Source organism: Crassostrea angulata, chromosome 2 (genome assembly GCF_025612915.1).
Source record: "Crassostrea angulata isolate pt1a10 chromosome 2, ASM2561291v2, whole genome shotgun sequence".
NCBI lineage: Eukaryota > Metazoa > Mollusca > Bivalvia > Ostreida > Ostreidae > Magallana > Magallana angulata.
In genome coordinates this window covers 28,873,267-28,945,355 of record NC_069112.1, presented here as the reverse complement: position 1 = coordinate 28,945,355, position 72,089 = coordinate 28,873,267, and the positions used below count along the sequence as shown (strand labels likewise).

Here is a 72,089-nt window from a genome sequence, read left to right as displayed (position 1 = left end):
TTGTCCTCATAATATGTATAGTGTGTATACAGACAAGTATTGTCACTATAGTCTGTCCCAAGATATTTATGCCACATATTTCCTTAAATTATTCGATATTTATAAATACCTCTTGGTTCAGACAATGTTCATTCAATAGTATGAAAGAATCCCAAGATTTCCTCTTTGAAACGCCCCCTTCTAGCTTGTCGGGTATCAGTACACAGCTAAAAATAAAAAGTCTATGGGGTTTTTCCATTGCCAAGGAGATGAAGACGTCCAGATGATAATGTTGAAAAATTGCGCGAGGTGTCCCGAGTACTTCCGAATGGAGAAAAGATGTCAACATTCCCCATTATAAATCTCCGTAGGAAATCTGTTTTTGTTCCTGTGAATTAAATGATAATGTGTGAATGAAGTTATCTTGGGAATTTCATCAATTTTTATTGCACTTCTGTCACAGGTACATGTATGTGTATTTTTATTAAAAATTGTTCAAATATGCAGCATAAATATCTTGGAACAGACTTTTTAATCAATTTGTAATTTATGATCAGTAGGAAAGGTCACTGAATGATATATGACAATCGATTTGAGATTTTATAATCATTGGTACATGTATTAAATTAAATATCGTCAACATTTTGGGTTTTAGAATTTTAATTTTGATATGGATAATGCTAGAATTTTTAACAAAATATAAATTGACTTGATATTCAGATATGTCATCATAATGAATTGTTGATTTAATAAAAAGAAAATAATTGACAATCATTATTTTAATGAAAATAAACATTTAGTGGTATATTTTAAAGAATTTCTACAAATTATTACATGTACTGATTTGATTTTAGGCCAGTGACTAGTTGGTTAGAGTTGACTAATTCTACAGAATAATAGTGATGGCCTGATTATCACAGACAATCAAAAATTGGTCACTAAATGTCTCCCGATGTCCATTGATTAAGATTTTCCTAATCGATTATTTAGAGAAAAATGTAATAAATTAAAACAATTCATACAACTTGTTAGTAGGAGGTGAAATGGCGGCGTCATGTACAACAGATGATGAAGATCCAAATAATAAAAACGTGACTCACGAAATCTTTTCTTTTATACAAATCAGGTCCAGTACATTAGGTTGTACGTGTATATATTATTATTTTTGAATAAATGTTCTTAAACAACACAACATTTTGTTAAGAAATTTTTTTTTTATTCAATTAAGAAAATTTGAATGTTTTGATTACTTAATTACTTGATCACTTTTAATTGTATTTTATAATCAATTGTGAAAATTTTCTGATCTCCCTATGTACCCGGTAGTTAATGATTTTAAACTGAATTTACACCACTTGCATACAGACATTATGTAGATATATTGATGCAATTTGTCACAGGGGCCAAGCCCGTTTTAACATTAATTTCATTTCAATGAAATTTAAGTTAAAACGGGCTTGGTCCCTGTGCAATTTGTCTTAATATTAAATGTAGATGTGTTTGGAATCGGTGAGATTTTCATAATTGATTATCGGTTTCCTTCAACTAATCATAAAATATAATGGTTGCTTCATAGTTTACTGCTGAATATGTGTAAATAAATATGATTCAATCAACTGAATTGCAATCTTACTTAAGCTTTTGTATCTTTATTTACTTATTGTTTATTGCCACAAATATGATTTATTCAAGAATAAAAAGCTCCAAATTAAATATCTAGAATCATATTTGAGTACTAGTCCATGCAGCACTGCAGACAAGACATTTAGGCCAAATAAAAAAAAAATGTGTTTCCGGTAACATGCCAAAAATATTTAGGGTAGGGTTTTTTTTAATATATTTAATTTTACCTTTTATTTTAAAATCATTACTTAATGATTTATTAAGCTGTTTTTTTTGCCAATATACATGCACATGTGAATAAGTATGTGCTACAAAGTATGCTTATTCTTTAAAGGGGCATGGTCACGATTTGGTCAAAAATTATTTTTCCGATTTTAATGTTTACAATGCTCTAGTAAGACATTCTTAATTAGCAACCAAAATTTGAGTGTCATTTGTTGAGTTTGAAGCGAGTTCAGTGCTTACTATTCCTGTTGTTTAAACAAAGCTTTTGATTACATTTTGAAAGTTGAAGTGAAAATTCCAGTTTTATACCAAAATTGAATGTGTTAAACGAAAGGAACTGATTATATATGCCTATGGTGAATTAGAAGATAGGTAAATCAGCATGAAAAAGATTTTTACTGGTACATTGAATCTATGTAAACCAAAACAGGGCACAAGCTTGTTTACATGAGAAAGAGTTGCAAGCCAAGTATCTTGCTTATAACTCTACGACTGACTCTCAAATTTCACATGACCATTAGAAATACATTCCTAAAGCTATAGGATATGATAGGCCTGCATATCTAGTTGCACCCTGTTTTGATTTTTTTCATTTGGGGTTGGCCAACAACTCTTTAGGGGGTCAAAAGGGTGGGGGGTCTAATATTAAACCCTATGGGAAAAATTTAGACTATTGTACATGATAATAACTTGAGAATGGACAGAGACAATAACGTTGGGTTTTCAGAATCATATATTGACTATTACAGGCAATGTGTACTGTTTATTAGATCTGATCCCTAGGGACATCGCCATCCCCAGGAATTGGAAATGACCATATATCTCAAAAACTGTTAGAATCCTGACCTGTAAACCATATATATTCTTGTTCGTTTTGTTAAGGGGCATCAAATAGTATGTAGGTCATGGGGCCCTGGGGTATGGTCCTGACCCCCCTCAAACAGGATGACCACCTTCACCCCCCTCAAACAGGAAGTCCCGTCCCCTGAACAAGGAGTGCCCAAACATCTTGAAAACTGATGTGATTGCCATCCCTAAGCCATATATTTTTTTGTTCATTGTGTTAAGTGGCATCAGATGGAATATAGGTCATGGGCACTGGGGGTGGTTCTGAGTCCTGACCCCCCTCAAACAGGAAGTGCCCAAATATCTTGAAAACAGTTGAGATCCCCACCCATAAATCATATATATTCTTGTTCCTTAGGTCATGTTGATTCACCAGTTACACAGTGAATGACACATGGGGAACATGATGAAATTTTAGAAATAGAATTAAGTATTAAATCACTTTGTTTGTAAAGTTTGACCCATGTGGGTCATCCCCAAATGATGGTCTCGTTCGTTTTGGAGACTTTATTATCGCCTGATTTTAATTACATCTTGTTTAATTAATAGAATAGACCACAGCATTTGATTAGGTTGACTTTTAAGTCCATTAAACAAACAAATTATCTCTAGAAAGGTTACTCGCATTTAATTTTTTTTACACCATTGCACTGTTTTAGTTACTGTGGAATCATTTAAATTCGTGGGGGCCAATTTCCGTGCATTGTGGGTTTTTTGCTTATTCATGGGAATGTAATTTCTTGGATGTGTCAGTTTTACGTTTCAGTAGGTAAACTAAATCTTTTATAATTAGTTTTCGTTGAGGATGTAAATTCTTGGGCGACGGCTACCCACAAATACCACAAAATTGAGCCACCACTAATTCTAATGATTCCACAGTAAACGCTAATTTAAAAGTCATTTAAAGAATGCATTGGGTGAAATTGTTTATATTCTAGACACAATGCCTCGGAAGAAGAGTTGGCGGCGGTCGTTGGTAAAGGTGGGAAACCAGAGTCGTACCAGCAGTAATGACGATAGACTCGTGGAACTTGGCCACGTAAAAAACAGGAGCCAGTTAGACCCAACAAATGACGTTACATTTGACGAACCTGTAAGACTCGTGGAACCTGGCCACGTAAAAAACAGGAGCCAGTTTGACCTGGGGGATACTGCCTCATTAAAAAGAGTACATAGTTTGCCTTCGGGCACCAGTAACATTGCAGATTTGCCTTTGGGCGCCAGTAACATTGCAGATTTGCCTTCGGGCGTCAGTAACATTGCAGATTTGCCTTCGGGCACCAGTAACATTGCAGATTTGCCTTTGGGTTCTAAGAAACGTGCTAGTCTGAAAATTTCACTCAGTTACATAAATGAAGAGAAGCAAGTTTGTGCTACGAAAATGATATTTGGTTCATTTCATCAAGGAGATGATAGATTTTCTTTATTTTCAAGAGGAAGTCAGTGCACCTGCAATGCTCTTACAATGCTAGTGAAATGTTATGAAGGATTTTCATTTACATCTGAATTTATAGATAAGACATTAATATCAGGAGACCAGCTTTATGTTAAAGTTGTGAAAAGTTTGCAAGGAAAAGGAAAATTTTTGAACAAGTTTCTCTCTTTTGATGAACTACCTCTTAACATAACATTAGGAGAAAATCATCATGTTATTCAGAAATTTAATAGCATTTGGGGATTGGTAGTCTCTGAAGAGCAAAACAGCCAAGTAAAAAGTTTACATCAAGCTTTGGAAGAATCATTCCAAATTTCAAGGTACCTAATGATAATGATTGGGTCTATTTGTTCTGCGATATATAAAGTGTCCAACAATGAGTTCTACTTCTTTGACTCGCATTGTCATGACAGTGATGGTATGTCATCCTTTGAAGGTAAATCTTTACTAGTGTTCAACAGGAATATTGATGATTTGGTCTCTTATTTGTACAATATGTATAGTAGTATGCATATTGATTTTGCAATGCAATTTGAAATTTTACCCATCTCAATTGCAACATTGTGCCATAGCTTCCCAGAAAAAGATCCTTTTCAGAAAAGGTTTTATAGAATGGATGAAAAACAACCAGTGACAAATTTAGTAGACAAGGAACAAGACAGAAAAAGCTATATGATGGATTACATGAAGAAAAAGAGACAAAATGAACAATTCAAACAACTTGAAAGAAACAAGGAAATGTTGTCAAGAAAATTGAAAAGGCAAAATGTTGAAGTTAGAGAGAAAGAAAAAGAAGGTGATAGAGATGCTAGTAAATTAAAACGACAAAATGTTGAAGTTAGAGAGAAAGAAAAAGAAGGTGATAGAGATGCTAGAAAATTAAAACGACAAAGTGTTAAAGTGAAAGAGAAAGAAAATGAAAGGGAAACAATTGCAAGAAAATTGAAAAGGCAACATGTTGAAGTTAGAGAGAAAGAAAAAGAAGGTGATAGAGATGCTAGAAAATTAAAACGACAAAGTGTTAAAGTGAAAGAGAAAGAAAATGAAAGGGAAACAATTGCAAGAAAATTGAAAAGGCAACATGTAGAAGTTAGAGAGAAAGAAAAAGAATGTGATAGAGATGCTAGAAAATTAAAACGACAAAGTGTTAAAGTGAAAGAGAAAGAAAATGAAAGGGAAACAATTGCAAGAAAATTGAAAAGGCAACATGTAGAAGTTAGAGAGAAAGAAAAAGAATGTGATAGAGATGCTAGAAAATTAAAACGACAAAGTGTTAAAGTGAAAGAGAAAGAAAATGAAAGGGAAACAATTGCAAGAAAATTGAAAAGGAAACATGTTAAAGTTAAAGAAAAAGAAAATGAAAGGGAAACAACTGCAAGAAAATTGAAAAGGAAACATGATGAAGTAAGAAAGAAAGAAAGAGAAAAAGATAAGTCTGCAAAGAAGCTTAGAAGACAAAGTTATGAAATAAATCAGAAGGAACGTGAAAAAAATAGAATTTCAAAAAGAAGATGCAGAGAAAGACCACTAGCTCTTGAAAAAGAAAGGTTAAAAAAGCAAACACAAAGAAGTGACAATGTCTTTAGACAAAATGAAAGGCTATGTGATAGAGAAAAAAGACAAGAAAAAAGGTTGAATAAAGAGTACTGTAACAAAGAAAGTGAACAAAATAAACAAAGAATGTTTGGAATGCATCTCCATAACTGCATTCAGAATTTTCATAAACAGATTAAACATGGTCCCATTTTCGTTTGTTCATGCTGTCATCAAACTTGGTTCAGAGAAAGTGTTTTAAATGTAGATAACACAAAACTGGATAGCGCAAGTAAAAATAAATATCTTACAAACACAATATCTGCTGAAAGTACAGAATGGATTTGCAATACCTGCTATTCATCAATACGAGAAAATAAGATTCCAAAGCTATCTGTTCTAAATGGCATGGGTTGGCCATCTAAGCCAAAGGAATTAAATTTGTTTCCATTGGAAGAAAGACTTGTGTCACTAAGAATTCCTTTCATGCAAATAAGAGAATTGCCAAGAGGTGGACAGTATTCGGTGAAAGGAAATATTGTGAATGTTCCAGTTGATGTTCAACCAACTGTGAATAGTCTTCCTAGAAAAATGGACGAACATATCACAGTTCCTGTCAAGCTAAAGAAAAGGCTGTGTTATCAAAAATGTGATTATCAGGAAAATGTAAGACCCACAAAAGTACTCATGGCATTACACTGGTTAATGAACAACAGTGACTTCTACAGGAATGCAAACATTAATGTTGATGAAAGTTGGTTTCAAGAAATCACATCTTCAGCAAATGAAATTGTTCAAGAATTTGTAGAAACACAAGGTAGGAAAAATCAGAATACTGATGACGATTCTGAAAAAGATACTGAGTATGATGATTTTTGTGAAGTAGATGGAGTTGGTAGAGATGGCAACTGTGATACTTTATTAGAAGATGCCTCGAGAGATATGAATCAGATATATACATTTGCACCAGGAGAAGGACAGCGTCCTCTTAGTTTATATCAAGATCAAAATGCAGAATACTTATCATTTCCAACAATATTTTGTGGAAAAGGAAGACTTACTGACGACGAAAGAGCAGTTCATGTCTCATATGCAGATATAGCTAAGTGGGAATTGAGAAGTATAGATAGGCGTGCTGCCCAGTCAGTTCCAAACTTGTTCTTCAAGCTCAAAAAAATTCAAATGAAACAGATTACTGATAAATGTAACTTGGCTCTTAGAAAATGCAAAACCAAAGGAAAACTTATTACAGCAAATGAGATAAAAAACCTTGAACATGTGAATAGCATAGTAAGACATGATGAAGGTTTCTTTGTGTTTAGACAGTTGAGAAATTCACCTGCATACCTTGAAACTAGAAAAAAAGGATGTATTTGCTATGATCAGACAGCTAGGCTTACCAACATGGTTCATGTCCTTTTCTGCTGCAGATACAAAATGGAATGATCTCATTAGAGCACTTGGCATCTTAAATGATGGAAAAGAATATACAGATGAGGATATTAATGATACTACATGGAATGAAAAATCAAAATTGGTACAAAAGGACCCTATCACCTGCACAAGATACTTTGATCATAGGTTTCGAGTATTTTTGAATTCTGTTTTGAGGAGTGACCATCATCCAATAGGCATTGTGAAAGACTTTTTTTTATAGAATTGAATTTCAACAGAGAGGGTCTCCTCATGTTCATATGATTGTTTGGATTGAAGATGCACCAAAATACCAAAGAAATAGTGAAAAAGAGATATTGCATTTTGTTGATCATTACTTGAAATGTGAAAAGAATGAAGATGATGACTAAACAGGATTACAAGTGCATAAACATTCACAGACATGCAAAAAAGGAGGTAAATCTGTTTGCAGATTTGGATTTCCTTTACCTCCACTTGAGGAAACTATGATTCTGGAGCCTTTAGAGTCAGATGTTGACAAGTGTAAAAAAAAGTATGATGAAGTTCAGAAAAAATTAAATGATTTGAAAAATGACTGTGATTTATCATACAAGGAACTCCTAGACACAGTGTTGAAAATATCCAAGGAAGATTACATCAAATGCATTAGAAGTTCTCTAAGAGGTCCAAAGGTTTTTCTAAAAAGAAAACCATGTGATATGAGAGTCAACTCCTACAACAGTGTTGTTCTAAATGCTTGGAAAGCCAACATTGACATGCAATTCATATTGGACCCATATGCCTGTGCAATGTATATTGTCTCATACATAAGTAAATCTCAAAGAGGAATGAGTGATTTACTAAACAGAGCTGCAAAAGAAGCCAGAGAAGGAAATCTTGACATAAAACGACAAGTGCGTCATATTGGAAACCATTTTCTCAACAGCGTGGAAGTTGGAGCACAAGAAGCTGCATACTTAGTGTTGCAAATGCCTCTGACAAAATCATCAAGAGATGTTGTATTTATCAACACAAGTCCTTCTGATAATAGAGTAATTCTCATCAAAACAGATTCAGAATTGGAAAAGTTGACACCAAATTCTACGGATGTCGAATGCAGTAATGCCATTAAAAGGTATGCAAAACGACCCAGACAACTAGAAAACTGGTGCTTAGCTGATTATGTATCACAGCTTGATGTAGTTTTCCCAAAAGAAAGTGGAAATGCTTTCAATGAAACGGAGATAAATGATGATGAAAATGAGAATGATGAATCGGATGTTGACTTTAGTGAAAGTGATACACTTGTTACTCTGAAAAATGGCATTGCCATCAGGCGTCGCAAGGTACCTAGAGTGATTAGATATGTTCGGTTTAGTCTTAAAACAGATGCCGAAAATTACTTCAGGGAAAAGTTAATGTTGTTTTTGCCGTGGAGAAATGAATCAATTGATCTGCTATGTGGAAATGACACTTTTGAGGAGTCTTTTAATCTTAAAAAGTTTTTTCTGACACACAAAATCAAGGAATATGAATTCAATGCTGAACAGCTTGATGCAGCTTTGCAGATGGCAAATGAGGAATTTGAAAATGCTTTTCATGAATTGGCACCTAATGCCCAGCAGACAGAGGCAGAAGATGAAATTGAGGGATCTTTGGAATCTGAAAACTTTGTGCAGTTTAATCCTGAAAGACCTGTTGAACAAAGAATATATGATATTGGAGCAGATGTTGGCATTTCGTCGAGACAAATTACAGAGGAAAGTTCTGTGAGATTGCCTGATGATGAATATTTGAAACTTCTAGAAAGCCTGAATGTGAAGCAAAGGGAATTTTTCAACCATGTGTTGCTATGGGTCAAAACTAAAAAAGAGCCTATGTATTCTTTCTTATCAGGAGGTGCAGGTGTTGGCAAATCTGTGTTGATAAGAGCACTTTATCAAGCTTTGCACCGATATCTATGTTCCACAGAAGGTGAAAATCCAGAAGATGTGAGAATACTTCTATGTGCCTACACAGGAAAAGCAGCATATAATATTGGAGGATCAACCATAGCATCTGCTTTTCATCAAAAAATTAATCAAAGCCAACAAAGCTTGCATTGTGATGAATTGAACACTTTTCGTACAAAATACAGAAATCTGAAATTGATAATTATTGATGAAATATCAATGGTTGGCAATAGATCTTTAGCTCTTATTGATAGTCGTCTACAACTTCTTACAGGCATCAACAAACCTTTTGGGGGTGTAGGTATAATAACTGTTGGTGATTTTTTTCAACTCAAACCAGTGATGGACAGTTGGATTTTTCAGGATTTAAAGCATGATGCCCAAGCTCTTGCGAACAATCTTTGGAAGGAACACTTTTGTGTGTTTGAATTGGATGAAATAATGCGCCAGAAAGATGATCTTGAGTTTGCCCAACTGCTAAATCGCCTTCGTTACAATGAACTAACATCAGAAGACAAACATGTAATACAAAGATGCATGATAACAGAATCAAGTGACAATTATCCCCACCATGCTCCCCATCTCTTTACTCAGAACTCTAAAGTAGATGCATACAACAATCAGTTGATTCAAACACTTGAAGGAGAAAAGGTCACAGTAAAATCAGTTGATACTGTTATCAAAGATTACTCAAAGGAAGTAAAACAAAAGCTTCTTAGATCTTTATTGAAAGAAGATGATGTTAGCAAAACTGCCAATTTAATGCAAATTTTGATTCTTGCTGTTGGGATGATATACGATATCACAGTCAATGTAGATGTCTCAGATGGGTTAACAAATGGTTCATCATGCAAGGTTCAGTTGATTGAAAGCAGAATGGAAGGCATATCAAGACCAAGCATAGTTTGGGTAAAATATTTTGATTCAGCTGTTGGAAAGTCAACTCGCAAAAAATACAAACATTTGTTTCATGATGGAATAAATAATGAATGGACACCTATTTTTGAAGTTCAGCGGTCTTTTGTATTGAATCATAATACTTTCCAAAGAATTCAATTTCCATTGAGACCTGCTGCTGGAAAGACAGTTCATAAAGCCCAAGGTTGTACTGTTGATGAAATTGTAATTGACTTGTCTCAAACTAAAGTAAGGAAAATTCCACACATTCATTATGTGGCTTTAAGTCGTGTACGGTCAGTAAATCATCTACATATCCTAAACTTCAACAAGCAGGCATTAGCTATGGATGAAAAAGTGCTTGAGGAAATGGAAAGACTGAAAAAGGAGGCACCATTGCAACTTTGTTACATCCCATTATACCAGGTCAATTCTAATTGTTTTAAAGTTGCTTTCAACAATAGTAGATCACTTCATAAACACTTTCCACAAGTAAAAAGTGAGCCAAATATTCTTGCATCAGATGTAGTTGGTTTTTCAGAGACAAGACTATGTGATGTGGATGAATTACACAATTTTCAACTACAGGGCTACACAGCAATATTTAACAATGAAGTTACAAGTCATTTTAATAGACGCCCACATCATGGAACAGCACTGTACGTGAAAAATGACTACACGGTAACATGTATCTCAAAGTTTAACAATGGCTCAGTGGAATTCATCAGTGCAAATGTGCATTTAAGTCAAAGTAGAGATGTAAAGGTCATCGTAATTTATAAATACCCATCTTGTTCTTTGGGAAATTTTAAGCAATATGTAGACATGCATCTAAAGCCTTTAATTGACAACCAGAAGGACTTTCTGCTTTTAGGAGATTTCAATTCTGACTTGTTTGCTGGGCATTTTGACTTTTTAACGTTTTTAGAGAAATGTTTTCAATGTAAACAAATTGTTACAAAGGCTACACATGATACTGGTTCTCAGCTTGACTTGATTTTTACAAACATATCACCATGTGTAACAGACGTAATTGAAGCATACTGGTCTGATCATAAAATGATTTACTGTGCTTTTGGATGATTAAATAGTTTTCTAAAAGAAAGGGGCACGAAAGTATAAATTTGTCGGAGGGAGCTGTGAAAATTATGCCCCCTCCCTCATCACATTTGTCACCTTAAAAAGGTGACAAATGGACTATTAATTTAAGTATTTTAAGACACCAACCATTTGCTGGCAATGTGTCAAAATCATGTATTTTTCAACTTTTCCTCAATATGGAGGAATATTTAGTACATTGTTTCTGAAGATTGAGGAGTATTCTGAGCCCTCTCCCTATATGAAAAACATGACAATGCAAGTTAGTTGAATTCCTATGCCATATAAATATATTAAGTAATTATTTACATTGGTATTCTGTATTGATTATTTTATTTACTTAATTATCTTAATTCAATTGGCATGTTCTTGTGTATAATTTGGTCATCTAATTCTATGTCTCTTCATTATATGCTTATCATTTTAAGTCTTATTAATTAATCAACAAGAATTAAAAAAAATTGACAATAGCTGAATCACAGGCGAGTGAACCGTGAATATGACAACTGTGGACGGGTCATGAATTTACATTTTCTAAACTGTGTACGGTATAATATATGATGCCAAAAAATCAAAACTTTCCTTCTTAAAGCCAGCATGTGCAGCTTGACAAAACTATTGCAGGAAAGAAAGGCATAGCAGAAAATAATTGTTTTTTCTGTAAAAGCTGGACTAATAATAAAACAAAGCGAAGAGAAGAAAGTCGGTGTTCCACTTTACGCTGACAAATCTTTTTCTTCAAGCTAGCGGTGATCGCAAATCTCGCTCTCTTGGCCGGTGGTGTTGACATGTTTGAAGCTGCTCAACATTTGATGATTGAAAATGGGTGAAAATCTGTAAATATTCGCTTATTGATAATTGTCCAAGCTATTTTTTCATTGACAGAACTTACCCAAGCTAATTTTACGTATCCATCTTTCTATAGAGTTAATTGCACGCAAGCGATATTTACAAGTAGCGTGAACACTCATCCACGCCATGTTTGGCATAAATTATTATTACACTGTTAATTGAACACACACTATAAAATTAATGTCGATACCCTGAACATCCCAAGCGGTCTTAATAACTATCGTAAACAGAACTCAAATTATCAAATATTTCATTTCAATTACCTTTTAAAATGAATAGGCGTACGAACGATCTAATCACACTACTATTAATAGAATTTTAATTCAATCAATAGATGACTTTTTTAAACACAAATTAAACAATTTTCATGACATTTTAATCAAACAATAACAGTTCATAAGTTAAATGGCGACATTTAAACATGTCGCATCCATGGTTATCGTAATATCCTCGGGCGAGTACATAGCGTGACACAGGTGACCCCGATTACCGGACGAAGGCATTGTTTAAAACCAGCAACCAGTGTCAGATGTTTTTACACCAATTTGCACTTGCGCATAAAAAACTTTTGTGCCCCCGAACACTTTAATGTGACCGTCCGGTTAAATGAGGTAAAATTTAAAGGAAAACTGTATAATGTGGTAAAATTTGACCGTCCGGATCCGGAACGCGGAATTCCGGATAAACGAGACAAATTATTGTGTAAAAATTCCGTTCCCAATAAAAATCGACCGGAAAGTGAAGCGTCCGGATATCTGGCGTCCGGATATCTGAGGCTCCACTGTAGATGTATTCACGAATATGTTTTCAATTGTTATTTTTCAAAATTATTTTATATTCATTTATATTGACTGTATATTGTATACCGGTACATGCAATCCTTTCATCATGTAGGTGCATAGCAGATGTACTCGTGTAAATTTATACTGATATTAGAAAAGAAATATTGGAGCAAAAAAAATGGTGACCTCTCTAGTAGTATTTCTTTTCTTTTTCTTTGGGATATTTTTCTGTTGACAGATTTTTATATTATATGTACTTAAGACCAATTCATTTCTCTGTAAAAAATAATTAGTAATCCTGGTAATACTGGGTTTAATTGTTCATAAGGAAAATTATATTTTGCTAAATGATTTTAATTAATGTAAATGCATGTATTTATTTTAAACATACTAAATGCACTAGTATTTTTGTACATGATTTATAACTTCCATTATAATAAAGACACAGGTAAGTATAAAGAAAGGAGGTCACTGGCCAGCCCGTAGACGGTGCGGTAAACCTGCCTTTTCTATTATATATGTCTATGGAGAGAGAATTCATGTTTTAAATTAAATATGATGTATCATAAAAGAAAAAGCAATATGTTTTACAATCATACACATTGCTTGCTTATTTGACAAAGTGTACTCTTAGTTTACACTTTATAGAAAATTATATGTCATTAAATGAATTTGAGAAAAATGAAATTGAGAAATGATAAATACATGCATTGCTAACAATGATTTTTTTTCTCTTAAACAAATTAATACTAGAAGCTTTTCCCTTGGCAACTCTTAACATGTTTTCGTATCAATTTAGCACTCTCTATGATTGTTACATTTATATGACGTATAAAGTGCATTATTTCCTGCAATTGTATCAATTGTTTATATATTTAATGTACATGGATCCAAATCTGTTAAAAAATATTTTTGATCATTTTCTGATGATAAACCATTTACTGTTTTTGTAACAGCCAAGAAATGACACATATTGATATTACTTTTTTAAAAACATATATTTGCAATTATCTCTACATAATTTTGACTTTATAAAGACCCTCACTGTTCATAACCTTTCTATTTTCGCCTTTTCGAAGAAAGGTTATAAAAAGGAGTGCAACTTGTAAAGTTTTTCAGCTTTGTAAAAATGTGTATTTAAATACATGTAGTTGAAATGTATTACTGATTTAGTGTATAAATATCACTTGCATATATCTGTACTTTATGCTCATGAAAATCAAATTTCAAATTAATTGCCATCATTTAATTTATGAATGTACAACATGTAAAAAAAAATTAAGCCAGAGTAACTGCAAGTACATTCTATGCATATACAGTTATTAAATTTGTTAAACTAATGTATATTTCTAACAACTTTTTAAATGTATGTACACATAAAAAATACTTAATTACTTAAGGTTCGTTTTAGATATTATTTATTATTAGTTATTGTCTCTTAATAAAATTGTTTTCTTAAAATAAATTTTATGTCTCCTTGTGTTTTATTAATATATTGAAATGAAATTCATAAGCAAATCATGCCAAATTGTGAACAAAACATTTTACATGTAAAAGGTTTCAGTCAAACTAGTAAATTTCAAGGGTTCACATCAAACTATGGCTTGAGGCAAGATATATCATTTTGTAACAAACAAAGGCATATCAATAAAATTCCATTAATTTGATTGTTAGTTTGTTGACCTCGTTCTAGCCAATCAACACAGAGAAGAATGGCATCACAATAATTGATTATTATTGTAGGAAGAATACTTCTGTTCAGTCAATGAAATAATCACATACAGGTTAATCTGAGCACAATAATTGTATGTATACAAAAAATTTCTTTTTTGACTTATAGGCCTGCATATTTTTAGTCAGTTACCATGGTTTCTCAACAACCATTTGGTCAGAAAGGTTTAAATTTTTGTGGAGGCATGTTTAGGTAGTGTAGATTAAAAATTGTTCAAATCATGATCTTTGGGGTATATAATTATATGTATACTGTGGCCTTTGTCGTTCAGGTGAGCGATATGGCCCATGGGCCTCTTGTCTCAAATTGTGCTGCAACTGTTTAAGTTAAACATCTTTGTTAATCACCAGTAGAAGTTATTTGTAAATTGATTAAAAAGCATAGTACATGTATGAGTAACTCATTATTAAATAATTACATAAAGTGTTTATTAATTGTTTTTATGTTGTAATATCTTAAAGTGGCTATGTTTATCTGTAAGCTTGCGGTAACTGTTTGTCGCAAATTTGCAGCAAACTCTCTGCAAATTTGACGTTGCATTAAAATTTTGTACAAATTAACGTCATTTTATTAATTAATGGGCCTTATTTTCTGCTTTAAGTTGTTAAATATAAAATTATCTGGAATCAATTTAATTTCCTCCTAGGTATATCTATTTTTTCCTTATTTTTATTGTTTTATATGGTTACTTATATTTCCGTGCATGTTTGATTGTTTACAATGTACATATAGTTGTGAGTCATTACGTATTTTGCCATGCATATCCTGCAAAATGTTTAAAAATGCAATGTTGAGGTATGTTTTACAACTAATATTTTGTTTGTTGTGAAGGAAACGAGAGAATTTCCTTTCAAGTGTATATAAAAATGTGAAATACGATTTTTCTATCCAATTTTTTTCCAGTAAAGCTTTAAATTGCAATTATTACCAACAGAATTCCTATATACTGTAGCTTTTTTAAAGAACTTTCGTATCTGGAAAATTAATTGCAATGCTTATGATTGCTTGAAGTCATTACAGTATTCTCTCAAGGGCACATTTGTTGTAAATCAAGGCTAGTCAAATTAGCAACCTTGTACACATAACATTTTGTTAGCCAGTTTATTTATATATGTGTTATGGTATTACAGATTTATTGATTTACACAGTTGTCTGGTGTTTTTTTTTTCCCCTAAAATTTTCTTAGTTCACAGTTATCAGCGAGTGCAAGGAAACAGAATTTTAGACGTTCAATTTTTAAAAACAATGTGATATAATATTGGAGAATAATATGTCTACAACAAGTAAAAAACAAATGGGTAAACCATATTGGTATGAAATAAGTAAATTATTTAGATAAAATAAGTATTGATATTACCTAATTAGAGAATATTTTAAAATAAATGAATTTGATTACTTGAAATGAGAATTATATTGAGTAAATAAATAACAAGTATTTATATACATTTTAGTAATTGCAAAAAAAGGAAATAGTGAGTAATTTGTCTACTACAAGTAATTAAATTACCTTTAACAAACCATATTAGATAAACTAATGAAAATAAATGAATTTGATTACTTGAAATGAGAATTATATTGAGTAAATAAAAAACATATTCATATACATTTTAGTAATTGCAAAAAAGTAAATAGTATACTACAAGTTATTAAATTACTTCTAACAAAATGATTTTGATTACTTAAAATAAGTATTAAATTGAGTAAATAAATAACCAATCTGTATATACGTTTAAGTAATTGCAGAACTGATTAGTAAAATAAATCATAAGTAATTGTATTAGTGGTATTTACTAATTACGATTCCAATTACTAAACGAGATTGCCTTTTACTTGCTATTCTGACTAATTGTATTACTTAATATTTATAGTTTTTTTTAATTCAAACTCTTATTTTAAAAATGTATAGTAAAACTTTTTTTAGAGTGCATATGTTAAAATCGCACTTGAGCAGACCTGCCCTCTATACTTCCGAATGCAAAATATAGAGCAAAAATGAGAATATCTTCATTTGTTTGCAAATGTGCGGGAATTAGGTCATTTAGGTGACGTCATAGATAAACAGCGAGTGAGCAATGATGACTAAAATCAAGATTAAAGTTATAGGCATCCTCTTTACAATGATTTCTGATGATTTCATTTTTATACGATACTATTTTAAAACTGGTTGAAATCGGGGGCAGATATTTGACCATACCGCACATAGTCCTTTACAGGCATATATATATATTGTTTTACTATCAAGATTAATAGATTTTCAAAGCGATGTATATCATTGTTCAAATATTTACCTAACAGAATAGATTTATTATGAAAATTCACGTTTAACTGTAAATCATCAAGCCAGTGTTTAATTTTGTCCCAAAGTTCTTTTATGAGGTAGCATTCAGAAAATAAATGGTCTATTGTTTCTGTTAATTGTCCACAGAAAGAGCATAAAGCAGAGTTGATTAAATTGCAATTACATAAGAATTTATTTGTTGCAGAAATTATGTGAAGTAACTGGGTTTGAAGCCATTGTTACCTAGTTTCTTGAGTACATTTAAATGGCAAATTATAAATAAAGTTCCATTCTTTTCTTGTAAAGCAGTATCCCTTTTCTTCCCATTTTTGTCAGATGTGGTCAACTCTTTCTTTTTTGAGATAAGTGCATTATACACATCCTTACAGCCCTTGTTTGAGTTCATAAAAATTATTACTGTATTTGGGTATCTTAGATTATAATCCTTTCTTATATATCTGCCGTCCTTCTTTTGATAACTTCTGATTGCTGAAATAAGACCTGAATATTGAAGAAAATTTAAGAAAAGGAAGGTAACTACCATCTGCATTACATATGTCACTAATGTATCGTATCCCATTATCAAAACAATTTGTAAAAAAAAAAAAGTGTTTCTTTATCAATTGTTATATCCGGATTATACCATAAGTGATCGTTTAATATGTTTTTACATTGTTTTGAAATATTTGTTTTATAAACCAGTATCCAACTTTGAAGGATATCCTTCCAGAATTTTTTTTTTGTTCTATTTTTTTAAAGAGTTTTGACAAAGTATATTCCAAAATTCATAAGTTCTGGTATAGTAACATTTAAATCAGATTCAAATAATTTCTTCCATTTTGAATCCGTGGATGATATTAGTCGTCTTGTCCAACTAGACTTGAGAGCAATTATAAAATCTGAATATTCTATCATCTTTAGACCGGCATCTTTAAAATTTTGTATAACTGCAGCTTTTTAAATTTTGTTTAGTTTACCATCCCACAAAAATTCATACAGTTTAATCTCATAATTTTTTATATAGTGGCTTGGGGGATTTGGTAAAGTTAGTATCAAATGATTCATCTTTTGAATAAAAGGGTTTTAATGATTGATAGTTTTCCAAGAGGGGTAAGCTTTCTATTTTTCCACTGTTTTATTAACTTTACTATTTGTTCCATCTTGTTGTAATAATTTAGATCTATCATTTCATCTAAGTTAACAGAATACTTTATTCCAAGTAAATCGAACGTTGTTTGTTCCCAAATAAATTTCCATCTTGTGTGGTGATAAACATTTGTTGAGAATCTTTTGCTACCTATCCATATCAGTTTTGTTTTACTGAAATTAATTTTTACGCGTGATATTTCTGCAAAATAGTCTAATGTTTGTAGTATACCATCTAGCAATGATGCTGATCCATCTGATATCAAGGATGTATCATCAGCATATATCATTAGCATATTGTGATATCGTGTATTCTTCTCCGTCAATCTCAATTCCTTTTATATTTCTATTATTTCGGATTAAAATACCTAACATTTCTGGGCGAAAAATAAATAAGTATGGAGATACTGGATCTCCATGTCTACAGCCTCTTTGAGGGTTAAAATATTGGGAGAGTATACCATTTTTAATAACACAAGAGGATATATTCTGATAAAAACACTTGATCCACTTTTTGATTGAAACTCCAAATCTAAAGAAGGTTAAAGTTTGAAATTATAAAGTCCCATGAAACTGTATCAAATGCCTTTTCAAAATCTATTAACATCAATAGGCCTGGAATATCATTAAATTCAGTGTAACTCATAATATCATATACAATTCTAATATTTTCACCAATAAATCTTCCTTTTAAAAAACCGGTTTGATCATCATTTATTATTGTAAGCAGTTTTGTTTTTAACCTTTCTGCGATACAACCTGAAGCAATTTTGTAAATTACTGAGAGGAGTGTAATAGGATTCCAGTTCTTTAAAAGTTGCCTATTTTTATCAGGTTTTGGTATACAAGTAATTATCCCTAATTTTTGTATATTTGTAAATTCTCCTTTATTGTAAGAATCATTTATTGATCTTGTTATATATTCACCTAAGTCTGCCCAGAAAAATTTGAAGAATTCTACAGTAAATCCATCTGCACCTGGGCTTTTATCATTTTTCATTTGCTTTAGAGTTTTTAAAATTTCTGCTTTGGTGACCTGACCTTCTAAATTATTTGATTCTTGATCTTTTTGTTTTTTGTCTTTGTAATGTTTAAGTTTTTCAGCTAAATTATATCTTTCTAAAGTTTCCTTTTTTTGGTAAAGATTTTCATAAAACAACTTTGGTTATTTTTAATTTCTTCTTGTGATTGTATTATTTGACCATTTTCAATTTCTAACTTTGATAATTGTTTATTGATAAAGTTGGGCGATTCTAGGTTACAAAAATATCTTGTTGGTTCTTCTCCTTCTTCAATCCACTGTGCCCTTGATCTAATATAGTTTCTTTTACGTGTATGTGCTCTAAAGTTTTCAAATTCTATCTGCTTATCAGCCAATATTTGTTTGCTCGACTCATCTAATTTTTTTTCTTAGTTTTTAATCTTCTCTTCAAGTTTTTTTTTCTTTTAATTTTCTTTTTTTATGTGCTGAAAGAGATAGATTTCCCCCTTATTTCCATTATTAATGTATCGAAAAATAGGCTGTCAGATATTTGAAATACTATTTCTGAGTCTTTGATATTTTGAATTTCATTAATGTTATAGACAAGAGCAGCATATTGTCTTTTTATATCAATTATCAGTGTCTTTATTGTTTGTATATATTCTTTTACAGAGAGAAGAGAGTTGTTAAACTTCCAATATCCTCTGCCCTGTACATAGTCTGAAGTTTTTATATGTAACACAACTGGGCTATGGTCTGAACGGTAACTATTTTCATATTCAATAGTTTGTATAAACGGAGATAATTCACATGATATAAGAAAAAAATCTAGTCTTGCTTGTTTAATTGGATTTTTTACATCCAGGTAAATCGGTTTAATTGTGGATATGCACTTCTGAATATATCACTCAAATTTAGAGATTCCATTTGATTAATGAATTCAGACCGAGCTTTGGGATTATTCAAGTTTTTATAATTCATAGTATCTAAGTTCTTATCAATAACCATATTGAAGTCACCACCCATAATAATGTAGTGATTATTTGATACTGTTTCAATTTTTTTCCTATATCTTTATAAAATTGTGGATCGTCTTCATTTGGTCCATATACAGCCTACTCCGGATATATTGAAATTCAGGGGACCATGCAAATTATTTCAATATATCCGTATTTCAATATAAGCGAAATTGACTGACGTGAAGCCGCCATTTTTGAAAGTTCAATCCCGATGTAAGCATAGAAAACCAAACCCGAACAAATTATTAGATCATCATTTATCTATTGCAATAAACGGATTACATGGAACATTAGTCCTTGAAAGTTTGATTAAAATTATATCCGAAAGTTTTGTAAGTTTCGTTTTGTTACTATCTTAAACCTCATCATAATCTCGGATCGCATTCTTTTACGTTTTAGAAAAACGTTAGAGAAAAATCACCACACTCAAACGCTTCAAATGTTGCTGAACGCTGCTTGTATATCAACAAAAGTGTACACGCGATAATCTCAAAATCCTTAGCTATTTCGAATTTAGGCTTTGTTCTTTCATCAATAGCCATAACTAGTTTGTATTAAGCGTCCGGAGAAAAGGTATTTCTTTTCCGTGGGGTTTCCATATTACGTCTAGCCTCAATACATCCGTATTCGTAAAAACAAAAAATTAAACAGTGAATAAATTTTACTTTTTAATAAAAGTATAAAAACACACATGAAAAGAACTTATCAATTCACACCTTTATATATCAACCGGTCAGTCTGGCATAATAACTGTCACCAACCGTGACGACAGCCGCCAGGGAGAACTTCAATATAACCGTTATAAAAACAACTAATTATCACCTTTGGGGACCGATCAGTGGCTTCAATATAAACGATATTTCAAAATAACCGATTTCATTATATCCGTGAAATCAATCCAGAGAATATGAGAGGTAAAAACTGGGGATTTATTTCTATTTCAAAATAAGCGGAATTTCAAAATAAGCGAGTTCAATATAAGTGGAGTAAGCTGTATATTTACTAGCAAGTATTGTTTATTTTCTCTATTTACATCTAACATTAGACTGTTACCATAAATATCGGAAAATGCATCATTAACTTTAAATTCAAAATGTAAAAAAAAAAATGCCACTCCACGGGCATTTTATCTATAGGAACTAAAGTAAGCTTCAAAACCCCATTGTGTTTGTATCATTTTCTCGTCCTCTTGTACAAAATGTGTATCTTGCAGAAAAAAAAATGTTATATTTTTTATTATGAAGGTAGTTAAACACATCTTTTCTTTTACTTTTGTCTCCGAGGCCCTAGCAGTTAACACGTAGTATTTTTAGATAATTTTTTAGATAATTAAGGTCTTCCGTTTCCAACGGAAGACCTTGTACTGATTCTGTTGGAAATTCTTCATTATTAGGGTCTTCCGTTTTCAACGGAAGACCCTCTTATTATTCTTCGGTTTCTTTTTAGGGTCTTCCGTTTTCAACGGAAGACCCTCTTGTTATTCTTCGGTTTCTTTTTAGGGTCTTCCGTTTTCAACGGAAGACCCTCTTGTTATTCTTCGGTTTCTTTTTATTATTATTATACTTTTTCTTTTTTTTTCTGACTCCTTCTCGGCTTTATAACTCAAAAAGTTTCCAACCGATTTTGATGAAATTTTCAGAGATAATGTGAAACTATTATCCCTCAAAGATGTTTAAGTTTTCTAGACAACGTCTCTTCCGTTTTTACGTTACGTCATTTTTAAAATTTTCAAAAAGTCATTTTGTCCGCGGCGTTTCTCAAAAACGCTTTAAGATAGAGGCTTGAAATTTTCAATGGTTATGATTTGGTCGATTTACCTCTGTAATAAGGCTTGAAATGAAAATCTGTCACTTCTGGTCGAAACCGGAAGTGAAACAAATTTTTCGAAAAAATGAATTTTCTGATCAAATCAAAAACGAATATGTGTTTTGTAGAGCTTATTAAGCTGAATCTAACACTGAAAGCTGTTTTAAAATCATACAATGCATAACAGAGAAATCGGGGTTTAAAAATTGATTTTTCCGGAAATTTTGATTCCGCTTTCTTGGTTTAAAAAATAGCGTAATGTTCAAAGTAAAATTAACTAGTACCAAAAATAATTGTTAAGTCGTACTTGAACACATTCGGATTTTTTTTGTTAAGTCGTTCTTGATATCGGAAATGTTTTTGTTAAGTCGTACTTAAAATCATTCGTATTTTGTTAAGTCGTACCAGGAATAATTCGATTTTTTCATCTTTTTATTTTCGTTTCTCTTGTTGTTGGTTTAAGAGCTCTGCTTCTGACAGGAACTTCCAGCTTTACTTCTGACATTAACGGAAGACCCACTCGTTGCTTTGCAACGAGCTTTGCTCTAGTTATTATTATACTTTTTATTTTTTTTTCTGACTCCTTCTCGGCTTTATAACTCAAAAAGTTAACAACCGATTTTGACGAAACTTTCAGAGATTGTGTGCATTTATTATGCCTCAAAGTTTGTGAAGTACCTTTGAAAACGTCACTTGCGTTTTTACGTTACGTCATTTTTAAAATTTTCAAAAAGTCATTTTGTCCGCAGCGTTTCTCAAAAACGCTTTAAGATAGAGGCTTGAAATTTTCAATGCTTATAATTTAATCGATTTACCTCTGTAATAAGGCAGGAAATGAAAATCTGTCACTTCCGGTCGAAACCGGAAGTGAAACAAATTTTTCGAAAAAATGAATTTTCTGATCAAATCAAAAATGAACATGTGTTTTGTAGAGCTTATTAAGCTGAATCTAACACTGAAAACCGTTTTAAAATCGGACGATGCATTACAGAGATATCGGGGTTTAAAAATTGATTTTTCCGGAAATTTTGATTCCGCGTCCTTGGTTTAAAAAATAGCGTAATATTCAAAGTAAAATTAACTTGTACATAAAATAATTGTTAAGTCGTACTGTATCACATTCGGATTTTTTATTGATAAGTCGTTCTTGAAATCAGAAAGGTTTTTGTTAAGTCGTACTTAAAATCATTCGGATTTTGTTAAGTCGTACCAGGAATAATTCGATTTTTAAAAATCTTTTTATTTTAGTTATCTTGTTATTAGTTTAAGAGCTCTGCTTCTTACAGGAACTTCCAGCTTTACTTCCGACATTAACGGAAGACCCACTCGTTGCTTTGCAACGAGCTTTGCTCTAGTTATTATTAGGGTCTTCCGTTTTCAACGGAAGACCCTCTTGTTATTCTTCGGTTTCTTTTTATTATTATACTTTTTCTTTTTTTTTCTGACTCCTTCTCGGCTTTATAACTCCAAAAGTTTCCAACTGATTTTAATGAAACTTTCAGAGATAATGTGAAACTATTATAGCTCAAAGATGTTAAAGTTTACTTGACAACGTCACTTCCGTTTTGACGTAACGTCATTTTTAAAATTTTTAAAAAGTCATTTTGTCCGCGGCGTTTCTCAATTACGTTTTAAGATAGAGGCTTGAAATTTTCAATGCTTATGATTTGGTCGATTTACGTCTGTAATAAGGCTGGAAATGAAAATCTGTCACTTCTGGTCGAAACCGGAAGTGAAACAAATTTTTCAAAAAAATGAATTTTCTGATCAAATCAAAAATGAATATGAGTTTTGTAGAGCTTATTAAACTGAATCTAACACTGAAAGCCTTTTAAAAATCGGACGATGCATTACAGAGATATCGGGGTTTAAAAATTGATTTTTCCGGAAATTTTGATTCCGCGTCCTTGGTTTAAAAGATAGCGTAATGTTCAAAGTAAAATTAACTCGTACCAAAAATAATTGTTAAGTCGTACTTGAAAACATTCGGTTTTTTTTTGTTAAGTCGTTTCTGAGATTGGAAAAGTTTTTGTTAAGTCGTACTTAAAATCATTCGTATTTTGTTAAGTCGTACCAGGAATAATTCGATTTTTTCATCTTTTTATTTTAGTTACTATTGTTGTTGGTTTAAGAGCTCTGCTTCTTACAGGAACTTCCAGCTTTACTTCCGACATTAACGGAAGACCCACTCGTTGCTTTGCAACGAGCTTTGCTCTAGTTATTATACTTTTTCTTTTTTTTTCTGACTCCTTTTCGGCTTCATAACTCAAAAAGTTTTTGACCGATTTTTATGAAACTTTCAGAGATAATGTGTAGCTATTATCCCTCAAAGATGTTAAAGTTTTCTTGACAACGTCACTTCCGTTTTGACGTAACGTCATTTTTAAAATTTTCAAAAAGTCATTTTGTCCGCGGCCTTTCTCAAAAACGCTTTAAGATAGAGGCTTGAAATTTTCAATGGTTATGATTTGGTCGATTTACCTCTGTAATAAGGCTGGAAATGAAAATCTGTCACTTCCGGTCGAAACCGGAAGTGAAACAAATTTTTCGAAAAAATGAATTTTCTGATTAAATCAAAAATGAATATGTGTTTTGTAGAGCTTATTAAGCTGAATGTAACACTGAAAGCCGTTTTAAAATCGGACGATGCATTTCAGAGATATTGGGGTTTAAAAATTGATTTTTCCGGAAATTTTGATTCCGCGTCCTTGGTTTAAAAAATAGCGTAATGTAAAAAGTAAAATTAACTCGTACCAAAAATATTTGTTAAGTCGTACTGTAACACATTCGGAATTTTTTTGTTAAGTCGTACTTGAAATCGGAAAAGTTTTTGTTAAGTCGTACTTAAAATCATTCGGATTTTGTTAAGTCGTACCAGGAATAATTCGATTTTTTTCATTTTTTTTCTTTTAGTTACTCTTGTTGTTGGTTTAAGAGCTCTGCTTCTTACAGGAACTTCCAGCTTTACTTCCGACATTGACGGAAGACCCACTCGTTGCTTTGCAACGAGCTTTGCTCTAGTTATTATTATTATACTTTTTCTTTTTTTTTCTGACTCCCTCTCGGCTTTATAACTCAAAAAATTTCCAACCGATTTTAATGAAATATTCAGAGATAATGTGAAACTATTATCCCTCAAAGATGTTAAAGTTTTCATAACAACGTCACTTCCGTTTTGACGTGACGTCATTTTTAAAAATTTTAAAAAGGCATTTTGTCCGCGGCGTTTCTCAAAAACGCTTTAAGATAGAGGCTTGAAATTTTCAATGCTTATGAATTGGTCGATTTACCTCTGTAATAAGGCTCGAAATAAAAATCGGTTACTTCCGCTCGAAATTGGAAGTGAAACAAATTTTTCGAAAAAATGAATTTTCAGATCAAATAAAAAATGAATATGTGTTTTGTAGAGCTTATTAAGCTGAATCTAACACTGAAAGCCGTTTTAAAATCGGACGATGCATTACTGAGATATCGGGGCTTAAAAATTGATTTTTCCGGAAATTTTGATTCCGCGTCCTTGGTTTAAAAAATAGCGTAATGATCAAAGCTAAATTAACTCGTACCAAAAATAATTGATAAGTCGTACTTAAACACATTCGGATTTTTTTGGTAAGTCGTTCTTGAAATCGGAAAGGTGTTTGTTAAGTCGTACTTTAAATCATTCGGATTTTATTAAGTCGTACCAGGAATAATTCGATTTTTTCATCTTTTTATTTTAGTTACTCTTGTTAATGGTTTAAGAGCTCTGCTTCTTACAGAAACTTCCAGCTTTACTTCTGACATTAACGGAAGACCCACTCGTTGCTTTGCAACGAGCTTTGCTCTAGTTATTATTAGGGTCTTCCGTTTTCAACGGAAGACCCTCTTGTTATTCTTCGGTTTCTTTCTATTATTATACTTTTTCTTTTTTTTTCTGACTCTTTCTGGGCTTTATAACTCAAAAAGTTTACAACCGATTTTGACGAAACTTTCAGAGATTATGTGCATTTATAATGTCTCAAAGTTTGTGAAGTTTCTTTGAAAACGTCACTTGCGTTTTTACGTTACGTCATTTTTAAAATTTTCAAAAAAGTCATTTTGTCCGCAGCGTTTCTCAAAAACGCTTCAAGATAGAGGCTTGAAATTTTCAATGGTAATAATTAAATCGATTTACCTCTGTAATAAGGCTGGAAATGAAAATCCGTCACTTCCGGTCGAAACCGGAAGTGAAACAAATTTTTCGAAAAAATGAATTTTCTGATCAAATCAATAATGAATATGTGTTTTGTAGAGCTTATCAAGCTGAATCTAACACTGAAAACCGTTTTAAAATCGGACGATGCATTACAGAGAAAACGGGGTTTAAAAATTGATTTTTCCGGAAATTTTGATTCCGCGTCCTTGGTTTAAAAAATAGCGTAATATTCAAAGTAAAATTAACTCGTACATAAAATGATTGTTAACTCGTACTGTATCACATTCGGATTTTTTTGATAAGTCGTTCTTGAAATCAGAAAGGTTTTTGTTAAGTCGTACTTAAAATCATTCGGATTTTGTTAAGTCGTACCAGGAATAATTCGATTTTTTAAAATCTTTTTATTTAGTTACTCTTGTTATTAGTGTAAGAGCTCTGCTTCTTACAGGAACTTCCAGCTTTACTTCCGACATTAACGGAAGACCCACTCGTTGCTTTGCAACGAGCTTTGCTCTAGTTCTTTTTATTTTTTTTTCTGACTCCTTTTCGGCTTTATAACTCAAAAAGTTTACAACCGATTTTGATGAAATTTTCAGAGGTTGTGTGCAATTATAATACCTCAAAGTTTGTCAAGTTTCTTTGAAAACGTCACTTCCGTTTTTACGTTACGTCATTTTTAAAATTTTCAAAAAGTCATTTTGTCCGCGGCGTTTCTCAAAAACGCTTTAAGATAGAGGCTTGAAATTTTCAATGGTTATGATTTAATCGATTTACCTCTGTAATAAGGCTGGAAATGAAAATCTGTCGCTTCCGGTCGAAACCGGAAGGGAATCAAATTTTTCGAAAAAATGAATTTTCTGATCAAATCAAAAATGAATACGTGTTTTATAGAGCTTATTTAGCTGAATCTAACACTGAAAGCCGTTTTAAAATCGGACGATGCATTACAGAGATATACGAGTTCAAAAAATGATTTTTCCGGAAATTTTGATTCCGCGTTTTTGGTTAAGAAATTAGTATCAAGTTCTTGGTTAAATTAACTTGTACCTAAAAATTAATTGTTAAGTCGTACTGTAACACATTCGGATTTTTTTTTGTTTAGTCGTTCTTCAAATCGGAAAGGTTTTTGTTAAGTCGTACGTAAAATTATTCGGTTTTTGTTAAGTCGTACCAGGAATAATTCGATTTTTTCGTCTTTTTATTTAAGGTACTCTTGTTATTGGTTTAAGAGCTCTGCTTCTTACAGGAACTTCCAGCTTTACCTCCGACATTAACGGAAGACCCACTCGTTGCTTTGCAACGAGCTTTGCTCTAGTTATTTTTCTTCTTCTTTTTCTTCTAGACGTTTCTTTAAACTGTAATATCTCGCTTGTTTGTCATTAGATTTTATTCAAATTTTCAGGGTTTATTGGAAATGATAATAGCTTACTATAGCACAAAAAATTGTGAAATCGCTACTTCCGGTTTTGAGTTATTCCCCTTTGAATATTTTTTTAGTGGGTCTCGTGTACCTGCAAAGGCTCCGAGTTGATCCGTAGCAAGTAGTTTTAATTTACAAATCTTTAATGTAGACATCTTGAACGTTGTCCTCCTAGTTTTATATGTTTGATTAACCCACGTATACTCCTTAAAAAATTACATCGAAATTTATGTTTCAAAAAATGTTAAATTTTGCTTATATCTTTGCTCAATAACTTTTTAGTTGTAAACCTTTTTTAGACACATATAAAACAAAAGTTGTGCAGAATATTACGAGCTTTCATTTGATACCATAAAAAGGGGGCTAGCCCCTAAAATGAGGGGTCTAGAGCCCTTAAAAGTCTTTGCTTCTTAACTCTAAAACGGTAAATTTTTCGATATGGGCGTCGCTGCAAAAAATGTTGTTTGTGACTTTATTAATCTCATTAAACTGTTTTTGTGTTCGGGTATTGCATAATGTGAGGGAAAAAGTCATACGTGTTGACCAGTACTCGCGGCAATTTGGCCAAGTTAACGAAACTCTCCATCACCCGTGGCCGAGAAAATCGGTCACCATGGTCGCGACTGGGCTACCTAGCGGTCAGCGGTTATCTAATACACGGAAGTTGCGTCTCTCATATATGAGTTTATTTAGCCGCGAACTCAAGAATTGTTTTAGTTTTGATTACACATAAAAGTTTATAGACTAAACGATTCGGTGTCAATTAAGAAATTGTTCAGTTAATTAATAAAAGCAATGTCATTCTCATCTAAAGCAATATCAGACATAGATCAATTATGGGGTTTAAGTTTAAAATAAAGAACTTTAATTTGATAGAATATGGTCATTATACTGCAAACTTTACAAATCGTCCTGGGTTCCGAACTGTGCGTGTCTGCGCGTTGTACCTTTACGTAATCTATCCTTCGTCCACGGCTGAGGAGATCAGCCACGGCTGCACTACCTAGCGGTAAGCGGTTATCTCATACACAAGATTCGCACACCGCGACGCACACTTAGATGAATATGAACGTGTTTGAGTTTATATAGTCGTAAATACAAGAACTGTTTTAATTTTATGTTATCAAAGTTTGTCCATCTTGTATTTATTTAATTAAACATTTGATTGAAAATGAATATTAATGAACGATATTAATCCAAATCGGAAACATCGTCAGAAATAAATTAATGGTTGGTTTGTATATCTAAAAAAATTTAACACCCCCCCCCCCCCCCCCGAAATATCAAATGATGATCATCACTCGCACATGGCCGAGGATATATAGCGCGAGTGGACGAGTGATCCGCGGTCGGCTCGAGTTCTTCTACATGTACCTTATCACGCATTCATGTTTCATATTTTGCACGGACCGAACTATATTTATTATATTTTAACTATTATTTAGGTTTAAGATGAAAAGATAAATTTATTTTACTTGTACAGCTGATTAAGCAATGATTTAATTATACGATAGAGTACAAGGTACTCAAATTATAATCAAATGTTACATGTTTGCGGTAGGTGCTAGCACGATAAAAGAATGTCCTGAATTGTCCTAAATTGAGGCATTTGATGATTATTTGAAAGAATATTCAATTGAGTTTTAAACAACTTAAGATTAGATTCTATCGGTCACATATTAATCACTCTGTAGTTTTTCTAATACATGGTTGTTCGTTTGAGTTAGGAAGCGAACTCATTGCTGCGTTCCCCCCCCCCCTCCTCCTGCCCCGCTGACAAGTGCTCGCGCTGTATTTTTTTTAAATTGGCGAAAAGATATCCAGATATGTCGAAAATCATTTTTGGCGACTTCTTCTTATGTGTTACATTTTCTCCTCAACGTATTTCACTTTCTCACCCGTTTGTTTATTTGGTCAGTCTGTGTTAATTCAATCGCCACGTGCGACCGAAAATCTTGTGTCGCTTTAGCGCACACAACTCAGAACATATGTAATTGAGTAACAGTTGGACGGTGCTTTTATTAACAATAAAACTATTATTCGAAGTCAATCATCTTCACATTAAAGATGTGAAATTCTTACCTGAGAATGTGACTAATAAATCAACCTGTTGACCACGCTAAACTTCTGTATGAACAGAATAATTCATAATATATTATAATTGAAAGTTGGAAGTCAAACTTTGACATTGAAGTTGTGTATTATGAGGTTGTAATGCAACTTAATTTACTTACCGGTACAAGGTTAGCTACAGCCAGCTAGTGGAATACTAATTTTAGGTGAACAATGAATACCCAATATATTAAAATACAAGATAAATAGTTTCCAGAACTATAATACTATGCATGTGTATATGAAGGTTGCACCCTCATTTGTATAGCTGTAGGTGAGGAGGTAAAGGTGTATCGATATACATACAATGTATGACTGCACATACGGAATCCGGACCGTGGCTACAGACGATACACATGATAGTATTTTAATACATCAATGCGCAGTTTGATATAGAAACTGACCAGTTTCATAACTTCTTCGAATTTCTCTAACACGGACTGTCTAATTCCTTCCCAGAATTCCAATTTACGCAAGCGCAATTGAAGTTTTTTTTTTTAATTTTATAAATCAACCCACTGACATAAAAATAAGGATTTTGCATATTATTACATCGTTTACAGAAATGATATTCATTTCTGTAAATAAGATTATTTAATTCACGTTACATAGCGGTGTCTCTATGAAACAGCACCATCTGGTGTAAAATTTAGATGCTAGCTTTTGCATAAACTCTCCCGCTGATCTTTTTTTTTAGCTGATTATATATTATTTTGAATGCCCAAGTCTACTCGTTTCATTAAATAATATCAGACGACACACATTTCCCTATAGAAAAGTTCAGAGATGCCATCAATTTTGACTAATTACTAAATTTTGTCAGCACGTAACAATTCTAAACTTGCACATAGTCTTCAAAATTTTAGAAAGATTTAAATAAAGAAGTTATCTGAGAGAAAAGGTTACGTGTTTTGTAGGCGTGTTTGGTTTAAAAAAAAAACCACAATTCCTGACATGAATCATGAGTACATACTGTTTATAACAATGCTTGCTACCCTTTGAAAATTTTAACTCGCCTTTAACATCTCATTTTTCAAAGAATTTTTTAAACGATTATACAAACTGTGTTCGACAAATAGTTTTTCTAAAATATTTTCTTCCTTTCTTTTTCAAAACATGTTTTATATACAGGCTTTCAATCACAACAAGTTTTTATAACAAAAGCAGAACTGAAAGTTTAGTCATTATGATCGTTTGACACCATATCACATATATTTTCAACCCGCAGCAACAACGGAAGACCTACTCGTGGCTTTGCCACGAGCTTGCTCTAGTTTATATTATTATCCATTGTCAAACTTCTGATTTTGTGTTGTTTTCTTTGCAATCATCATAAACAATAGAAAAGGGGTTATGGATATTAAAAGGGAATTGTTGAACTGTTTGGGGTAGAGAGGGAAAGTTATGAATTCGGTATCAATTTACAATATATTGATTAGGAGAGAAAAAAAATTGTGGTATTTGGGATATCCTAGATGTTAGGTAATACTATGTACATTATGGCCCATTGTTTATAAAAAAATAATAATAATACAAAGTTTATATATAAAGTAACATTTGATAAGAGTAATCAGCTTTTCCTTAGTTTACAAAGAAATTGTTCTTTATGATCATGAAAATTTACACAAAAGATAATTTATCAACAATTGTAGACAACAAAATTACCCGTTGAATATCAGTTTTCTATTTCATAACGTTTGGGATTTATTTTCATAAAATGTCAAGGTAAAGAAACCGACTCCATCGTCTTGTCAAGATATCAAAATTCCTATAAAGTAACAATTGGTAAAGGAGAAAAAGAGGTAAGTTACTTACATCACATGTAACCGTATATTAACCGGATGTTGACAGTCGCTGTATAAAACGTTAAACCTATGCCAGTTGAACCGGATAATTCCGACAAAAAGTAAAGGATAAAACATTATCTCAATATGGCTGAGAAATAAATATTTACAACCTTATAGTGCATAAGTTGTGTTTGTTGTTTTTACATCACTGTCATGACAGCATTCACTTTAACGCCATATTCGCGGTAGCACTCAAACCAGTTTCCAGTATATGACGGAATCGGCGGGGCCAATTTTACTCTGGAAACACCTGGAGACGACAACGACGCAATTTTTAATATTATTGTCTTTCATCTCTCGCAACAACGCCCGACCAGCACCATGTTCTCTATCATCATTACTGCCCTCATGCGTCACTCCTTCTGAATTAGTGAAGATGTATGCGTATACATTGTGGGTCGCGCTTCTTACTCGGTGTAGTCGGAGTATTTTTTTCAAGGCTTGGTTTACTTGTTTTACCGAACTAACTTCAGCTGCATAAGATGAGAACCGGTTTCCGTTATCCTCTATACGTTTTCCTTCGAATACTTTCGTTTCGATTTTGTCGTTCGAGGCATCGAGTAATTCATCGGCTGGCGGTCTGTTGACCTTTTCACGGTATACGGATCGGTTACTCGGGAACAAAAGTTTGTTACCTTTGATCACCGTTGTGATTTGTCTCTCGTTATAGCTGTGTTGGAGATCGTACAGGCGCTTTCTGCGTTCTCTCATTTCTTCTGGAAAGTGATTGGAATTCTTTTTTTTCTTTTAACTTTGGAATACTTGTCATGATTTTTTTTTTGGTGTAAATTTGCAAATTAAATAAATACTGGTCTTGGAATCTTTCTATTTGTCTTTGGATCTCCTTGTCTGTAAAGTTTGATGATTCCAACATTGTGGACGTCCGATTCTTGCATTTCTAGATGGTGCATAAAAAAATTTTGAACTAGAAGTGGAAGGTTTTCACGTGTCGTTTTTTCATGATTTGATTCCAATTTTGTGAAATGGACAATCGTATCATCGGCTTGAAATGGCCAGTCGTATCATCGGCTTGCGACTGTCCTAATTGTAATCGTTCTTCAACTCCGTGTTTACCGTATATGTCCTGCTTAATGTTTGTATCTTCATTTCAGTGAGACTCAAAATTTATCATGAAATTCGCAAGTGTGCTTTGTATGTTTGATATGACTTGCATAACATCTTTGAGTTCGTATTATTCAACATATTCAAAGGACTTACGTGTACATTCCGTTTCTCCTTCACTGCCCTGCATACTACCGTGACTTCTTTTGTTTCTGTCCTTTGTCCTGTCGACGGTTGCCATACTTTGGTAGATTGTTGTGTGATTACCTACTCACTGCGCTCGATCTTCACTCGGTTTAAATAAACTGGTTAATTTTTCACGTGTTAATCAATGCGTTCGTTAGTATCTTGACTTACTTACTCCAATTTTTATGTTACAAACCGTCCCTTATATAATTTCTGTCATTTGTTTTTCATAACACACAGGAGCTGAAAAAACACGTCTACATACCACCACCGGAACCGGAAGAATCTTTTTTTTTTTTTTTATCAAACTCATGTTTCGAGTTCTATTTTGGAAAGAAATTGTGGGACTCTGTATATCTGTATCATTCTTCCTTGATTATTGAAAATAAGATGTTTGTAGTTTGATGATTATAAACATTTAGTATGTAATTTGAATTACAAATTTCTCATTTATAGTTTCAATTCAATTTTTTTTAAGAATAACAGGGGAATGTATTTCATTTTTCTTTTCTTTTAATACTTAAATACTATTTTACATGGAATAATTTGGAATTTTTCTGGTCAAAACAGCTAGTGTATTTAATGATCCCTGATCAATAGCACCTTAATAGTTTGTTTCTTGCACGATCAATTAATGGAATAGTTTGAGTTTAAGCATCAGAAATCATTCCTTATTTTCAAGTTTCAAAAGCAGTATTCAATTACACCAAACTTAACCTCCGTCCTGTTTTTGCTTCGGCAAGAGACGACCTAACATTATACACACAATACCTAGACATAACTACATCTAAATCTTGAGTATATTACCAGAAGATTCTTATCATTTATTTTTTGGATGTAAAAAAAAACAACCAATTCACGACATGAACTGTTTTCAAACCTTTTAAATTTAAATCAAATTAACTTTATTATTGTCATTTACTTTTGTGGGGAGATGAATATCAATGACTGTCAATTTGAACCAACGTATTTTTTTACCTGTTCGAAGATTTATCAAAACTTGTGGTAGATTCTTGTAATTTCAGTCTTACTGCCTAGACCAAATTCAAACAGAACTGCTTATAAATACATGTACGTTTGTTAAAAAATTTAACCACGTTGGTAATATCCTTTTCTATGTACTTTCCATTCTAAACTAATACACAGTTGTAAATTGCTATATCTGGTAAGAACCTCGTAAGTTGTTCGAACTTGTGTTCGGACCATTTGTGTATGTTTATGCAATAAAATATGTTCAAACTAGCACCCCTAAACAAAAACAGAGAATATTTCTTTACACTGTACGATTGTCGTCAATTTTTAGACCGTGTTGATCTCTTTTAAAAGGAGAGCTCTAAATAAGACTATAGAAAAAATGAACAAAGGACTATATATGGTTTGAGTCTAAAATGGCCCCCTTAAATGAACACTACCATTTTACTGTAATTCTTTGTTTTATTTGTACAAATATACATTTAAAGTTTTTTCATAATTTTTCATTTTGATTTTAGTGCCCACAATTTAAAAATATGACATCATAAAGGTTACCTTTTCCCGCCATTTTCTCATTTTTAGCATAAAACGGCTTGTTTTGAAGCATTTTTTCTTTTAGAAAACATTGAGCGACTGCTTGAACAAACAAAATATTTTCACCAAAGATGTATCTTTCCAATACTTATAAGATAAGATAAGAAAAATGTCAATTTTTGACTGATTTTGATTGAATTATAAAAAAAGCGTCACTTCTTACGTCATATACAGCTAGTTAGTGCACATAAATCAAATGAATAGGTGAAAAACATATTTTATGTCAACTCTTCTATAAAATGATACAACAAATCAATGCATCTGAATCATTTTAAAAATAGCGAATTATGGGGGCCAAATTTGACTAATATCATATATAGTTCTTTAAAGGTCAAATATATACTTTTTCTTTAAAAAAAAAATAGTTTATAGCTGAAAAGATTAGACCTTAAATTATAAGGAATTTATTCTTTTGCAGATCAATTGAACATATATATAGGAGGTGTGCATACTGATAGCGTTTTGATTTTTTATAATGATTTATTTGAAAAATACCAGCTCTTGAACTTAGTCATTTTTGGCAAAGTATTGCATAGCTAGAGAGTACCCCACTTTCAAGGTTGACAAATAGTTTTTAGATACAGTTTAAACAAATAACAACTAACATTGACAGCTTTTCTCTTGTTTCATTATTAAATAGAACAGAAAGAAAACCACATGGAATTGTAAACAACTTTCAATGCCAGTAATATTGTTATAAATTTAGCATTTGGTATCTTTATCTGATTTAAGTAATGGAATAGTTTTGGTGTATTTCACTGCATCTCTGACATCTGCATTCGTCTCTTAGAGCATTCTCCTTTTTCTTAAAAGGTTTATCTTTTGGTCATGAGAGTCATTGCTCGTCCTTTGTTTGACGGATATATTGAACGTTTCTTATACATTATCAATTGTTGCTTCAAAAATCGACCAGTATCAATAGATACGCATACGGTACAAGGAAACTTTGATAAGGAAAAACTGCATAATTGTTTATTGTTGACTTTATTATTGTACACCCATTAATAAATGCAGGTAATGGTGCATTTTTAACATACGTAAATAGCCACGATAGCAGAAATGCACAAATTTACTAATACAGAAGTACAAGTTATGAATCATGTAGTATTTTGTACACTAAGCATTCTGATGAGTGTCCCTGAAGAAAATTTCTAAATTCTTCTAATGTTGTCCCAGACTTTGGGTATCACGTGAAAAACGTATTTACTGCTTCTAATAGAATAGGACGTACTTCCCTTTTGAACTTCGACAATGGAGTATTTCAATAGCTTGATTTAAGGCCTCATGGGCAATATTTTGCAAATGTGAGCATCGACATGATTTTTCATATTATTTCATTTCAAGTCTGAACAAAAAATTTGAAAATGAGATTCCAAAATGGTATATATATTCAACACGCTTTGTATACACTTAAACTTGTAGTAGCCCAAAATGCCTTTCAACTCATTCACCTGATTTGTTTGTCAATAAAAATAAACAGATGGCGAATTGGTATGCAATTTTACGCTGACGTCTCAAAATCTTGTGGTCTCGAGCTGTGTTAAACTTCATCCTCGAAATATTCAAAACCTACGACACAGCAGAGGCACCCGATCACAAAGTCATCTGATAGTTCGTCCAAAAACTGAAAGGTATAAAAAATGAATAATGTGTTTATGGGTATAGATCAGATACCGCCTAACAAAAAGTAAGACCCGAACTAAACCCTGGATTTACTCTCAATGTTTAGTCAGTAATACAAAACATCCCAAAGATTCTGTATCTTCAATTTATTCAACATAAACACGTCTGGAAACAGACACCAGTCCTTTTGTGGGACATTCTGTGAAAGCTGGAAAATTATACCAACAATAAATGAACTGTTCATATACCAAAATAATACATAGTTATCAAATCATCATATGATATCATACATATCAAAATTTTACATAATGGAATTGAGTTTTACTGTTTATAGTTCTATATAAAAGGCCTAGAAAATCTGCACTGAAAATAGCATGATATTAAAAATAGCGAGATCGTTAATTACAGATATAAACCAAAATTCTGTCTTATTACTGACACATTATGAAAATTAACACCAGCATAAACTATTTATAATGTTTTAAACTTACATGGTTGCCTATTAAAATAACTCAGCAAGAAAATTGTTGAAGGGATTTGTGTCCGAAACTCGTGCTTAAAACACCGGAAGTATATAATAGATCAAAGGCCGGAACGGCCACAAAGGCGTCGAACAGACATTTTCTTTTATATAGAATGATATCAATAACTTGAATTTCTGTTAATTTAATAGCGACTTCGTATTTCAAATAATTTTAGACATAGAATAGAGATGTATATGAAGTATGTTTTGTGCTGCTTTAAAAACAGAAATAAGTTTATTTTCTTATAAAATGGGTATTGTGATTTTAAAATTCAATAACTCATTATGGTTACAAAATTCGAAGAAATTTCAAAGTTCAAAAATAAATTATTTTTTTTTAAAACAATTTTCACAAGTTCATGATTTGAATACATTAACAGTATGTTCCTATTATAATAACAAAACATACTCTTATTTATTTCAATTCCCATTTGAAACAAGATTCCCTATGGTACGGTTGTTTACAAACAAATCCACAGTGCTATCTAAAATGCTCGACCAGACCAACTACATTATCGTGTTTATTTTTAGCAACAAAATCACTAGATACGTTTATCGCTTACATTTATTTTGGAGACCGTGTCCGATAACAAATAAATTTACATCGCAAATTTTATTTCCATCGGGCACGCTCTCCAATTAAAATGTAAGCGATAAACTAAAATAATAGTGATTTTTTTACACCTGATTGTATTCATCCGCCATTTCTTGATTAAGCAAATTTATATTTATGCAATGAGTTGTCAATAACCAGGTAGGCAAAGTTGTTTTTTTTTTGTACACAATTTAGTTTCATAAAAGGAATACGTTTAATACTTTAAGGAACTTATTTCTTATGCGCATTTAAAAGGCGGTGCAGTGCATGAATTTGGACGATTGCCAATCCAGACGATCGCTAGAAGGCTCTCGAGCATTAGCTCGACGCCTTAAAAAACAAAATCAGCATGGGGAGAAAATATAATTCCGGAAAAAATACAATGACACAACACTCCCCGTCTGATATGATAATATCACCCTTTTACTTAAACACGGTCAAAATATTAATTAACCAAAAATTCACAATAACATGAAGTTTCACTTAACTTATGCGAATTTTTAACTAAATCAAATTCTACTGTTCTTTTGGTACAAGAAGCACGACTTCCGTTGCTGGACGCCTGTAGATCTTCCTCTCTGGGCCCACGCGAACTTCGATGGTGCGGACACGCGAGTCATCACTATGGTGTGTCTTCTCTTTTATACCCATTGGCCAGTCATTTCGATGCAAAGTGTTGTCCCGAAGGAGGACAAGGTCACCTTCCGTCAGATTTCTCTCATCCTTCTGCCACTTTTTTCTCTGTTGAAGTGAAGATAAGTATTCCATTTTCCATCTCTTCCAAAGGCAATTTGAAAGGTACTGTACACAGCGCCATTGGTTTTTGTGTAGATCTTTCTGGGAAAACTCCTTAAGGTTGAAAGAGTCCACAGTATGGGTTGTCTTCAAGGTCAGCAAAGTCGCTGGAGAAAGAGGATAAGGTTCCTAAGGATCATAGAAGATTCCAGCCAGTGGACGAGCGTTAATGATGGAAGTTACCTCAGCCATTAGAGTTACCAGTACTTCATGAGTAAGGCGTGTGACTTTGGCATCCAGGAGCAGAGAGTTCAAGATCTTCCTCGCAACGCCAATTAATCGCTCCCAAGATCCGCCCATATGAGATGCATGTGGGGGATTGAACTTCCACTGAATTCCCTTTCTCTTCATGAAATTAGAGAGAATGTTATCATTTACATCAATAACACTAGCATTCAGTTCCTTCACAGCTCCAACAAAGTTGGTTCCACAGTCTGAGCATATCACCCGTACTTCTCCTCTCAGTGCAACAAAACGGCGTAATGCGTTAACAAAACTAGAAGAGCTCATCTCTTCTAACACCTCAATATGAACCGCTCGAATGACCAAACAGGTAAATATAACTGCCCATCTTTTAGCTTGCGCCTTCACTCCTCTGGTATTTCTAGTAACTACACCCCAGGGTCCGAAAACATCTACTCCAACAAATGAAAATGGTGGGGCAGGTTGAAGACGAACTTCCGCAAGGTCGGCCATTTTAGGTTGCTGCTGTTTTCCTCTAAGTTTCTTACAGATCACACACCTTCGCAAGTAAGAGTTCACTTGACGACGACACCCGATGATCCAATACCCCGCACTATGTATTGCACCCTCTGTGAACAAACGACCCTGATGTTTTACTTCTTTGTGAAAATGATCTATGAGCAGAGTTGCAACGTGACTCTTCTTGAGAATAATGATTGGATTCTTTTCCTGGGTGGTCAGGTTCGAACGGCGAAGTCTTCCTCCAATTCTCAATAATCCAGTGTCGTCAAGGTAAGGGTCGAGGTCGTAAATGGGACTCATTTTAAGCACAGTCTGTCCAGATTTTAAGGCGATAATCTCATCCAGGAAAGCCTCATGTTGAATGACGTGAATGATCAGAAGTTCAGCAGCTCTCAAGGTAAGTGGATTTTTGTCCTCTCCATTTCTACGTTTGTGTAGTAAGTTCCATCTAACAACTTTCTGAATCAGCAATATTGCCTGAGTGAGTTTACTCCAGGTTGAGAATTTCTCAAAACGATGCGACCCTAAATTGCAGCATGGTTGCACTTCCATCTTCACTACTGGCTGTAAAAAGTACTGAAAGTGCCATTTTTTACTGATAATTTCTGATATTTACTGATATTGTACTGTTAGTGCTGAGAATTGCTGATATTTACTGATAATTTTACTGCTGTTACTGATAATTGCTGTTGGTTCTGATATTTACTGATATTTACTGATGCTTTTGCTGTGAGCTCTGATAATTACTGATATTTACTGAGATTTACTGTTGGTACTGAGAATTGCTAATAATTACTGAGAATATTTTAAGGCCCAAAACATTGTCTTTTAATTATTAAATAACACATATTTCAGATTTAACACAGTTTATTTAATTATACATTCTTAAGTTTTATTAATTTGATATTTAGCTTCTTTTGAACTTCGGAAACTCACAGATCACATTTTAGACAATATTAGAAAGCCGGTAAAAAATTGGCACTTAAACTTAAGGCAGACTCCACAAAAATTTTAATTTCTAAATGCGGTTGACATTTTTTTTTCAACAATGAAAAACCCCATAATTCTTAACATGATTATTTTTCTTTTCAAAATAGAGATATACCCGGTCAGGACTTTATAATGTCTTTGAGGTTTTACTTCACAGAAAGATTAGCGAGGCAGTATCTGTGTATAGTATACATACTTTCAGCAGATCAAGAGGTTTGAATGTCGCAATTCAACCTTGTAAATTGTCAGTCTGGCACCTTGTGTATGACATTACGTAATATCCGTATACAGGAATCCATGATCTTGAGAATATTTATTCAAAGAGAAAAGTATTATTTTTATTGACAACAATATAAATAACGTATTAAAATGATTTTCATATTCATCATCTTATTTGTTCCGCATTCAATTGATTAAAAAAAGTTGGATAAATAATTTCTCTCTCTCTCTCTCTTTCTATCTATCTCTCTCTCTCTCTCTCTCCTACCATTTGCTGAAATCAAAATAGGTAACAATCGGCGAAGAATAATTTTAATTGTTCGACCTTTCACTCTTTCTCTTTTAATACATATGTAATATAAATTATCTTCTGTTGCACGGCTAAGTAATGTTGTCATGATCTAGTTCTATCATTGTAAATCTGCCCACCCTGCTCTCTCTCTCTCTTGCTCGCATATATTATCTAGTCCTAAAATTTGAGTTTCCGAGTCAAAATGGCGTAACGGCATTAGCACGATAAAGTTCTATTTCAGCATCACAACCGCCATTTCAAATACAGCTTTCGAGTGTAAACTTTTCTAATAACAAATAACACCAGCTTAATATAGTGAATATCATGCTTTAATTCTCTCTCTCTCTCTCTCTCTCTCAGATAATCTATTATAACGTATTTTGAGGCGTCAATGCAGAAAGGCATAAGCATGATTATGTCCCATTACAGTATCATAACCACCGATTGCAACAGCGATTTGATTGAAACCCCCCCCCCCCTCTATCTCTCTCTCAATACTTTATTCATGCACTTGTATGCGGTTATATGACCAGCGGCTATATAATTTTGAAAAAAGACACACAATTTAACTGATTTTCCTTAATCTATGAACGCTTAGATATTTAATCTCCACGCCTAAAAAAGCAGAAAAAAATATTTTGTATGTCTGGGATTAAGAGAAACCTCAGAACTAACAGAGAGCACTCAGACTATACACACGACAGGGTGACCACGGCAAGGTGTGAAAATTGACCACCTGTGTATATGTCTAGCAGTCGCTGAAAAGATTCGTTTGTATGTCTGGGATCAAGAAAACCCTCAGAACTAACAGACAGCGCTCAGAATATATACACGACAGAGTGACCGTGGCAAGGTGTGAAAATTGTCCACCTGTATATATGTCTTGCAGCCTCAGAATAAACAAATATAAATGGCCGGGAAATACAATGTGAAACAAAAGTGTTCGATTTTATTTTGAAAACAAAATTAGTGATTATGGCCGGGATAAAAACAAAGTTTAAGTTTATAATTATAAATATTTAACACGGTTCAATTAAAGAGTTGATCGCTCAAAATTTAGAATCATTAAATAGATGTTTATCAATTACATAAAGTGGTTAAATTCTTTATAATTTTTTTTTTTACTATGGATTGTTCTATATATACAATGTAACACTGTAGTATCGAGTGGATTGGCGCACGGGGATGGGATATATAGCAATTCTGCAATTTCTACATTCATTTATGTGCTGAATTGTGTTAATCAGCTAAAATAAAACTTAGAAACAAGAACAAACAGAAAAAAATATGCATTGAAATAAATAAGCAGATTATAAGAAGAATAATCAAATCTAATTTTGTGGTTGTAAAAAAGAAGTTACTGTTGATAAAACTTTAGTTAGATCTTACATATTTCTTTTTAAAAAATGCCCGGTATTTGTTTACCGATAATTTTAAATAAAGATAAATGGCATGTTACAGTAATTGAAATTAATCTCTTAAAAATCCCCTGCCTGTAATTCTCAGTAATTATCAGCAGTTCTCAGTACCAACAGTAAATCTCAGTAATTATCAGAGCTCACAGCAAAAGCATCAGTAAATATCAGAACCAACAGCAATTATCAGTAACAGCAGTAAAATTATCAGTAAATATCAGCAATTCTCAGCACTAACAGTACAATATCAGTAAATATAAGAAATTATCAGTAATAAATGGCACTTTCAGTACTTTTTAGAGCCAGTAGTGCTTGCAAGATTTGACTTCTGAATCATCATCAAATTCTTCTCCACATAGTTGTGGTTCCTGATCATTGTTCCACAATTCATGCGTTACAGGTGGTCCATTTAACCATAAGCTATTCTGCAAGTCTTTCACTTGCACTGAGCGAGTGCCTTCATCAGCTGGATTCAACTTTGTGGAAATGTAGTGCCAGTCTTCAGGTTCACTTAGTCTGCGAATCTTATCCACACGGTTTGCTACATACGTGAAGAATCGTTTTGACTCATTTTTAATGTAACCTTTGACAACTCTACTGTCAGTAAAAAAGGAAACATTGTCAAATTTAATGTCAATTTCTCTAGTAATAAGATCATACAGTTCAACAGCTAAAACAGCTGCACAGAGTTCCAGCCGCGGTATGGTGTGTCCATGCTTTGGGGCTAGCTTGGTTTTTCCCATAATGAATCCAAGTCGTTGTTCTGTTCCGTAACCCAGTTTCACATAAGCGACTGCAGCAATAGCCATTGTAGACGCGTCAGAGAAAACAAGAAGTTCTGTACTATGTGCTTGGCTTATCAGTACGCGGTACACAAAGCATTTCAAGACCTGACAATGATGACCTCCACGCATTCCATCTTTGGATAAAATCAGGCGGCAATGGCTCATCCCAATCCAAACCACTGGTCATGGCCTCTCTGAGAACTTCTTTTCCTGCAATTGTCACTGGGGCTACGAATCCAAGAGGATCAAACAGACTATTGATAGAAGAGAGGACATCACGTCTAGTGAAGGGTTTCTCTCCTATGTTTACTTTAAAGGTAAAGAAGTCCTCTTGAAGATTCCAGCAAATGCCCAGACTTCTTTGTGTTGGAAGATCATCAGCCAAGAATTCCGAATTCTTCAGGTCTTTAGCTAGATCTTGATGATCAAATGCAGCTAGTACTTCCTTGGAGTTGGAGGTTATCTTGTGAAGACGTAGGTGACCGTGTTCCTCCAGAGCTCTCTTTGTCCGTTGAAGTAACGATACTGCTTCTTCTGTGGTTGCATGTGAAGACAGTGCGTCATCTACATAAAAGTTAAAATGAACAAATTTCTTCATATCTTTGCCATACTTTTCTTCCGCAATGTCAGCTGTTTTTCTTAAGCCGTAAGTCGCCACTGCAGGGGAGGGACTGTTTCCAAAAACATTTACTTTCATCTGGTAGTCAACTAGGGGTTTTTCAAAATCATTGTCCTTGTGCCAGATGAATCTCAAATATCTCCTGTGATCTGCATCAACCATAAAACAATAAAACATTTGCTCAATGTCAGCCATAATTGCAATAGATTCTCGACGAAACCGCAGCAAAACTCCATACAGGTTATTCATCAAATCAGGTCCACTTAATAGTACATCATTAAGGGACAGTCCATCACACTTTGCCGACGAGTCAAATACTCCTCTGATTTTATCTTTCTTCTGTGGGTGGTATACCCCGAACAGAGGTAAATACCAACATTCAGTTTCAGGGGTCAAGGGCATTGCTTGCTCCACATGACCAGCTTCAAACAAATTCTTCATAAATTCATGAAAGTGCATCATCTTCGTAAGGTTCCTTTGAAGGCTCCTATCCAGACTAAGAGCTCGATCCATCGCTTGTTGTCGATTAGTAGGGAGAGCAGGGCGTGGTTCTTTGAAAGGTAAGGGAGCAGTCCAGTGTCCCGATGAATCCTTTTTCATACCATTATCCATTATTTTCAGGAAAGCTCGATCTTCGACTGACAACGATGGTCGATTGTCCTCACTTGTGCGTTTGAATATTGAATTGTTCTCCACACACTCTGAAATATGTATTTTCTGATCACAAGGTATAAAAAAACCAACAGGGGTTTCTTCAGATTGAGAACATATCATAGTTTTCATGACATCAATAGATGATGGTGTATGCATTCCATCTAGGCATGCTTCTCCGATAATTACCCATCCCAATGGTAGTTGTTGAGCATAAGGTTGAGAGGAAGTACCTCTTATCTGGTCAAGAACGTGGTGTGCTCTTAAAAAATCCCTGCCTATAAGTAGTAATATGTTTGCCGAATCATCTATGGGTGGGATCAAGTCCGCTATCTTTGAGAGATGGGGGTGATAAATGGCAACTTCACGAGTTGGTATCTCATGTCGGTTATAAGGGATAGCATCACACTCGATCAACGTAGGTAAATCAAATGTTGTTTGTCCGTCCAATAAGCTGATAACAAATCCATGAGACCTTCTACCACTGACTATAGAGGATCCACTACAGGTAGACAGTTTGTATGATTCGCATGCTGTGTTCGGATCAAAAATTTCAAACAGTTCAGGTTTAGCCAGAGACTTGTTGCTTTGTTCATCAAGTATGGCGTACACACTAAGTGGTGGATGTTGACTGTGCTTGTGATGAATACTGATGAGCACAATTTTAGCACATGACTTGCCTTTGAAATTGCCACAGACTTCTGTGCACACAGCGTTAACCTGTGAAACGGGATCTGTGTTAGTATTAGGATGCGGCAATGATGTTCTGTCATAGCTCGATCTCTCCCCGCCATACGCCTGTACGGGTCTGTTAGTGTTATTGTGCATAGCAGCGCAATGATATCTGCTACCACAAGTGTCACACTTCACATACACATGACAGTTATTTGACAAATGTTTGCCATCACAACACTTAAAACATTGTCCATGTTTTCTTAAGATGTCCTTCTTTTCACCGATGCTCTTTGAACGAAAGGCATTACAATCACTGGTAAGGTGGTGAGAATTGTGAATCGCACAGCGTATCCTTTCATTTTCTTCTGTTACACTAGTTTTGTTGGATGTAACGGTTTGTCTGTGAAATTGTCTGTTAGATTTGGTTTGTGACGCTGAGTTGCTCTGTGATGCGAATCGTTGTGATGTTTTCCTTTGAGGTACATTGTCAAAGTCAAAACCAGGGTCATTGATGACGTATGCCATATCCTGTACGAAGGTGCAAAACATACTGAATGGAGGGTACACTACATCATTGTTTCTTTTGAAGAGAATAGCTTTGTCGCGCCACTTGTTTTGGTAGTTCCGAGGAAATTTATGAATAACTGGGTTTACTCCATCAGCTGTGTCGAAGTAGCTCATGGTTTGACAGTACTTTGGGTCATCCTTTACGGCACTTATTTCGTTCAAGGTATCGGACAGACGAAAATAGTCCAACTTGTTGTTGAAGTCAAATTTCTCGATTACATCATTTAACTTGTTCTTCAGGGCCTTTGTGATTCTGTCCGGGCTGCCATAATAGGAATCCAATCTTTCCCATGCTCTTCTGATTGCAAGAGATGAGTCACTTGTGTTAGAGTTCTTGATACTCTTCACCTGTTCATAAGGCTGTCCTTTAAGGTTGTGTATCATAAGGTCAAGTTCCACGGATGGTGAGGCATCAATCTCCTTCATCACTTCCTTGAATGTATTCTTCCATGCCAAGTAGAACTCTGAATCTCCAACGAAGGGTTTCACTCGTTCAAGAATAAAGCTTTTCTTAGTTAAAAAGTTTGACATGTCCATCACAGCTTGATTGAGTACAGGACTTGTGTGTGAATTAAGAGCATTAGGATTTGATGTACAACTTCCTTCAAAAGGCTGGGCAGATGGATTTAGTCTTTTGTCTGGTACAGAATCTGAGTTAACAGCATCTTTGGAAGTTGTCTGTACATATGTATTTTCAGCTGAGAATTGTTCTTGAAGGTGTCCATTCACTTGAGGTGACATTTCTGCTTTCACAAGATTACCGGTTATCAACTCGTCGTTATCCGGTTGAAATGGAGGTGGGGAAGACACATCTGGAAACACTGGCAGAGTTCTTGTCACATAAGGGGTCCTTACTGGTGCTACGTGTTCTGGTTCTGGTGTCAACAGTCTGTTGTTGTCGTTTCCAATTTTCTCAACATTCAAACTCTGATTCACCACATAACGATTCGTGTGTGAGGTTGTCCAATCACTGTGTTCACTATCATTGTCCAAGCTTTCTTGAAATTCCTCCTCAAGAATTTTCACACTAAGTTCAGCCAATTCTGTGTCCTCTTCAGCCTTTACACGTAACAGCTGGCTCTCTATTGTAGCTTTCTGCACAAGGGCCTCAGCTTCTACCTTTGCTCTTTGACGCATGAGGTCACTTTCTCTGTCGACAAACTCCAGTTTTTTTCGTGCCAATTCAGCCTTTATTTTCTGATGAACATATAGGTCGGAGACTGTACTCGATGAATGTGATCTTGATGACTTGTGTACTGATTTAACTGACCTTGACTTTCTCGAGGGAGTTTTCTTCGAGTTGGCGATATACTCAGTCTTTAGAACTGGAGGTTGTTTTTCTGTTATTATTTTCTCGCCTGAATTAAGAGCTTCTTTCACTTTGAATTGTATACTTGTGTAGATAAGCATATGAGACTGCAGTTCCATATGACTGTCTTCAGTATTTGTTCTGTTAAGGTATTCACAAAATACATCATGGATTCTAGCATACTCTAAAAAGTCTCTCTTTATGAGTTCCTGTGTTAATTTCAATGTGTCCTGATTTTCTGTCTGGTCAATGATGAGGATATTTTCATCAATAAGTCTGTGTAAACGTGCTAATTTTATAGAATACCTCTGCACTTCATCTTCAAAATATCCCTGTCCTTTCTCTGTGAGTTTCCTGGTAGTCCTTGGGTCCATCTTTCACTGTTTAGTCAGTAATACAAAACATCCCAAAGATTCTGTATCTTCAATTTATTCAACATAAACACGTCTGGAAACAGACACCAGTCCTTTTGTGGGACATTCTGTGAAAGCTGGAAAATTATACCAACAATAAATGAACTGTTCATATACCAAAATAATACATAGTTATCAAATCATCATATGATATCATACATATCAAAATTTTACATAATGGAATTGAGTTTTACTGTTTATAGTTCTATATAAAAGGCCTAGAAAATCTGCACTGAAAATAGCATGATACTAAAAATAGCGAGATCGTTAATTACAGATATAAACCAAAATTCTGTCTTATTACTGACACATTATGAAAATTAACACCAGCATAAACTATTTATAATGTTTTAAACTTACATGGTTGCCTATTAAAATAACTCAGCATGAAAATTGTTGAAGGGATTTGTGTCCGAAACTCGTGCTTAAAACACCGGAAGTATATAATAGAAAAACAAAATCAGCATGGGGAGAAAATATAATTCCGGAAAAAATACAATGACACAACACTCAAGGTGTCCTCGGCGTTTACTAGAGTAGACCCATAGTTAACCCGTAAACCCATAGTGGACACAGTGAGTAAACCCCGCTAAGAAGCGGATAGCAGTCGCTACGCATGTATTTTGAATAGACAATACCCGGTAAGTTGGAAAAATAAAAGACGGGTCTGCTTCACACTTCAGTGAGTAAGGTGGACCCAAAGAGCAAACTCCGCTAAACCCAAAATAGACCCCAAGTGAATGCAAATTTTCAAAAGGCAGACCCCAATATAACCTCAAATAAACCCTGAAAGTTAACCCGCAATCTCTCACCAGAGGGCGTATTACGCTGCGCTACAACACCTCTGTTAACTTCTAAATACCAAGAATCTTGGCAAAACCCATTCTCAATCATGATATTATAAATTATAGTTTTATATGTATTCAATCTACATTTCGATGTTAAAGCATCGCTAAAATATTGAAATAAAAAGAATGTATTGGTAAATCACGGTAACAAACAAAGAACTATTTCTCGGAGTAATACTCCATTACCAATGTAAACAATCATGGAGAAAGTGGCTTATTTAAAAGAAACGCTGTCGGACGATCTATGGTTTTGACATGAAATATGTCAACATTAGATACAATTGTAAAAGATTATGACAAGACCATCGTGTTAAGGGATTGTCAAAGACATGCCTTTGAATATCTACGCGACAAGAGAGGAGATCTGTTGCTTAGTTTGCCTGTCGGTTATGGAAAGAGTCTCGTATATCACCTGCTCCCAAAGGTTCTTGGTAAAGGCAAGGAGACCACCGTTTGTTTGACAATTTTACCTTTGAATATTATTCAAAAGGATCAAATTGAAGCCTTGAAAGTTCATGGTATCAGTGCCTGTAGACTGAATATTTTGTCCAGGGGGAAGAGACTACAGATGGTAATTTTATTGCCGAGTGGGAGGTCGATGTCGAAAGAGTGAAGAAGGGGGACTTTTCAATTGTTCTGTGTCATCCAGAGGCCCTCTTTAATACACAAACAGGACATAAAATATTGTCCGATTAGCAGTTTGCCTCGTAAGTAGTCGCCGTTGTTATTGATGAATGCCATATCATAGAAAAATGGTAAGTCAAGAATACTATTAAAAAAAAACATTACTCAAACAGAATAAAAAAATCTTCCTTGATAAACACTCAGACAAAAAGATCTTCTTTAATGTTTATCATGAAAATATTCAAAACCTTTCTTTTGTTCAAAGTGTACTGCATAATGATTTTTCATCTGACTGTTTGCTCAAAATGACACAGTTTGTGGTGACTTCCATGACACATTTTGTATCATTGTTATTGTGTAGACCATAAAACTATTTCAAAGATCATGTACCTCCATTTTAGATAGTTACTGAGTAAGATATGAATCATCAGAATGTACAATTGTATCGGGATGTTGTCTCATTCACATATACCCCATAATCTTCTTTTTTCATGATTAGTGAAATAGAATATATTAAACCTTATTTCAGGGGAGAAGAATTTAGGACTGCCTTCAAAAAGCTTAGAGGTATAAAATCCATTTTTAAAAATGTGCCAGTGATAGGTTTGAGTGATACTTCAACAGTTTCACAGAAGAAAACAATTCCAAAACAGTTGGGACTTGAGAGTTTTCACCTTATAGAACATACACCTAACAGACCTAATGTATTCCTAATAAAAAAGAAGAAACGCCAAGGTACTGATGTTCTGAATGAATATGAATAAATAGTACACAAAATATGTGATGATCTATATGAAAAGAAGGCAGATTTCCCAGTAACATTATTATTATTGCCCATATATTACATGAGTGAAGCTATGATTTATTTGAAAAGTTTGTTTGGATCTTTAAATATAAATGAATCACTGTACAGTGCAATATGTTCTGGACAAGATGAACTGAAAAAGGAGAACCCAACTGTTCGGTTGGTTCTAACAACATCAATTGCAGGAATGGGGTTCGATCAAAAAAAAATGAAACACATATCATTCACGCATGGCTTCCCCGAAATATGTCACAATACTTGCAGGAAATTAGGCGTTGTGGACAACCTGCATTTGCACTTTATTCTATTCGAATCGTGATATTGGAAATAATCTGCCAGGAATTAAGGAAGACATCATAAACTACTCTAATAGTGTTACATCTAAAGCGTTTTAGCGTGGCGCGGCGCCATGTCCTTATTTTACAACGCCATGCCCTTTTTCTCAACGCCATGCCCTTTTTTCCCAAGCGTATCGATAATTTTATTCAAATGTGCCGCCATTTTCAAATCGTTCAGCAATCATACGGGCGCTCTATCAAGCATACGGGCACTTCATACGTAACAGTATACTACCTATCAAAACAGACGCCATATTGGATTTTTTAAACAAATTGTTTACAGACTAAGAGAACACAATTGCACAAAATGCCGACTGCATCGAGATCCAAACGAAAACGACAAGAAGATAATGAAAAGCAGGCAAAGCAGTGTAAACGGCTGTTTCAATTTTTCACCAGGTAAATATCACTAAAATCAACTTTTTTTAATCCAACAGGCAATGTGTACTCGAACAGCGGATCGGTAAGCCAGTCATGCGTTGTAACGTTTTATGGTTTTAGGTTAGCGCTCAGAAGTATACTGTATTTGACTTGCACTCATCAACAGAGAAAAAACCACAATATGTGTAAAGTTTACGGGGTATTTGAATGCATGCAGTGTGTTTTCAGTTGTAGAGTGAGAGTATAATAAAGATTGGGAATAACGAAGGTGTCAATTAGCACCCGAGTCCCGGAAAGTGTGTAAATAAAATTTAAGAAATCCCAGCAATTAGCGAGATTTCTGAAAAATACAGGAACGAGAGATTTTCTATTTGTTTATATAATTGTATGTATTTCATAATATTATTGCAATATTCACAGAAATGTTGATGGTTTTCCTAGTCAATATAAATTATTGAAATCAATTACCCTTAACACGTGCAACAAAAAATTCCATTTTCAACTGATTTCTGATCTGTATAAGAGTCATTCTCAAAATCCGCCAAAATTTTGGTCACGGGTCAATAAAAAATTATATCAAGGAAAAATAATATAAATTTGTACATAAATATATACCACACAATATTCTGCGTTTAGCAAAACACTTTAATTCTTTTTGCATGACATGTTTAAAGAAAATTTGCCTTTTTTAATGTCCAAATTAGCATGATTTGCTAAGTTACACACTCTTTTTGTTGCACTTCCATGTGGTTTATAAATATATCCAGTACATTTTGCTCTCATTTTTTTAAATGTATGCTTTACACAATTCTTAAGAAGTACATTTCAAACAATAAAAGTTTTCTAAATGTACTTGTTTTATGAAATATCAAGACTTTAATGTGTGTCACAAGAGTTTTCATCTCTCCTGTTATGTTAATGTAAAAACAGAAAATAGAAATATTTAGAATGACCCTTTTTGGATTCAATACTTTTCATCAGCCTCAGTTTCATTTTCATGAAGCAAAGTTGATGACGCCATTTTTTTGAAGTTCGTTGGTTTGAGGAAAATGTCCCAAATATAAGTATGATTTACTCAGTAGAAAAAAAAACTAGTCCTTACTGTTACATTGAAAATTGACTTAAACATGAATTGTAACAATTTTGTTTCAAACTAGCAACAGTGTATGGTAGACAGGAAGGGAAACAAACAACCATATATAGAGTATTTGTCTATCCTGTTATTGTCCATCCTGTTACATGTAAATTTGTAACAGGAAAGAAATTTTTATATAAAAATGAGGATTTTAAGACATTTTCATTATTTATATAGCAATAACTTTCATAAAATATTCAATAAAGTAGTATGTACAATAAATTAACCTTAAGTAAGGATTTTTGTTTTAATAGTTTATGTTATCACATAAGAAGTGATTTTGTAACAGGAAAGATATATCATTGTTACAGTACGTACAAATTTCCATAATAACAGAAGAACTATGAATATTTGTTCACTTGTCAGATCAAAACATTTTTCATATCATTTTTTGTGAACAATCATTTCATATTCTGTTTGTTATTACTTACAGATAAATTTTGTTAGTTAATGATGTCAATATACATTTTTGTAACAGGAAAGACATGGACTGTTACAGGATAGACAATTAATGATTGTTTTTTTCTTTAAACATCATGCTGATTATTATATATAATCAATAATAAAAATATATGTTTTTTAATTATATCTCAGTTGTTTAAAAATCAATTCAGCATCTAGTGATTATGTATAAATATATTAAGGCATTTTAATTCAGTGTAACAGGAAGGACAATAAATTGTTTCTCAAGCAACATAATTTTCCCACCTTTTAATCAAAATATTTGATCTGCAGTTAAGTAAACTATTTTTATTTTTAAAGAATTATATCAATTTCGTTGAAAAATGAAAGTTGTCTTTTGGGATAGGTAAAAATGGGGATGTCCAATGCTGACAGACAGAGAAAATACAGGCAGAAGAGAGATGCCTCATTCCAGAGCCAGAAAAGTTAGATGGGAGTACCCACTACAAAATAATTGACAACATCTGGAAAAAAGTTACAGAAAAGTGCGACAGCCTACAGTCCATAGTCATACATAAAGCTTACAAATGCTTTAAGTACTCTGTTAAATGTAATCTTTTTATTTCACTCTACATTGTCCTTCCTGTTACTTCATTTTCTTTAAAAGTTGATATTTTCTTAGGCAAATATTATTATAGGAAAAGTTTGTTTCTCTTGTATTTTATATAGTAATCAGAAATAAATCTGTTATTTAATTTAAATATCAACATCAATTTCCACTACTGACCAGATTGTGTTATTAGGAGTCTCTCCTGTTACAGTTGTAAACATTTTTCAATTTTCATTCTATATTTTTCAATATATTTTACTTCTTCACAAATGCCATTATATATTAGGAACATCTAAGTAAATTTTCAGGATTTTTTATATTCAGTGTTTAACCAAATGAAGATTTTGATCTGAATGTACATAAGAAGTCCCTCCTCTTGCTTATTTTGTTCTTTCCTGTTACACTTTTTACTGTAAAGATTGAGGTTGATGCTAAGTTTACTATCAATCAACTTTAAATCAGAATTACGATTTCGTAACAGGAGAGACTTGTTTAATACAACGTACTGTCTTTCCTGTTGCGAGACCCAGTCTTTCCTGTTACAGCACCATAAATATAAAAATATGTTGCTTGTGTATATTTCTTTTCGGTTTGGGTCTACACATATGCTTAAAGTTTTATTTCTGATCAAATATAAGCACTTTGAGCTTTATACTTATCTTTTTATTCTGTAAAATTGTGAAAATAACAAACAAAATGTTTACCTGTTTGAACATTTTCTATTATATAATTGTAATTTGTATTTTGCTTCTGTTTCATTGAAAAAATGTTAGTGGTTCTTTATTTGTCATGCTTTCACAATATTGTCTGAAGAAATTTTGGAATATTTTTTTGCTTCAATTTATTAAAATTTGTATTTTCTTATGTGTAACAGGAAGGACAACATTTAAGTATGACCAGTTCTTTGATCGTGTTTTACTCAGAAATCAAATAATCTCTAGGTGGGAGTTAAGTGTTTTTGTATTCTTCAGATATGTGTTTATTGTTACAATTGAATAAAATTATTTTTCAACACAAGAGAATATTTGATTTTTATTCAATTTTATTTCTGCGTTTTTTGATAATGACTCATAACCTAATAAAGATTGTTTTACTTATACAATAAGAATGTAATTATATCGTTACATGATTATTATTCATCACAATTTAAAAAGTCAACGCTCATCATCTATGTGTCACAATTTAAAAAGTCAACGCTCATCATCTATGTGTTGAGAAACCATTGATGTTTTTAACTGAATTTGTCGAATTTCATTCATTTATTCGTATTGGTGTAGGACCAATTCTCACCATAAACCATTTCTCGCTAGTCATTTAATAATACATTACTGACTAAGTATTGTATTCAATTAACTGTATTATTAAATGACATAACAATGCACAGTCGAGAAATGGTCTTATTTTCTCCCTCGTTTCACTCCTCCAAAAATAAATCTTTTCTTTTCTAATTTAAAAAACAACAACAAAATGAAATAGGTTAGGTGCGTTTGTTACAAGATCGCTAGTCATTTAATAATACATTACCGACTTAGTATTGTATTCAATTTACTGTATTATTAAATGACATAACAATGCACAGGCGAGAAATGGTCTTAGTAATAATTAGTTGTATGCCAGTCCAGTATTTCGTACTTTCATTATTCTGACAACAGTAACTTATTTCAATTTTTAACATTTTCAGACCAGATTCACCCTCATTTACAAGGGAAGATGAAGCTTTTGAAGAGGAGGACACCATTTCATTTCAATCATATGCCCTCTCATCCGAGCAGCAGCAGCCATGTGCCCTCTCATCTGAGCAACAGCAGCCATGTGCCCTCTCATCCGAGCAACAGCAGCCATGTGCCCTCTCATCCGAGCAACAGCAGCCATGTGCCCTCCCATCTGAGCAACAGGAGCCATGTGCCCTCCCATCTGAGCAACAGGAGCCATGTGCCCTCCCATCCGAGCAACAGGATCCATGTGCCTTCCCATCTGAGCAACAAGAACCATGTGCCTTCTTAGACAACTCCAGTGTTCAGCAATCTGCATCAGCTCTTCATTGCAAGTCCAAATTTACCGTGCGTTCAAGGAACAACTCTGGACACAAGATGCGATTTTACCCGAAATGGCAGTTAGGCAGACCATGGCTGGTAAACAAAGTGGAGTTCAGCAGTGATGGGCTTTCTTTTGATGCTATGTACTGAAACCTCTGTCAGAAGTGGGATACAAAAGGTAGAAACAACAGCATGGCGTTGAATTCTTCAGGCTGTGTTGCAACCCGGTTGGATGTGGTCAACAGACATGAACAGTCCGAGATGCATAAGGATGCTGTGTTTAAGGAAATGGCCGAAGACCACGGCATAGATGTAGCATTCGACAAGTTGCAGAAGAAGGAATTTGAAGCCTTAAAGGATGCCCAAAAAGTCCTGTATTTCCTAATTGAGCATAACTTGCCATACCTCTCTCTTTATGAACCGTTGATGAAGCTTTGCATTGACCTTGGAGCCACTAATCTTCAGTGTTTGCCCCAGCCCAAAAATGCCACGTACAGAAGTGCTGCCATAGCTACAGAATTCCTTGAATGCCAGGCTGAAGTAATAGAGAAACAAGTGAAAAGCTGTCAATGTGACAGCAAACCGGGTTTTCTTTTATGTGAACTTTATCCATAATCCATGTCAACCCATATCCAGTGAAATGGTGTACCCCTATATGCAATATTTTGCCAAAGAGTGACTAAGTTCAAAAGCTGGTATTTTTTTCATAAATTATCGGAAATCAAAATCCTAGCAATATGCACACCTCTGATATATGTACAATTGATCTCCAAAAGAACAACTTCCTATCTTGAAAACTGTAGGAGGAGTTATCCGTACAATGAGGGTACCCTATATGCAATATTTTGCCAAAAAGTGACTAAGTTCAAAAGCTAGTATTTGTTCCATAAATTATCGGAAATCAAAATCCTAGCAATATGCACACCTCTGATAAATGTACAATTGATCTGCAAAATAACAACTTCCTATCTTGAAAACTGTAGGAGGAGTTATCCGTACAATGAGGGTACCCTTTTGGCAGCCGCCCGCCCGCCCGCCATTTTCACCATTTTAATAACCGGATTTTTCCTTCGGAAAACCCGGTTAAAAAGTGAACAAAGAAATTCAAAGGAGTGGGTCGTATGGATTGATGATTGATGAATACACAGATGTCAGCGCGATAAAACATTTAGCCTTAGTTTGCAAGTATGTGGACAGTGGATCATCAAAGTTAGCATTCCTACAAGATGTGCAACTTGAAAATAGTACAGCACAAACCATATATGAAGACATGGAGAAGCATTTGGACTCTGCAAGCATACCTATTGACAAGATGACATCATTTGCTAGTGATGGGCCTGCAGTTATGGTTGGAAAGGAAAAATGGAGTCATCGCACATCTTAAAAGGGACAACGACAGTGTTATCCACCTCCACTGCCTGAACCATCGGTTACAGCTTGCTGTGTCGAAAGTAAAAAATTATTCTTCCTGCCTAAGGAATCAACTTTTATCTGTCTTTTGTTTTGAAAAAAAAGAAAGCATTATTGACTGTAAATGTTGTTCATTTTGTGCTGAACACTGTGAATCCTGTGTTGATGTAACAAGTATACAAAATATGCATGTCTGAAAACAATTATTACGTAAACCTCTAAAATAATCTTTCTGTGCCGCATTTTACATACAACTGGGTACAGTTCATTGAATCTCTTCTCTAGTGTTACACATTTTAGAATTATGAACATTGTAATAATGCAAAAGTCAAACCAGATTTTTTTTTGCGATAATCATGGTGATTATCAAGATTGGCCTTGTGACCTGTTTAAAAGTTCACACAGAAATGAATGTTTATGCTCTTCTGTAGGTTTATATAAGGAAGTATATATAATCTGAATGTACCTTTTCTTATTATGTGATGCACTCAATTTATTGAAAGCATTCAACTGTCTACCAGTTTACAGTATACTCTTCCTGTTTCATAAACTTGTTAATTAAACATTTTCATTTATGAAAGAATAAACCAAACCATCATGATTTAAGAAAACAGTACATTATACTCTTTATTACTACATGTATGTTTGAACATAGATTGCAAATATGTCAGTTTACTGCTATGTCAAATCAAAATAAAGACAGCTCATGAACAAAATCACCCCCTTTCTTGCTTTTATAACATGTGCAGTATTTAGTTGAAATTTTTTAACAGGTTGTAGAAAAATGAATACATCACAGTTCACCATGAAAAACCATGAAGATAGTCCAAACAAATTGCTAACAGCTTTGAATATACATTTGTTTTCCCTTGGACTGAAATGTCACATTTTCATTGGTTTAAACATAGCACGTGATTGCCTCATATATCTCTATATTTGTTCTGTGAGAAATAATATTAGGCAATATGGCCGTCATTGGTCGACGCTTCGCTTACTCATTTCGACATTTCATAGTATTTTATACATAAACTGCATGCTGTAAGTTCTTAAAGTATTTGGAGTTGTTGCCCTTTGAATTTTTTAAAAAGTAGAGTAGTTGCCCTTAGAATATTGACGTCACGTTGTTTTGTCTGGAGCAGAACAAAATGGCAGCGTCGAAATTTGCTCAAATCTCTGCAGAGGAAAGGGAGAAAACATTTGAAATTGAATAGCAACAAAACATTGTAAGTAAACATGGGTAAAGCAAAGATTTTGAAAGAGTATTTGAAAGGTGAGATTGAAAATTTTGAAGAGTTTAAATGAGTTGGACGAGATGTAAGGCATCTTGTACATGGCTTTGCGTAGATCATCGCTATTTGTGAATAAATATGTCGCTTGATAGTCCTCGAGAAAACAAAACACTTATTAGGTTAGTTACTGACTCACTACGGAAATATATTGGGTTGATCAATCTCATAGAAGGCTCGGCTTCGCCTCGCCATCTATGAGATTGATCAACCCAATATATTTCCGTAGTGAGTCAGTAACTAACCTAATAAGTAATAGTATTATATACAGAGTGTTACAACATTCTTTATTTGGTGAAGCTAACTTAGACCTTAAGGGAAAATGGAAATTGTTGTAATCCATTTAACGCAATGCTATACATGTAACTTATGCAATGCATAAAATTATAAAATATCCATGCACGAAGCAAACAGGGAAATGTTGTAGTATTTACAGACAACAGATTCATAATGGTGACAGATTATCAATAACTTCATTATCAGGATCAAACACATCCTCCACGTGAAAGTCTCTTTATGATTTGGTTAAGTCTCTCTTTGAGTTTGGGCATTTCTTCCCAAGGGGGTGGAACGGGGCTTATATTATTGAATCCCTTACAGGTTCTGCCTGGGTAGTGATGAAATGGTCTTAAGTCTCTCAGTTGTTTATAAACATTTTTACTGTCTGCTTCAGAAAATGACAAAGAATGTCTGCCACTTTTTGGCTTTAAATTCACACTTCTATCAAATTTTGTGCAGACTTCATCAATTGCATCAGCTGATGCAGTCATAGGAGAAATAAATTTCTCACTTTTGTTTGCTCCCAATGCTTTGATTAGAGCTTTTTGATTACATACCCTGTGCTCCTGTACTAAGTCACATTCAACATTATTGCCATGACCGCCCCAAATGTTGACATAGGAACCTTCCAAGACACGAATGCGTTGTAAAGGAGACAGTAATTTATGTTTTCAATAGATAGTCCACATTCTCAACCAGATATTTGCTCAATCTTGAATGAGAATAGAAAAATGGAATTGAATATTTACAGTTGAGAAGTGTTCAATTTAGATCACCTTCTTTTGCAGTATCATGCAGCTCCAATATATGCAAATAACAATGACAGGGTTGCATTGAATAATTAAAGACTTCATCATCTTGTGGTTTTTCATGGTATGGCACTAAAATCCACTGATTTTCATCCCCTGTTTTTTGCAGATGATATATCAATGTTCCCTTTAGCGGTTGAGGAAGACCTTCAGCTGTATCTGCATTGCAGTATCCAAAATACTTCATAAAATCATTCACAGCAGCCAGTAATAAGGGTTTTCTTTTCTTCAGATGATTTGATGTCAATATCTTCAAAGTTCTTGTGGTTGGGTTGGCTGTACTTATTCTCCATTTGGAAAAATTCCATAACCTGTTTAACCAGCCCCCCCTCCCCCAACAGTCATAAGAAGATCAAAGTGAGGTTGGAATCTCCCTTTCACCTGTACATTCACATTTGTCCGATGTAAGTGCATTTTGAAGAAGCTGAGTGTTCCAGGAAAATACTCACCCTTGTATAAGGATTTGAAGCATATCTAAAATAAGAAAAAATTCTAATTGAAATTTTAATTTTTTTTTTATCACTTTATCAAGTTGAAAGGTTGGAGGGTTATTTATGACTGACAATTTCCATGTCTGTACGCTTAAGATGATAATTTTATCCATAAAAGTATGGTTTTTAATTAAAAAATAAAGTCTTTTCCATATAATAATAGTATTAAAAAAGTTTCTTAAATTTTATTAAGATGATGAAACCTCTAAAAAGTCTTGTTTGATATGCCACATCTGGATTACAATTGGGTTCAAATCTTCTTTCAGGTGTTATAGAGACGGTCCGCAGGTTTTTTGCCTCTTGCAATCTTGTTCTTGTTAACGGGTATCCCACCAAAACCACTTTGAATTTTCTAAGAATCTCCAAATTACCTGTTATACGAGGTGAAAAAATAGATATAGAAGGATGACATATCTTATTCCGAGATTAGTTCTGGAATATGTACACATATATGAACATAATGGGGCAATAATACCATTAAATGAACATTAAAATGAGCTCATTTTATATCTTAAATCACAACTAATATATCAACCACTGGTCAAGCTATAAATGCGAGAACATATATTTACCGAAGGCAGTTTGGTACATTGTTGTATTCTGGTCTTCAAATTTATCCATAATTGCTAAGCAATCTTCGTGCTCAGCTTCATTTTTAAACTGGATGGGCAATGGCATAACTTTTGAAGCACAAGCCATTTTCTGTAAAAATCCATGTAGAATATGTTTTGGCAAAATCTTCCCAAACTTCTGAAAATATGGCAATTGACATAATATTCGGCAGAGTAACACACAACATACATCCATGAACTTAATGTCTTTCTGGGCCACTTGCTCTAAGGAGAACATCATCTGCAGATAATTGGGACACATTAGTATTTCATTATTCATGTCAACTGTGGCAACTCGACTAAAAATGATATTTTAGGCAAATAGATGAAGATCCAGATTCCTGCTGTCTGATGTCAGGTTTGATCTCTTAATATATATATCTAGGTTATCACCTACATGAAAAAAATATTGGAAGTTATATATGTATTATTTAAAAGCAGCAGGTAAAAGGTAGCAAGTTAAAATATTAGTTTATTCTCACCTGTCACCTTCAACAGTGGATTGGATTCTGCGATGCACAACCAATAGATTCTTAAAAGTTCAATCTTCTCTGTGATGACAACATGATTCCTAAGTGATTGAATCTAGTTTCGCCCTGAATATTGAGCATGAAAACTGTGATTAAAAAATCTCCTTTTTATAATTTCTATTCTATAATCTCTGTTTGTCCTAATTATTGTAAATATGTATAAATGTACCTCATGTACCATTCATATGATGTATTGTGAGAATAAATGAATGAATGAATGAATGAATGCATTTTCCAGGTGGCAGGGTATACAACAATGAAGAATTTTAATACTGACTATTTGTAATTATTGATTTAACTTAAGAAATGAAACCATAGAAATAACATACTTGCAAAAGAATTTTTTATCATTAAAAACTTTAAAATGGCTAGGTTTTTTCTTTGTACATAAGAATATATTAGAGTTTCATTAATTTTATCCAATCAGTACAACAATCATCTAACCAAAGTCTTCTTATTTTGGCATTTTAATAGGTAGATCCATCCTGTGATAAGTCAACATGCACTCAAAATTGTATCAACTGCAACAATAATAACTATACTAATTAAGGTAACCAAACTGTAATTATAATGATAATAACAACATGCAAATCAAATAACCCTTATAAAATGTTTAATACTAAGCAAGCATATCAAACAAGAAATACATGTATAATAACTAAAGCAAATCAAAACTGTACTTAGAAATCTACAGATAACCAAGCAATTTTAACTAAGCCTTTAACAAAAACACAGACTAGGAAACTGGGGAAGGGTCGGGCTAGGGGCACTACCCCCCCCCCCCCCTTTCAAACACTTTCATTTTTCTACAACAAACCACAGTTTAAATTTCAGCAAACAGTACATTGACTGATCTGACAAAGTTTTCCTACCAAATCAATTTTTTCTGTAACTAGTATTTCCAATATCTGTGTGAAGCGATAATAACTGTGTATGTCAACCAATCTACAAAATCTTTGAAGTAAATGAAAAGCATAGGAATGAGGCTGGTAAGTATGAGGCACATAAAAGAGAATCAAAAGAATTAAACAATTTATCAGGAAATTTGTTTTTTTTTTTGCAATCTAATAGGCAATTGGGTCAAAATATATCAATTAACTGTATTTATTATACTGATAAATTGTGGGGGTGTCTCCTATTAATTAACAGGTTAGTAATAATGTATTATCACATTCATTTTAAAACTTACTCTATCATTCAGTCCCCTTCAACTGCAATTGTACTGGCAAGTCTGCGGAAAGCTGATAAGTTGGAATACTTAGGTTTCATCAAAATACTATAGCATGCCGCAAGAACTGGAATTATCGATGGTGATAACTTTCTATTCTCAGGAACAGCTACACAACACATAACCTCTAATAAATGTGGCATCCTAAAAATAAACGTTGCCAGGATTCAAGATTCTTATAACTGGGAAGAAGGGACCATCAATCAAAAAAAATGTATATACATCATTCAATTTTAAGTAATTTGATTCAATACATAGTCTGAAAATAATAGCATGTGCAATAATACTATATCTATATGCTCAATAATATTTAATATTTACACTAAATCTTTGATAAAATTATAAATGTTGCTCAGAAGGTTTAATTCTGAGGGAAAATTACTCACCTGTTTTTCATCTCTGATATAATACCTTGAAAAAGGAGGTCTGCGTTTTCCACTAAAGAGTTAGCTTCTCTGTACTTAAATAATACCGAAGCAAGCATTGTTGTTCTTGACATCAGCGATCTGGATTGATTTCTTAACCCATGAAAAAAATTGGCAGAAGAATTTCCAAGAACTGATGGAACTTCATTTTCTATGTCACTTGTAAGACTTTCCCATGTAGATTTTACCAGTTGAAATGCATGGTCAACACTTTCCATTTTTATATCTGGATTCACAGCAGCATAGCCATGCTCGAATGACACTGTATGCATAGAATGTAGTTATATCGTGAGATGGAGTTGTATTTTGACATTTCACTGTTGAGCTTTCGAACGTAAATTTTAGTCGTTTTCTAGACTTTGGTTGAACTACATGTACTGTGTCGGTACTGACGGTAGTAGGGTTCACAGATTTACACCCCTGCATACTTTTCGGTGTAAGAGGGGAAGGCATCGTTCTTTTTACATGAAAAGGTTCATTTAAAAACGACATGCATGAATACTGCACTTGCTGAATGAAATCAAATGTACCTTTTACCTTGTTGTGACAGTTGCGGCATACACCAGCATCTGCACATTTCAGAATCAATACCAAACAATCATCCTGTAAAAGTAGGCTCAACTCTCTCTCAAAATTTTCTGCTGAAAGCTTCCTTCCGTTTAGGTCAGACGACACGTTCCTCAATTTTAGATAACTTTTTCCAGGAATTTGTTAATGATTTACTACTACTTTGACAAGCTTTCTTGCAAAAAATTAGGGTACCTTACCAGGCATTTCTGCAAAATACTAGAGTATGCAATTTCCTATATAACCTTCTTGAAAATACACTTGAATTGCTGATATAAAAATAAATTCATATACAGCACAGTAAAATTCACTATACTGGAACCTTATCTCGGCCGGGTCGGGGCTTTGAACTCACGACCTCTAGAACCTATATGCTTCTGGCAGTTAGCGGCCACGGTTCTAACCACTCGACCATCTAGACATATCATCACATCCAATTAAATTTTAATCATTTTTAAAATAATTATAAAATTAATATTTTTTATTGGAACTCTTTATTACGAGGAGATACAAAAAAGATTCTCGAGGAACGTGTCGTCTGACCTTAATTTAAATGTACGAGTATTTTGTGATAAACAAATACAACAATTGAATTCAGATTCCTTCTTTGGCGTCGTCGCCATTTTGAACAACATGTGATCAAAGTAACGTGTTGCCGATTTCGTGGCACTACTTTTTAGACGTTAACAGAGGTATAAGTGGAGCGAAGCAGGAACGATAACTCTGGGTAGAGATTGGTTAAGCCGGTGTAAGTTTGGGTCTGATCTGGCGTTAGATAAGGTCTGATCAGTATTCTACTTTTAAGCTTTAGTTTATGTACAAATACTAATGTCATAGGATTAATTATTTTCGTTAATTATTCATATTTGCGTTGGTTAATTTTAACATTTCATGCTTTCATTTCCCATTGTTCCTTTGTTTACATTCACGCCACTTCATTCATAGTATGACAGAGGTACAAGAGGTCACGTGGTTACGTTTGGCGGGTGGATCAGTGAATGAATGGGTGTGTTAGACTGGTTTTGCGGGTTTCAGTGAGTGAGTGCGCATGTCTGTTTTTAACATGGACTATGATTTAATATCACGACGCCACCCAAGATAGTTGAATACTCATCTTCATAGCTTGTCAACCCGACTATTATCTATAAGTTTATACTGCTGTTATACTTGGTCAGTTTTTTTAATCAATTTAAATATTAAACTAAAGATAAATTTAATGAGTGAATATAGAAAATTAGTGTTTTAGTAATATGATAATTGTATCTGATTATAGATCACCTAGCTGTTTTAAAAGAACCACAATAAATTCAGCGTCATTTCCACAAAAAGGTTTTGGTTCCCAAATGTAGCTCAGAAAATATATATCAGCTACCCCTTGAAAATTGCGCCCACGTTGGGACCATGAACTCCAAGGCCTTTTTGTGGAAATGACGCAGTTTATTGTGGTTCTCTGAGTAATATCTACAAGTACGGCTAGGTGATCTATAATCATATAATTGGTGACAGAGTTTTGATTACACTTTTGCACAAAACTGGTAAAAGCAAACTATCAGACAAATGGGAAAGAGATCCGTATGTTATTGTGGACATACCCAATCCAGACATTCCGGTGTACAAGGTGAAGAAAGAATCCAGAAAGGGGACAGTAAAAACATTGCATAGAAATTTACTTTTACCTTTTAAGTCAATTTCAGATGCTGTAGATACAGAATTAACTAATAATAATACTCTGCACACGGTTGTAATTAATAGTTTTACAGTGTGTGTGTAATACATATGAAAGAAAAACTTAACTGAATTTTACAGTCAGCTCTAGATTTTTTGCCGCTGCATGTCCAGTAGTAAATATATATACTACTGCTTTTATTGACGACACTAGTCGTACTAAAAACAAATCAAACAAGGTTATTTACAGTGGGTTTATCAACTTCCTCTAATTATGTGACTTCAACTACCTGTAGGAAAGTATTGAGTCATTTTTAATCTAATGCCAACCGAATTCACTGCGTGTTGTACACGTATGTTCTACCGAGGTTAGACCGTTAAAGGATTAACCATTGGTTAAACCATCTACATGTTAGACTTGTAAGCACAATGTTTACCTGTTTCATATACTAACAGAGTGACGTGTAAGTATTTATACACCACTGTCACCTGTTAGCCTTATGTGGGACACATTGCGTTTTTCCGAATCATGTCTGCAGGACGCAATTTTACATTCAAAATGTTTTTTTACCATTACACGTACAGGCTTTAAATAACTACATCATCTATGTGTTGGTTATAAAATGTATTGAGGTAATAATATATTTGTTTTAATTGCAAAATCTGACAGGATATCTGATTATTTATTATCGCAACCCCCCCCCCCCTCCATGTTGTTGATATTTCCAGGGGCCAAGAATTTCACAATTTCGGGCCTTGAATTTCACAATTTTGATAGAGAAAAAAGTGGACATCATAACCATCTATTCAGGTTTTATCCCACATGTGTGAGAGTAGAGAAGAATATTTTTTAACGTTGAATACCTTTAAACTATATGGCCATATTGGCCCCACCCTATAGCCCAAACCCCTAACACAGGGCTCATGAATTTCACACTTTTGGTAGATGGTTTCATGGACATGAAAATAATGCATATAGTTTTTAACAATTATATATGGGAGTAGAGAAGAAGATTTTCTAAGATTCAATACATTTAAATATTTGGCCATATTGGCCCCACCCAAGAACCTGAACCCTTGCCATAGGGGCCATGCATTTTACAATTTTCGTTGAGGGCTTCATGGACATCATGATCATGCATTAATTTTTTTTTTGTACAAAGAAAGTGAGCGCACAAGATTGTAAGTTTCCTCGACACGAATCAATTGGGATTTAAATGTCTATAACCTCGAAATGCTATGTCAAAAAAATATTATGTTGAGAGTCGAAATACATGGCTATTCCGGTTATTAAAAAACTCACAAGCTTTCTAAAATGCCAATTAGAGGTACACCGATAACTAGTTATATTTGAAAAATTACCGCAAACATATTTTAATAAAGTTATATTGTGTATATCCCACAGAACTAGTAATAAGAAAAGAAAATAGTGTTCATACAGCAGATCTAGAAATCAATAACGACAAATTAAAATATACCGGTATATTATAATTCAACATTATGTTATATAAACAAACATTTAAAACAAAAAGTTTTAATTTTTTTGTAAAAAGACCACCAGTTGGATTTGAACCCAAAACACTGCATGTTTGTATTCACCATATCCAGTACGAAACCACTGAACCATTGGAGACTTGTCAATATGCGTTATAAAGTATTGTTTGGAAGAACACTGTCATATCAATGGACTTTGTTTTTTATCCTTCAAAAAATAATGTTAAAAAGTACATAATTAATCATCTCTGGGTCATCTCTCCTTTTTTTATAAAGCGACTTTTTTAATGTTGAAATGTGTTATCTTTACACGTTTCAAATTTGTGGAGAGCAGACCCAGAGACAACAAATTCATTTAAAAACAGTTGTAAATAAGTAGGATTCTGAATGAATTGCATCGTGTTGTATATTTAGACCCATATTATGATAAACCTTTTGCATTACAAATATTTGTCCACTCATTCCACATCCACCAGAAACCAAATAACGGCTATAACTCGAAAAATGTTCAAAATTAATTGATGAAATTTTCACTCTCCTTGTGCGCCCAGATTCCTGCCTAATGTACATCTTAAGCGCCCACTTTCTTTGTATGGGAGTAGAGAATTTTTTTTTTAAAGATTAAATACATTTTTCTTATACCCCATATTTGCCCCACCCTAGAGCCTGAACCCCTGACAGGCGTCATGAATTTCACAATTTTGGTTGAGGGCTTCATGGACATCATAACCATGCAACCAGTTTTTTCCCCAACATGTGTGGAAGTAGAGAAGAAGATTTTTAAAAATGTGGCTTTTTTTTTGCATATTTGGCCACACCTGTGGTGCCCCGGGGGTGGTAGAGCCATGAATTTCACAATTTAGATCCCTCTTACCATAGATATGCCTCACATACAAAATGGTAACAATTGTACTTGTAATTGTTAAGAATTTAAAAATGTAAAATAGTTAACGGACGACGCACGACGACGGACGAAAGCAGATAGCAATAGGTCACCTGACTTTACTCAGGTGACCTAATAAACTTCCAATTATTACAACACTACATTGTTCAAACAAAGAAATATTGTATACTGGGAAATATTCGCACAATCTTTACATGAAATAACCATAGCATAATATAAAAAGCACCATCTTCTTGTAAAATAACCATATAAAGCAGCTATGGCGTTCCATACAGTGACGCGCAGGTGTGTTTACATTGCATTGTCATTATATGGGAAACTCGATGTGCATTCTTTCATATTCATGTGTGTCCTACGGTGTCTAGTTTTCGTTGTTTCTGTGATAAGATCCACACTATTAGTATCAGGTATGGGTTTTCTTCAGTAACTGATTTCCCCTTCCTCATTTCATTATAAGACTTCAGGTTTTTTTTAGATGCTCTAAGGGAAGTCCTGCCGATAATCTCCGTGAAAATTACACATAATAAAGACAGGAATTTGATTTCAATGTTTGTTAAAGTAAAAAATCAAAGTTCTGTATCTCATTTTTTAAACATTATTATTCCTAATATCTAATAAAAACAAAACTTTAATCGCTTACCTGGTCATTTTCTTAATTAAGTACACTCCTGGTACGATTTAATATCATCAATGTACAGGTAAAGAAGTTACCTCGTTCTAAAGATTTTCGGTTTTATGTATTATTTAGATTTTATGTAGAGAATGATAGTAAAATAATCATTTGCTTAAATTTCGTTTTATCTAACTATTATTTTAAAAAATGGATGGTATCTAATACAAGAAAAATCAAAACTTAAAACATTCACACGTCATGGTGACACAATTCAACCCAGCGTCAACGTATACTGAAGGACGGGAACATCTTTGCAAGTTCTTTTTTGTGTCACTGTCAGAAAATAACAATTGACCAGGTTTATGCAGTTAAATCAAAGACCTTTTTCATAATTCTTAACATCACAATGAATTTATAAATAACGTTTGGTTTAATTTTTTGCCATGCAGGCAGTATTATCAAAGCCTTTGCAAGTACATGTCCATGTACAACATCGGCATTTAGAAATAATAGGTTACATTAGCTTTGGTCAAACCAACAGTTCATGTGCATAAAACTTAATTGAGTCTATCGGGACTTTTTTTTCATGCATTCGTTATGAGCAATTAAAAGTCTGAAAATGTCATAATAAAGTAATCCTTTTATTACGAAGAATAATCATGAAGTAAAATACAATTTAGCCTCTAACAGCGAAATGCATGAAATCGATGACATGATAAAAAAGATTTTCAATATTGGATTATGAGCAATTAAAAGTCTGAAAATGTCATAATAAAGTAATCCTTTTATTACGAAGAATAATCATGAAGTAAAATACAATTTAGCCTCTAACAGCGAAATGCATGAAATCGATGACATGATAAAAAAGATTTTCAATATTGGATTATATCATCAAAGTTATAAGTTTCATTTGTCCTTTTTCAGTTAACGGTATCTATCATATTTTCATTAATTTTTAATTTCATTAATTTATAAAAATTTACCCCCATTATCTTACCTGTTTATTATGTTTTTGTCAAAAACTTGTGAAAACGTTAATCCATCTGGATAGCTCAGCTGGACTTCTTGCCAGAACCTACAACACAATGCAATACTGTGAAGAGTACACAATAATTTGATTTCAAAAAACTAGCTATTATATCATAAGGCACCACATCCCTACATCTTTCAAAGCTGATTTTTTTTTCAGTCATGTGTTGTACTTTCATTTCTTAAATATTCATTTGATTTATAATTTAGCACTGCAACGATGGCAACACTCTCTTGATAAAATACATGTTTCATTTTCACAGCATTTTCAAATACGCCAATAATCTGTACTTCGCCTCAGGGTCAGAATCTATAATAATCTACCCTGCATCGATAAATCTGTGGAAAAGTTAAAATGTAATAATCTGCTGTTTATTCCGTCAAACGTTCCCCGTCCAAATAAATTGACAAATTCTTTTGTTGATAGTTTTGACTTTTCTAAGTGTGTTAATTTATAAATTTAATGACGAGTGTACATAGTGTATGTTTTTGTGTTTGCCCAGATTTGAAATAGAGACTTGCACTGAAACAACTGAGTGTGCTGTATGTTTGTAGTTTTGTAAACACGTGCAAACCCTGTGTTTGTGTCTACAGAAAAAGCTGTGTTTTCGTCTGGATCCTTGAGATAGAGGGTGTTGTTTTCTGCACTAAAAATGCCGTCATGTTTGTTGAGAAAATCAAGACCCAATATGAGAGGATGGTGAAATAGGCCCATCAAAGGAGACGGGTAAGGAAACGGCACCAAGACTGGCATGTCTCTCACCGCCAACACCTACTGCATCCCGGACATTAGATGATTTCAGTTGATAAGGTTTGATACCAAGCTTGGGTATGAGATCAGAACTGGTACAGGAAATGCTTGCTCCTGTGTCAACTAATGCATTTACAGAATATCCATAAATAGAAACAGCAACAGTGTTTTTGTCTTCAGGCATAATATGACTAACACTCTGAGGAATAGATTCAGATTGAAGGGAAGCATGCAGACATGCATTTGGTGTTAGACATGCATTGTGACTGACTGGTTGCTGGGGATTTGTTACTGTGGTGGCTATCCTCTTTAGGGACATGCGCGTGTCCCTAAGTAGAAGTGTTGCATTGTGCATTGTGACCAGGGCATTTGGAGCGGACTGAACATGACTTACCCCCAAATCCTTTGCACGGGAAACTCTCTCTCTCTCTTTCAATCCTGTAGAATGTTTGGTCCGGCAGAGCGTCGGTTGTTGTGCGTAATGCTCTGCTCTGAGAGCACAAACTTCCGACTTGAGGCCATCTGTGATTTCCGTCATTTTAGTCATCAGCATTGCACACAAGTTTGCCATCCCACTATCGGTAGTAGGTTGCTGGGGTGCTGGGGAACTCGTCTCCAGCTTCACTTTTCCAATAACAGTTCTTACTTATTGGAATGTTTTAGGCTCGCGGGCCAACACTTTATTCCGCCACATTTCCAAAAGTCCAGAGGCTGTGGCCTGCACTTTGTATTGCTCGTCAATCGGATGTCCTAGGCCGATTCTCTATGCGCGTTCGATGTACGTGTCAGTAGTTTTGTCCATTTCTTGGCGTATGCCCATTTCTTGGCGTATGCCCATCAGTGGCATCCCATAAGTTGTAGGTTGGGACCGTTCTTGAAGTAGTGTTTTGAACACAGTCAGGGATGCACATGGTGGTTGTAGTGTCTGGAACCAAGTGCTAACGCTGCCATCGAGAATACACAGTAGCATGGACATTGTCTTGGTATCATTGTAGTTGTGGAAGGTTTTCTAGTTTGGCTATCCAGATTATAGGTGATTTGGCACCTGTGAATTTTGGAAGGTTGGGTCCAGTTGCCAATTCGGCACCTGTGAATTTTGGAAGGTTGAATCCAGTTGTCATAGTGATGTTGGTATTTTCAGATTCACCTCTTTCACACGTTTTGTTGGATTGTGTTAAATTTTCTGTCTTGCTGTTCAGATTCTTCGTCTTGAAAATCGTCTGTTAAAGCTGCAGGTTCTGTGGATGCTTCAGTGGGTAGATGTTCTTCCTCCTGATGATCGTTTGTTACTATGTTTGATGTTATTGCTTCTGCAAGTTCAGCAGCAATGGATAAGTTGTTGTCTATGATGACTTCTTCTGAGTCGTTGTTAGACGCAGATTCTTCAAGTTCTTGGATGGCTTGTAAATGAGCGTTCTGTTTTTGGAGTCTTGTTCTTGCGTAATTTTGAGGTCTGTTTTCTTTCATCTGTCCTTAGGTTTGATTCAACCACCACTTTATGACCGAGCTTGGTGAGCTGTAAAATAGGTCAGGAAACTGAAGTAAAGTTTACGTCTTTATTGTTGAATGTCCGAGGAAGAAGTCATCGGACAAAGAAAGATAGCGTCCCCTGTCCAGCGTGAGAGTTAATCTCGTTAACAGTTAATACCCTCTTTCTTCTGATCTGCATGAAATTTTTTAAAACTGTTTAAATTTGTCTGTAATCAAGAGACTTATACAGTTTTCGTCAATTATGATATTTCAGTCATTTCAGAATAAACTGGATACAACTGTTTGTACAAAAGGCAGATAAAAACTCTATATTTACATTCTACTGTGTTTTTCCGTGGTCTTCAAATGCCTCTAAATGCAACAAGTAGTTAAAGGTCAAATTGACGAGTTTTATTATGACGTCACAAACGTTGAACGCTGTAAACTGCAACGTCACAAGCGAAAATCAAAGTTCACGCTTGTGGCTGTTACTGTGGCTCTTCCATTAATATTAACTTATTCTTAAAATAAGATAGGAATTTTAAGGTATGAATCACATTTGCAGACAAGGCAAGAAGTTAAAAAATGTAAATATAAGCATTAAATCATACTTTTTGGAAGTATACACTCTCATAACTGCAGCGGTGTATGCATACAAATTTTCATAACGCGCTAACGCGCGTTACTCAATTTGTATGCACACACCGCTGCAGTTATGAGAGTGTATACATCAAAAGATCATGATTCAATGCTATCGTATTTATCATATTTGTTTTTAAATTTAATTCTATGCTGCTTTCCTGCTATAAATTCATTCATTGAGTATATGAAATTAAGAAAACAGGCAATATAGTTTGATATATATGATCATTTTGTTCAAATCTGTCCCTGCCAACTAAACAACACTGGACAGAAATTCACACAACAAAATGCAGATATATCATGGCTTTTTCATGATCTACCATATTAATACACACCATCTTACTGTTTGATGCCTGATCGTCTTCAAATTCTACATTTTCTTCTTCAATGCATGAAGGCTGGGTCTGTGTTGCCTGTCCACAATCTTCTAAGTTTCTGCGTATTTGTTGAATCAATTCTTCATCTGTAAGCAAAAGCGTTTCTAATTTGTATCATTTTTAATGCATATAAATACATTGTACCAAAAAATAAAAGCTGAAATTATGTAGCCTGAAGTATGTACATCATGATTGATTCCTACAATAAATTAATAGCAATTAAACGAATGCTGCAGTTAAGAGGCATTCGATTAGGGGAGTAAAATTGGCAAAATTACTCAAGTCAGATTATTAAATAAATTATTTTCATGCCAGTGAAGGACATAGTATTCTTTTCAACATTTTCAAGTAAAAATTATTTTTTCCAAAATCTACACCCCCCCCCCCCCCCTCAAAGAAATGGTTGCTCTCCTATATACACTTGGAAAATGAAGTATGCTAAATTCCCATTCAGTTCAAACATGTAAATAAACTACACTACACCACTTTACAGGGTTTGTAATGCAGCTGTTTAAAAGAATATCAGAGGAGAGTAAAGCGAGTAAAATTTTGAAAAGTTTTTGGAAATGAATGGTACAATATTATAATTATTTTACAGCTACCCATTAAATTAACATAGTTCATTATCATTTAAAGTACTAATGTAAATGAAAAACCTATGTAAATCTTAACCTTTAATTTAATTAATTTATTTTATTTTATCAGCTATAAAAAAGACCTACCTCCATTCTCTAGCCTCCTAATTGTTGGGGCATTCAGTACTTGAACAATTTCGAGTCCATCAGAATACTTCAAGTGAACTTGTGTCCAGTACCTACATAAAAATATACGGGATCGAACGTACGTTGACACAGGCAGCTGACAGACTATCACATGAGATAAATCAATAGAATTATGTCTTTACATGTACTAACATATACAAACGGGCTTAAAAAGTAAATACATTTAAATACAAGCGTGCCTTAATTGTGGGACGATACAACCTCCTGGGTAGCCGATCGTGGCCGACTGATACCTCATTACATGTGCACATATATCAGCTGCCTTAGTGACACACGTATATAAATGAAGCCGTCGAACCTGAGTTTGCGCCTAGAGTGCATACATGCTTCCATTTTTATTGCAAATTAATATATCTTTAACGCTACTAAGGTTTATTAAAGATCAACTTGATGCAAACAAAATTAACAGAAAAACAACAAACAGATTCTGTACTCACGACTTATGCTCAGCCATGTTGAACTTGTCACGTGGTAAAACTAATCGCGCTGTTTTCTCTGATGAGATTCGTTCTCAACGGTTTTTTGTTGCTCATCAGAAAATTCCAGTCGAATATAAATAGATGTCATCATTTTTCCGTTTCTTCACAAAATCAACCAGTCGAATAGACCAATAGATGCAACAATCGGGTGTGAGTTAGAGTGTCGGATCCTAATATCTCAATATAAAGTGTGGTTGATTGATGTTGTTTATTTTTAACAAACCATATTGAAAACTGAGAAAATAGGTATCCTTGAATGTCTTTTTGGGCTAATCAATATTCCGTTAATTAGTTTTTTTTAGGTCAACTCACGTGACCTATTGCTATCCGTTTTCGTCCGTCGTCGATCGTTGTCCGTTAACAATTTTACATTTTTAACTTCTTAAAAACTACAGGTCCAATTGTTACCATTTTTGATATGAGGCATCTATATGGTAAGAGGAATCTAAATTGTGAAGTTCTAAGACCCCCGGGGCAATACAGGTGGGGTCATATATGCAAAAAAAAACCCAAACAAACCAGATTTTTAAAATCTTCTTCTCTACTCCCACACATGTGAGGAGAAAACTGGTTGCATGGGTATGATGTCCATGAAGACCTCTACTAAAATTGTGAAATTCATGACTCCTGTGTAAGGGGTTCAGGCTCTAGGGTGGGGCCAATATGGCTGTAATGTTATGACGGACGGATGACGGACAATAATCTGATGATTGCTGAGATATTGCAACAGTTTGAACAACACGTTTGTGCTCGTTCGACATTTTATTAAACTGGTCCCTAAACTGGTATTACAGGTATAAAACGAAAGTAGACAAAATCATATACGTACACCATTTATAGTTCCGAATTGAAACTTAACATAATAATATTACAATGGCCTTATATTTAAAATGTATTAAATCTTGGAAATTCTTCTCTACTCCCATATATATTTGTTAAAAACCA

At 33.8% G+C, this 72,089-nt stretch overlaps 4 protein-coding genes and 1 long non-coding RNA gene across 8 annotated transcripts; 1 reads left to right on the top strand and 4 right to left on the bottom strand.

Annotated features, from left to right (window-relative positions):
* Positions 1–31,019: 31,019 nt before the first annotated feature.
* On the bottom strand, positions 31,020–31,844 carry LOC128170916 (protein IMPACT homolog). The gene has a single exon (XM_052836667.1). The coding sequence runs from the start codon at positions 31,842–31,844 to the stop codon at positions 31,326–31,328; it is 519 nt and encodes a 172-aa protein (XP_052692627.1). The 3' UTR covers positions 31,020–31,325.
* Positions 31,845–37,612: 5,768 nt separating this feature from the next.
* LOC128174143 (uncharacterized) lies at positions 37,613–38,740 on the bottom strand. Its single transcript, XM_052839766.1, has one exon. It carries the CDS (start codon positions 38,738–38,740, stop codon positions 37,613–37,615), a length of 1,128 nt encoding a protein of 375 aa, XP_052695726.1.
* A 2,660-nt stretch (positions 38,741–41,400) lies between these two features.
* Positions 41,401–41,913, bottom strand: LOC128174142 (uncharacterized). The gene has a single exon (XM_052839765.1). It carries the CDS (start codon positions 41,911–41,913, stop codon positions 41,401–41,403), a length of 513 nt encoding a protein of 170 aa, XP_052695725.1.
* A 9,155-nt stretch (positions 41,914–51,068) lies between these two features.
* LOC128174141 (variable charge X-linked protein 1-like) lies at positions 51,069–53,452 on the top strand. The gene is made up of 3 exons (XM_052839764.1): positions 51,069–51,141; positions 52,141–52,207; positions 52,948–53,452. The coding sequence occupies exons 1-3, from the start codon at positions 51,069–51,071 to the stop codon at positions 53,450–53,452; spliced, it is 645 nt and encodes a 214-aa protein (XP_052695724.1).
* A 2,814-nt stretch (positions 53,453–56,266) lies between these two features.
* LOC128170917 (uncharacterized) lies at positions 56,267–61,336 on the bottom strand. 4 transcript variants are annotated; one of them, XR_008241941.1, is made up of 7 exons: positions 60,333–61,336; positions 59,908–60,090; positions 59,163–59,239; positions 58,671–58,784; positions 58,150–58,581; positions 57,781–57,948; positions 56,267–57,560 (listed from the first exon to the last, which is right to left on the bottom strand). It is a non-coding gene; the product is annotated as an uncharacterized LOC128170917 (long non-coding RNA). The 4 variants fall into 4 exon arrangements; XR_008241940.1 differs by having other exon boundaries at positions 59,908–61,336; XR_008241942.1 differs by lacking the exon at positions 59,163–59,239 and having other exon boundaries at positions 59,908–61,336.
* Positions 61,337–72,089: the final 10,753 nt, after the last annotated feature.

Excerpts from the sequence above, each read along its gene's own strand:
- LOC128170916 (XM_052836667.1), bottom strand. The coding sequence starts at position 31,844 with ATGAGAGAACGCAGAAAGCGCCTGTACGATCTCCAACACAGCTATAAC.
- LOC128174143 (XM_052839766.1), bottom strand. The coding sequence starts at position 38,740 with ATGGAAGTGCAACCATGCTGCAATTTAGGGTCGCATCGTTTTGAGAAA.
- LOC128174142 (XM_052839765.1), bottom strand. The coding sequence starts at position 41,913 with ATGGCTATTGCTGCAGTCGCTTATGTGAAACTGGGTTACGGAACAGAA.
- LOC128174141 (XM_052839764.1), top strand. The coding sequence starts at position 51,069 with ATGGGGATGTCCAATGCTGACAGACAGAGAAAATACAGGCAGAAGAGA. Across the intron at positions 51,142-52,140 it reads CTCATTCCAGAGCCAGAAAA|GAAGGACAACATTTAAGTAT; the intron begins GTTAGATGGGAG and ends TATGTGTAACAG. Across the intron at positions 52,208-52,947 it reads AGAAATCAAATAATCTCTAG|ACCAGATTCACCCTCATTTA; the intron begins GTGGGAGTTAAG and ends TAACATTTTCAG.